The sequence below is a fragment of the Lagenorhynchus albirostris genome, chromosome 13 (genome assembly GCF_949774975.1).
Source record: "Lagenorhynchus albirostris chromosome 13, mLagAlb1.1, whole genome shotgun sequence".
NCBI classification, from domain to species: Eukaryota; Metazoa; Chordata; class Mammalia; order Artiodactyla; family Delphinidae; genus Lagenorhynchus; species Lagenorhynchus albirostris.
In genome coordinates this window covers 31,490,890-31,562,978 of record NC_083107.1, presented here as the reverse complement: position 1 = coordinate 31,562,978, position 72,089 = coordinate 31,490,890, and the positions used below count along the sequence as shown (strand labels likewise).

Sequence of the window (72,089 nt, the reverse complement as noted above, 5' to 3'; positions counted from 1 at the left end):
ACCATCCATGTTACAAATAAGTTTTTCACCAACCATCGTTTGCCTTTTAATTTAAATTGCCTTTTAAGGAAAATTTAACTTTGTTTACAATGTTTAACAGGAATTTTACATTTATGTAATCAAAGCTTTCCATTTTCACCTTTGGATTTCTTCCATTTCTTTAAGGTTTTAGATTAATTCTGTTCATTTTGATTTTTTACAAAGTTGACTTTTTACAGATAACCCTGGGATCCATCTGAAATATCTTTTTGAAGTATGGCATCCAGAAAGAACAGCAGTGATGTTTCCCCCAAATAGCCAGTTACCCTAGCATCATTTAGCCAATGATTTATAAAAATCTGACAAACTACTCTGAGGTAACCTTAGACTCATAAGAAGTTGCTTTGGTGCACCTTTAATTCAGCTTCCCTTGCTGGACTCACCTACTTGATTAACTGCATTTACTTGGGGATCTCAAGACTTCCTTATTACCTGTGAAAGTGGTTGTGTCTGTAATTTACAATACTTAAGCTTGACAAAAGTCATAAAATAGTGTTAAAACATATGTAAGGCTTTCATCACTAGAATGAAATTTTCAATTAACATTATAGCCGCTGACTTGATCAGGAAACCTTCTCTAATTTCAATTAATAATAATTCTAGGACTTCCCTGGTGGTGCCGTGGTTAAGAATCCGCCTGCCAATGCAGGGGACACGGGTTCGAGCCCTGGTCCAGGAAGATCACACATGTTGCAGAGCAACTAAGCCCGTGCGCCACAACTACTGAGCCTGCGCTCTAGAGCCTGCGAGCCGCAACTACTGAGCCCGCACACCACAACTATTGAAGCCCGTGCACCTGGAGCCCGTGCTCCACAACAAGAGAAGCCACCGCAATCAGAAGCCCGTGCACCACAACAAAGACCCAAGGCAGCCAAAAAATAAATGAATAAAAAGTTTTAAAAATAATACTAATTTCAATTGGAATAGAATCACGTATTACAGATAAAATACAAATGCATGGCCAATGCTCACACCAAAAGCTGTGCGATCACTGTTGGAACAATCATTCACCTGCTTCTTCTAGAGTGGAAATTATATTTAAGAGCCTAGGCTTTGCTGCTGGGACTCATAAAATGCTAAATACCAGCTTAAATCTTTTGGAAAATGATGTACAGTATAAACATATAAATCAAGTTTGAATAAGAGGAAAGTTAAATCTCATAAAATCCAAAACTATGGGAAAACCAAAATAGACTTTCAACTCTATGGGAAAAATAACCGTCTTCATTTTAAAAGAAGAAATCATAACAGAAAATGAAAATTTTTAATGTAATTATATTTCTACACAATGGAAAATAAAAATAAAGCGATAGTGAGAGAAATATGACAGATACGACAGATTGTTTATCTTTATTAGGAGTCTGAGTTTTTTAAAAAATAATTTCCAACAGAAGTATTGATGAAACATGAAAGAATAATATACACAAGAAGAAACAAAATTAAATTAACAAGTAGAAATGTTCATTCTTGTGATAGTGAAAAGTAAAATAGAAAATCTATTTTTTTAAAGTAATTCTCAATGATGTCATAATTTTAACAAAGCCAGTAGACTTTATTGCTAGTAACATTGTAAAATAGTTGTACATCTTAAAAAAAAAAAAAAACACCAAAAAGGCCATATGTGGGAACAGCCATAAAGATTCAGTTCTTTTGACCAAGTATTTTTACTCAGATTGAGGTAACTATATGCACAAAACTTTACATTATAGCACTTTTTATGATGGGGCAATCAATATATCTAATATCTGGGTAAGAGTGTAATCATTATGATATATTGTGATAGAGTCTTATGTTACCCTTAAAATTATAAAAATGAATACGTAGAAAGTTGTACCAAATATGTATTAAAAGCTATTGCAACTACAGAATGTATATATGTGGAAGGTAATCTGAAAATGAGCCATATCAAAATGTAGGGATTACTGGTGCTTTAAAAGTTTATGCACATTTCTGAACCTTGTCATGATATTTTACAATTTTTTAAGAAAATCATGCAAAGCCCTTGAAATGCTGGGATGCGTCCCCACACTTCTCTGTGAGTCTGTGCCCAACCAGAAAGGAATCCTACATAAATTTGTGGGATTTCAGTCCTATTTGGTGTGATCCTAAATGACAGTATTTGAGAATCTGACTTTCTTCAGCAAACAATTAGTACCACACCCCTAAAGATAAGTTTGTAATTTTCACACCATGTTAGGGCTGACTGTGGTCTTAGTGATCAGATAGCGGAATCCACCTATTTGCATTGAGGAAACAGGCCCATTGAATGAAGGTTTGCCTGGAATCACAGTTAATTACAGAAGTAGATGGCATCCCAATACCTTTATAACTTCCAGTTCTAATTCTGACATTCTAGACGTTTCCTCAGGCACCCATAGCACTGATGTTTCCCTTGGTGAAGAATGCAAATTTAATAATCCAGGAACTTCCTGCTTAATTGATTGCATTTACTTGGATATTTCAATGTTTTGGTGTTGTCTGTGAGAGTGGGGTATGTCCATACTTTTTAAAACTTAAGTTTGAAATATTGGTAACTTAAAAACATTGTAGGATAATGATGAAGGCTAGCTGAAAGCTTCACCACTAGAATGAACATTTGAATTTAACATAAGAGCTGCTGACATGATCAGGAAACCTCTAATTTCAATTGTTTTCCTTAGAATCAGCCTATTACAAATAAGATACAAATGCATGGCCAATGCTCAAACCAAATGATGTGCGATCATTGTTGGAACAATCAACTATCAATCACCTGCTTCTTCTAGAGTGGAAATTATATGGAAGAATCTAGGTTTTACTGTTGGGACTCAGGATTCATTAGTTACAGCATAGAGATCCTTGTCAGTACAACATCCTCCAAAGCATCTAAAGGCTCTGCAACCTTTTAGCCGTGCCTGGACAGGCAATCCAGACTTACGGTGAGTAAGAAAATCTTTCGTTTCATGACTCGGTCTAAATCATTCTCACATTAAAAAAATACCTTTGTTTCATTCTCATTCAAAATTATGTAGAAGTTCTCACTTTACAGATCCAATTCAGAAGTGTTTAATTGAGTTCTTTCTAAAATAAGTTAATCTTCCTCCCTAGGGTTCTGTTTACACCTATAGCAAAAGAAGTATGACTCCACCCTTCTAAAACCAGAGCAAGTTATACCTCTGGTCCCCTCAGCCCATACTGGTTCCAGGGAGAAGGTGGGGAGGTCTGCTCTCCTGCTCTGTGACCACAGATGGGGTACAGTCTCATCTATGGTGACCACTCCTGCACTTGACCCAGTGCTCAGTACCAGCTCAGTGAAAGAATGAACAACTTAAAGTTAGCTCACTGGCCCTTGGGCTCTCATTAAAATTCTGACAGATGGCCAACAGGCACATGAAAAGATGCTCAACATCACTAACTATTAGAGAAACGCAAATCAAAACTATAATGAGGACCACTTCATACCAGTCAGAATAGCCATCATTAAAAAGTCTACAAATAACAAATGCTGGAGAGGGTGTGGAGAAAAGGGAACCTCTGTACGGTTGGTGAGAATGTAAATTGGTGCAGCCACTATGGAAAATGGTATGGAGGTTCCTCAAAAAACTGAAAATAAAACTACCACATGATCCAGCAATCCCACTCCTGGGCATATACCCAGACAAAACTATAATTTGAAAATTATAAATGCATCCCTATGTTCATAGCAGCACTATTTACAATAGCCAAGACATGGAAATAACCTAAATGTCCATTGACAGTGAATGGATAAAGAAGATGTGAGATATATATATATATATATATATATACACACATACATACACACACACACACAATGGAATATTAGCCATCAAAAAGAATGAAATAATGCCATTTGCAGCAACATGGATGGACCTAGAGGTTATCATACTAAGTGAAATAAGTCAGAAAGAGAAAGACAAATACCATACGATGTCACTTATACGTGGAGTCTAAAATACTATACAAATCAACACATCTATGAAACTGCAGACTCACAGGTATAGAGAACAGACTTGTTGTTGCCAAGCGGGAGGGAGAGTAGGGGAGGAAAGGAATAGGGGTTTGGGATTAGCAGAGGCAAACTATTATATATAGGATGGAAAAACAACAAGGTCATACTGTATAGCATGGGGAACTATATTCAATATTTTGTGACAAACCATAATGGAAAAGAATATGAAAAAGAATATATATATCTATATATATGTATAACTGAGTCACTTAGCTGTACAGAAGAAATCAACACAACATTGTAAATCAACTATACTTCAACAAAATTTTAAAAAATAAACAAAAATAAAATTCTAATAACTTTATTTTTTTATTAATTAATTTATCTTTGCTGTGTTGGGTCTTCATTTCTGTGCGAGGGCTTTCTCTAGTTGTGGCAAGCGGGGGCCACTCTTCATCGCGGTGCGCGGGCCTCTCACTATTGCAGCCTTTCTTGTTGCGGAGCACAGGCTCCAGACGCGCAGGCTCAGTAGTTGTGGCTCACAGGCCTAGTTGCTCCGCGGCATGTGGGATCCTCCCAGACCGGGGCTCGAACCCGTGTCCCCTGCATTAGCAGGCAGATTCTCAACCACTGCGCCACCAGGGAAGCCCTCTAATAACTTTAGTATTTGCAGTTCTGCTTCGAGTTAATGTTTCCTTTCAACTCTAATTACATATGCTATTCTCGATACACTATGGTAGAAGGACACTTATTTGATTTAAAAGAGATTTATTTTGATCCACCAGCCCTTTGTTGGATGTGTGATCTTCAAATATTTTCCTAGAAGTCTAAAAATACCTTTTAAAATGTGTTTCTGTAGAAATTGATGATTTCCTCAGAAAAACAACTAAAATTGACTCAGTAAAATCTTCAAAGCCCCCCAAAGGCAAACATTATGGACTAAGTTGAAAGTTAGGGATATTCCTTCCAAATACCATTATTTTGGATCCTGACTTTTATGGGGAAATTCTGTCAGACTTTCAAGTAACAGCTAAATTCTATGCTATGTAAATTGTTTCAGAGCACAAACTATGAAAATGTGCCCAATTCATTTTATTAAGTTATTAACCCTAACACCACATCTTAAATGGTGAAGAACCTTCTAATTGTCCTTTGCCTATCTCCTACATATTGCTACTAGACCGATTTTAACAACATGCAAATCTTGTCACATTATCAGGAACTGGAAGCCCTACATTGAAATGTTTTTAAAAATGGCGAGTTGGTGGGTGAAACTTACGTAGAGAATTAGAAAATCTGACAAAATATAAACAAAAACTATTTGAAGGCTTTAAAAAGCAACTAAAAGCAGGACAGAAACCAGAGTTACCCGTGAAAGATCTCAACTATAACAGTTAAGAATTGTCCGTGCGGCTTTTTTGCTTGAGGGTACTCCCCAATCCCCCGGCAGTTCTGGCCCAAGTAAATGGCAGCTTTATCTGCGAGAAGTGGCAGAAGACAGTGTTCAGGGATGGCAGAGCAGCTGGAAATTTAGGGAGAAAATCCTGGAAACAAGAGAGCTACGGAAGAGGTGAGACCCAAAATCTGACTATAACTCTGCCATATTTCTTCCCTAACTGCTTGTATGGGCTGGTGGGAGGGGGCTTTTTCTGCTTGAAAAAGCGGACAAACCAGTAGAGTCTTTTTTCTTTCTTTTCCAAACAACAGAAGTTTATTGTCTCACAGTTTGAGAGGTTAGATGTCCCAGATCAAGGTGTCAGCAGGGTTGGTTTCGTCTAAGAGAAGACTTTATTCTTGAAAGAGAAAATTATGCTGAATAAGATTTGTAAGTTCACTTTTTTGTTTGTTTGTTTTGTGTTTTTAATTGAATGCATTCCCAAACCTGAGAAGTTGGAGTCTTACTGGTTTGAAAGTATCAAAGCAAAGGGCTCAGGACTGGCAGAGCAGCTGGAAATTTAGAGAAACCTCAGGGTGGATGGATCCCAAAATCTTAGTATAAACTGTCCAATTCCTTGGCTGACTGCTAAACTCCACTGGAACAAGGGAACCAGGCTAGAAAAGCAGCAACTGGAAGTTGAAAAAAATTAAGCAGAGATATCAGCTGCTACCCTGCTGAGAAGACAGAATTTGTAGTTTGAGTCCAGCAATGTTACTGCATGCTAGAATTTAAAAAGAGACTAATCCTCAGAAGAATAAAAGAAACTAGAATCAATAATATATTATCTACAATGTTTAGTTTCTAATCAAATATTATCAAACATGTAACAAAACAGGAAAGCATGACCCACATTCAGGAAAAAAAGTCATTCCTACTCTAAATGGGGCCAGATACTGGATCTACCAAACAAGTATTTCAAACCAGCAATTATAAATATGCTCAAAGAAGTAAAGGGGCACATGGTCTCAATGAGCAAACATAGGGAATCTTGAGCGATGCAAACTATAGAAAATACAAATAAAAAACTCTAGAGCTGAAAAGTACAATGACAGAAAAAATTTCAGAAAATAAACACAAGAGTAGCCTGGGAATGGCAGAAGAAAAAAAATCACTGAGCTTGAGTATACATCAATAGAAATGATCTAATTTGAACAACCAATTTTCTTTTCTTTTAGAAAACTGGACAGGACTGTAAAGATCTGTGGGATAATACAGATGTGTCCAATGTGTAATTGAGGAACTACAAGAAAAGAATAAAGTTGAAAAGAAATTTGAAACAAAATAACAGTTAAAAATACCCAAATTTGGAAGAACACTAACTTACAGATTCAAGAAATTCAGTGAGCCCCAAGAAGAAAAGATTCAAAGAAATGCACACTTTGGTGCATATAGTCCAACTATGGAAAACCGAACTGTACAATATACAAAGAGATCATTTTACTCTGTGTGTATATGTGTGTGTGTGTGTATAGCCTCAATTAAAATACCTTAATGCAAACAAAAGAAGGAAATAAATAATTAAGATAGGATCAGGGGACTTCCCTGATGGTCCAGTGGTTAAGACTCCAGGCTCCCAATGCAGGGGAGCTGGGTTCGATCCCTGGTCGGGGAACTAAGATCCCACATACCACAACTAAGCCCATGGGCTGCAACAAAGACACAGCACAGCCATAAATAAACAAACAAACATACAAATAAAAACTAACTTTAAAAAAAAGATAGGATCAGAAATCAATGAAACAGAAAAATGGGCCAGTGGAGCATATGAAAACAAAGCTGGGTTTTTTAAAAAGCCAATAAAATTGATAAATCTCTAGCTAGACTGGTTGGTGGGGGGGGGGCATGGCAAATTATTAATATCAAGAATGAAAGAGTGGACATCATTAGAGATCCTAAGACATCAAAGAATGGTGGAGGATTATTACCAACAACTTTGTGCCAACAATTTGACAATTTAATTGAAATAAATCAATGATATCAAACACCAATTACAAAAATTAACTCAAGGGACTTCCCTGGTGGTGCAGTGGTTAAGAATCTGCCTGCCGATGCAGGGGACACGGGTTCGAGCCCTGGTCCAGGAAGATCCCATATGGCACAGAGCAACTAAGCCCGTGTGCCACAACTACTGAGCCTGCACTCTAGAGCCCACGAGCCACAACTACTGAGCCTGCGTGCCACAACTACTGAAGCCCTCACGCCTAGAGTCCGTGCTCCGCAACAAGAGAAGCCACCGCTATGAGAAGCCGGTGCACCGCAACGAAGAGTAGCCCCCGCTCGCTGCAACTGAGAAAGCCTGCGTGCAGCAACGAAGACCCAATGCAGCCAAAAATAAATAAATTTATAAAAAAAAATTAACTCAGGGCTTCCCTGGTGGCGCAGTGGTTGAGAGTCCGCCTGCCGATGCAGGGAACACGGGTTCGTGCCCCGGTCCGGGAAGATCCCGCATGCCGCGGAACGGCTGGGTCCGTGAGCCATGGCCGCTGAGCCTGCGCGTACGGAGCCTGTGCTCCGCAACGGGAGAGGCCACAACAGTGAGAGGCCCCAACAGTGAGAGGCCCGCGTACCGTAAAGAAAAAAAAAAACAATTAACTCAAGAAATAAAACCTGAACAGCCCAATATCAATTAAGGAAATTGAATCTGTAACTAAAAACCTTTAGACAAAGTGAAATGCATGCTTTTATTGGTGAATTCTATCCAACATTAAATAAGAATAATATTAATTCTATACAAACTCTTCCAGAAAACAGTAGAGTGAACAACTTTCCAAATAATTTTATGCAGCTAGTATTATTACTCTGATACCAAAAACCAGACAATGACAAGAAAAGAAAACCATAGACCAATATTCCTCAGGAACACAGATATAAAATCCTCAATAAAATGTTAATGAGGGACTTCCCTGGTGGTCCAGTGGTTAAGAATCTGCCTTCCATTGCAGGGGACGCGGGTTTGATCTCTGGTCGGGGAACTAAGATCCCACATGCCATGGGGCAACTAAGTCCGTGTGCCACAACTACAGAGCCCGGCCACAACGAAGAGCCCACGTGCCACAACTAAGACCCGATAAAGCCAAAAAAAATAAATAAATATTTTTTAAAAAATGAAAAAAAAAATGTATCATACATAGAAAAGCTTAGGGATTCTACAAAAAAAAATCCCGAACAACTATTAGGACTAATAAGTGAAATCAGCAAGGCCTCAGGATTCTAGATGAGTATAGAAAAAAATCAATTTTATTTCTACATACTAGTAATAACCACCATTTATAGTAGCATTTAAATATGAAATACTTAATGGTAAATTTAACAAAGTACGTATAAAATCTGTACAGGGAACACTGTAATACATTATAGAGATGAATGAAAGAAAACCTAAATAGGCAGATATATTCATGTATCAGAAGGTTCAACAGTAAAGTGTCAAATCTTTCCAAACTGGCATTTAGATTTAATGCAAACCCAATTAATACCCCATTTTTTGGAGAAATTGACAAGCTCATTCTAAAATCTATATAACAATGCAAAGGGCCTAGAATAGTCAAAATAACTGAGTAAACAAAGAGGGAAGATTTAGGCTATCTGATTTAAAGACTACATTATAGACCATGAAACAAAACTGTTTGGGCTCTTCTAGGTCTTTTGCATTTCCAAATTTAAAAGATTGATATATAATTAAGTATGTAAAGTAACTGGAATTCTCATACATTGCTGGTTGAAATATGAAATGGTACAGCAGTCTGGATATTTCTTATATGGTTAAACATGTACTTACCATGTGACTCATCGAATCTCCTCTTAGGTATTTACTCAACAGAAATGAAAACATCCTCACTCTAAAACTCATACTCAAATATTCATAGCAACTTTATTCATAACCTCAAAAGCTGAAAACACCCCAGCTGTTCATTTATTGGTGAAGGGACAAATCAACTGTAGTATATCCTTCCCATGGAATACTACTCAGTGATAAAAGGAACCAACTATTTATGTGACAACATTATGCTACAATGACGTTATACAAGAACATTATGCTAAGTGAAAGAAGTCAGACACAATGCTACGATTCTATTTACATGAAATTCTAGAACTGTTAAAACTAAGTTATTGAGACAAAAAGGTCAGAGAGGGCTAAGCCTGGGGCCATCGATTACAGATGGGCCTGGAGGAATTTTTTGGGATGACAGAAATGTTCTATATTTTTGTTGGGGTGGTGATTATACAGTAGTTAAAATCTATGTAACTGAATACTTTAAATTGGTGTATTAATGTATTTACATACAATTTGTATGTAAATTGCTTATCGAAGTTGACTTACAAACCTTCAATGAATTCCCACAGGCATTAAGATAAATTCAATAAGGAAAGAAGGTCCTGTAACATCTAAACCCTACTTTCCTCTCCAGCTTAATCTTTATTTTTTTTAATTTTTAAAATTTTTATTGGAGTATAGTTGATTTACACTGTTGTGTTAACTCCTTCTTAATCTTGAGTCAGTCTCTGCCTCACTGTCTGCTCCAGCTCTACAGGGCTTCTACTCATTCACTGAAACACATTCTGCTCTCCCCCAACTGTTGATCCTTGTACCTCCTTTTTCCTCAAATGCTCCCTCTTCCCTCAACTCTTACATATCTTTAGTTCTTTCTCAAGAAACCCATCCCCTAAATCTTGAGCTAGACTAAGACCCCTGGTATATATCCCAAGGGTACCACTACTGTTTCAGTACATTTTGTCTAATAACAATTAACTACTTTATTATCGATAATCATGTATAAAGTATGTTTTCCTCCTCTAGATAAGAAGCCCCATGAAGCCAGGGATATCTATTTTGTTCACCACTCTTCTCCCAGTGCCTGACATATATAGGAAATCCTTATATATTTGCTGATAAATCAACCAAACAAACAAAAATTTTAAAACCCTAAATGAAATATTAGCATATTGAATGTGGTAATATATTACAAATAATAAATGACATTAAGTAGGGTTTATTTTAAGAAATAAATGGAAGTTTAGTATTTCAAAGTATATTTTATATTTATTCCATTAATATGTCAAGGAAGAAAAACTATCTCCATAGATGGGAAAAGGAATTAGAAGAAATTCCACACACCTCCCAATTAAAAAAAAATACCTCTTAGTGAACTAGAAACAGGATGCTTTAACATAATAAATATTTGAAACTAACATTGTATCTAACAGTGAAACCCTGGAGACAAGGATTACCACTATTAGTAGGCAACATTATTCTAGAAACATTAGCCAATGCAGGAAGGCCAGAAAAAAAAATCAAAAAATGACACAATTATATGTAGATTATGATTGTCTACCTGAAAAACCCAAGATCGTCGAATGAAGAATGTTAGTAAGCAAGTTCAGTAAGATGACCAATTACAAAATACACAAACACATACTGTAAAAGCAATGTATTTAAAACAATGCAGCTTTGGCATAAGTGTAGACAGATCAATGGAACAGATTACAAAAATGTAGGGAGAGACTTAAATTTTTGCCACATAAGAAATTACTATGAAACTGATCCCTGGAGAAGCATGGATCATTTAATTAATTGTACTTGGACATTATGAACAAATATATTCGAACATGAAACCATGAATTGAAATAATGTTTCATATTTTCTTTTCCATGGTTTCCACTTGCCTTGGCACCACACTCCACAATCCCAGGCAGGCCTTACCGGCATGGTGATCTGGATGGGCTGCCGTTCTCCACTCTTGGTTGGGGCCACACCTTCTGTTTCATATGTTCCTGTATATACGATTCTGTCCCCATCAGGCTCTTTAGACTTCAGTTCCAGCGGGACAAGCACACCACCAATGGAAATGTTCCTGCAATGGACTTGAGTTGACCACATATGGTAGGAATTAGCTTAGGTGCCCTGTCCTGGTCTGGACCACAACTCCAGGCAAAAACCCCATAGGGTGTGGCTAACAGAGACACTGTGGTGTGGCTGAAAGTTCTGAGAGTTTAGGGGGCTTGACCTCCCCAGCTAACCAGTCATGTGACCCTAGGTCAACTACTTAATATCTCTGGACTGACATCAGTATTCTCATCCAAAGTACTTGCACAAGGCTGAGTTATACTCTGTCAATGGTCTTCCTCTTTAGTTTCTCACCTGTGGAGCTATTAAAAACCTACCTATACCCACCCCATCTCAAACCCCAGAGAATAGGATTCAGTTGGTCTGGGGTGTGGTTTGGGCACTAGAAAATTTATTTTAAGGTTGCATAGGTGATTCTAATGCACAGGTAGGCTTGAGAATCACTGAACTAGTTCTCTAATGGTTTTTTCTTCTGTTCCAACAATCAGGGGTCCCATAATTTGGGGTACTCTTCCTCAAGCCAGCCACACACCAAAAATTCTCACTGGCATCATTTCTTCATGTTAGGGTAATGGTTCTCAAAGTGTCATCCCTGGACCAGCAGTATCAGTATCACCTGCCAACCATCAGAAAGCAAATTCTTAAGCTCCACTCTAGATATAATAAACTAGAGTTTACTACATCTAGGATGGGGCTCAGCCATATGTGTTTTAACGAGCCCTCCAGGTGATTCCGACGTAGACTCAAGTTTGAGAACCACTGGGTTAGGGCACTGAAAAACTTTGATAAAATTAAAGTGTAACCAAAAAAAATAGTTTTATCATTAACACAAATTTGTTTTTACATTAACTTGAAAAATAGAGAACTATCTTGAAGGAAATAGAACAGATAACTTGGTAGAAGGGGTTTTGCCAGGAAAGAAGGGAAAGAAAAAGTCTGCATTATAACCAGATGCACAGAACACTGGGGAATGTGAGGATAATGGGTGCTTGGAGCTATCAGTGATGGGGACAAGGAAATGGACCAAGAGCATTAGACACAACTCAGGTTTGGCTCTAAGTCATTCAGTTGGAGCCTGGCATCTAGAAGGCCAATACAAGTTTGTTGAATTAACAACTACTGGAGGACACTTAAGCTATAAAAGGTGCCAGGTGGAGTCAAAGCCCTCTCCACCCCACCTCCCAAGCTCAGCCAAAGGTAGATACAGTATAGGATGGTTTATTTCCTCTTTCCACACTGGACTTTACACCATGCTTACGTGGAAGCTGAGAGGTAAAGGGTTCCAGTCCTGGATACCTCCCCATAAGCTACTGCACCCTCCTACACTGACTTGCCAGCCAGAGCCTACTGGATGCATCAACCTCTGGGAGCAGAGAAGAGATAAACCTGCCACGAATAAATAAGTATAAAAAAACCATCCTTTTGTTGTCAGGATGTTGCTAATCACCAGGCTGAACAGACAATTCGGGAGAAAAAGAAAAACCCCAGGCAAGGAAAACCGGGAAACTAGGCCTAAGCAGAGGAGGCTGCCTTCCGTCTTGCTCTTCCAGTTCCGGGGTCCCAGGCTCATAAGGGTTGATGGAGGAGTGGGGAGCATCCCTCAGGGAGCCCCAATAATCACCCGCCCCCGACTTTACACCTCATTCCTCAGCCTTTCTCCTTCCTTCAGCCTCACAGAACGGGGCAGAGGACCGAGATTGCGGTAAGTGAACCCCGCGGCGAGCTTCTCCCCTCTGCCCCACCCCGGCCGCCTGCGGGTCCGCGCCGATGGCTGCACAGAAGGGATGAAAATTCTACAAGGAAAGAAAAAGCCCCCAACCCCTGGCTTCCTGTCGCTGTTTTAAACATCCCACCCCGCGAGGGGTGGAGGGAAGCGAGAACAGCGGAGACAGTAGTGTAAGGCAGAGGACGGGACCTAGGGTGCAGGGAGCTGACCTTATACCCGCCCCCCACTTCCTCCCCGCCAACCTCCTGGGCCCGCTGGGCGCGGTGCGAGGCAAGAGGTGCCCAGGAGAGGCTCAGGCTGTCCCGGGGGCCTCGGTCCACCCCGCGTACCCCAAGTGGGGCCGGCCAGCCGCTGCGCGCGCCCGCACTCACTCGACCTGCAGCGTGGTGGGCTTAATCTTCACCTCCACCTTGTAGGAGGAGCCCGTGAGCAGTTTGATGGTGCGGTTCTGGCCGAAGCGCTGCCCGTCCACCTTGTAGAAGACCGGGCCGTCGTTAGGCTGGATGCGCAGCGCGATGGAGAGGCGCACAAGGCCCGGCAGGTCCCCCATGGCTGGGCGCGGGACGGCGGGCGCAGCGGCTAGGGGGGGCGGAGGACTGCGCTGGCTGCGACCCGGCGGCTAGAGCGCGGTGGGCGGAGAGGAAGCGAGCGGAGGGAGAGGGAGGTGGTGGAGAGAGGCTGCGGCTAGGAGCCCGAGCCGTCGCGGCCGTCAGCCCCGGCTTCCGAGGAGCAGCTCCCGAGGCTGTGACCCCCCGCCCCCCTTGGCGAGGAAGCGTGCCCCAGGGACAGCTCCGAGGTCCCGAGCTCCACCATCCCCCGCTTCCCGTGCCTCGCCCTCCGCGCACCAAGGGGCTCGCTCCGGCCCGCAGGCCGCGGGCTGCTCAGCGCAGCTGGGTGGGAGAGAGTTAATCCTGTTTACGCACTACAATCCCCTCCAGCTGGGGAAGAGGACATTTTGACTCCTCCTAGAGCGGCGCGGGGCGGGGGGAGGAGAGGATTGGGAGGGAGTGGGTAGGTCCTGGGTTTAAGTGGCACTACACCAAAGGGCGACACCTCGGAATCTGGACACCCCCTCTGTCAGCGAAGGACTGCGGATACCATTGCTTGCAGATCGAGCCCCAACCAGGCAGGAGGAGGCTGAGAGGCGAAAGGGAGACGGGAAGCTGGGCTGGAAACCGTTAGCCAGTGATTTTAATCTCAGGAAACATGTCTTTCCAAAGCTTAGGGGACATGGCTGAGGGAAGGCGCAATTCCATCTAATGTGGACTGCACGCCATGCTGAACTAGGAATGTGTGCAAGAAAAAGAAAATAACCAATATATATTCAAGGGGCTACATCTTCTCATGGGTGTTTATTTCCATTATGCATGTCCTTGTCTCAAGAATGACCGTGTAATGAATCACATATATTTACACAGATCTTGTAGGATGAGCTATTAATCCTGTCACAGGTAACTGGCATGTCTCTAAGGCATACATAGGTGGTGACAGTGGCCAAGGGGAGGGATCGGTCAAAAGATTAATGGCAGGGTACCCGGTGCGACACCCGCAGAGTTTAGGTTTGCATATTAAGCATGAAGTCAGTTGACAGCTCGCGATTTTGGAGACAAGGGGAAACCAAGGGTGTTATGGCTCCACTGGGAATGACTTCGGATAGTGGAGCGTGATCACCTGCTTCAGCACCGCCTGGTGGATAGTACCAGGGCCGGTGAGCACACCTGGGGAATGGAGAAACGGGTTAGTGAGGACGAATGGGTAGGGATGCGTCTATTTGGTGGTTTTTGTTTACTCAAGGTAGTACTACTTTTCTTTAGAAATAGCATCATCTCGAAGGTGTGATTTGTCTCTTGGAAGTGGTTTTCTCATCTGTAAAATAGAGGGAGGGAAGCAGATGCTATCTTTTTTGGTAGGATTGTTGTGAGAATCAAATGAGAGAATGCACATTCCAGTGCCTGACTCTAATATTTGCAATTATTATTAGGTGGAAATGCAAATGGTCGATAAGCATATGTAAGGATGCTCACCATCGCTAGCAGAAGAGCCAGAGGAAAGCAGATTGAATCAGTAATATCAAACTATTTGGCCTATCAGCTTGGCAATATTTTAAGACTTAAAATTCAATGTTGGTAAAGATGTAGGGAAATCCGCCCTCTTAGAAGTAATCCGATGAATTTATTAAATTAAACCATATATATGTGTATATACCTATATCTGTCTATCTATATATCTTGAGTCAGAAATCCTACTTTAAAAAAACCTGCCCTTCAAAAGAAATAAAGGCATCATTACATTGTATATAATTGGATATATGTAATTGTAATATGGGTGTTTATTGCAGCATTGATTGTGAAAATCAAAACCAAGCATAAACTGAATGCTAACCAATGAATAAATGGCTGGAACAGTTCTCATACACCCATACTATAGGATTTATGCCACTGTTAAAAACAAGTTGTATGTTCTATTGGCAAACATGTATATTTAAAACTATTAATGATAAAATTGGGGCAGCTACACAGTGGCAAACTGTGGAAGGCTGAGGGCAGGCATTTGTGCCTGTGTCATTCATTGCTGGATCCCTAGAATACACAGAGTAGTGCCTGGCACATAGTAGGTGCTCTGTAAATATTTGTTGAATTGAATTTCTGTCCTTGGTTTTTTTTTTTCTGCGGTACGCGGGCCTCTCACTGTTGTGGCCTCTCCCGTTGCGGAGCACAGGCTCCGGATGCGCAGGCTCAGCGGCCATGGCTCACGGGCCCAGCCACTCCGCGGCATGTGGGATCTTCCCGGACCGGGGCACGAGCCCGTGTCCCCTGCATCGGCAGGCGGACTCTCAACCACTGCGCCACCAGGGAAGCCCCATTTAACCATTTTAAAGTGTACAGTTCTGTGGCATTAAGCACATTCACTGTTGTGCAACCATCACCAACATCCATCTCCAGAATGTTTTCATCTTCCCCAGTTCAAACTTTCTTTCTTACTCAGTGAATGCTCAGAACAGTGGCAGAATGTCTGGCTGTAACACTATTATAGGTTGTATCTGACTGGTGAGGTGTTTAATACTAGGTACATGATAATAACTAACAGATGTCTTTTAACATGCAGGTGTTATGGCAATTTTAATAAGTTTTTTCACAAATGCAGTAATGTATTTTTAAATGCACTTTAGCTGAAAACCACATAGTGCACCACCAGATAATTGATTACTATAATAATTATATTTGCAGACTCTTACATAATTCTGTACTTTTTTCTTTTTAGTATGACTTATGTTTCCTATTCTTTTACTTACACCACAATACTACACCTGAATTAGATGGGATTCATTTGCAAGTGGTTGCAAGTAAGGTAACTCAATTCTAACCAGTTTAGGGAAAGACTGTCTGGGTATATTATGTAACAAAAGGCAGAGTGGATGAAGCAATATATAGCAGAGGCAAAGGGTCAACTGGACCTCAGGAATAACTGGAACTAGAATTTTTAGAACCAAATGTTTGGAGAGAGAGAATCATTTCCCAAAATAAGGGGTGCTGTTTCCCAAAGAAGGCCCAGTGAAGGTGCTGGGCAGGAAAAAGAAAAAAAATACATGAACAAAAATAAATGATGGAGGGGTATTTGAGCTGAGAGGGTCTAAGTCTGGTGCCCAAACTCTGAGCCTAGTGCCTGGTAACCCTGTCATCATGGATAGCCCTTGTCAAGTTAGTCAGATTCAGCTCCCTTGACCCTGCCTAACTTTGTAGAAAATATGACGATGGAGTTCAAAGACCAAATGGGAATTTTTGATGATCTCTTGAAGTTTATTCTGCATTTAGAGTTCTCTGATTAATTAAGAAACAAATTGAATAAGGGAAGTTAGAACAACTGGCTGTTTCCCACTTCCCACCCCTCGTCTCTCTTCTCCTCCTGCACACATGTGCCCACACGCTCAGGTGACTGAAACCCCTTCACACTGGAACCGAATGCACAGTCCCAGTCACTTTCTAAATGTATAGGACGTGTTTGTGGACATAAAGAAGTTCCAGTGCCCTGAAACCACAGAATACAATGCGATGATTTCCTGCTAATTGCTGGCCTGGCTCCAAGCTTCTGTTAGGATCATGTGATTGACTTGGCAGAGTGATCATTATTTTCTTGCTTTTCCTGCCTTATGTTTTTCAAAATGTCATCTTGAACAATCACAGGACCTTTAATACTGACAAGTAAGAAGCAATAAACAGTGGGATAGATTGTGCATTGTCACTTAAAGCACCATATACTGTCTGCAAAGATACTGAAAAGAGTGATTGAGGAGAACTGGAGAGTTACACAGCAGGTTAAGAAGCAGTGAATAAACTTTTTTTTCTTGAGAGGGAAAGATGCTTTAAACCACAAAATTCAGAAAATCTGACCAGTGTTTTATGGAAAATAATGTGCAGGAAAAAATTCCCCCTCTTCTTTTACTAGTTCCATATGTGACACACAGACATTCCAAAGGCTGGAGTTAAGTCTTGGTTTCAGGGAGTGTCTTAGTACAGCAGGGTTCGTAGGCTGGGCACCCAGACAAGGGGTTGGGTTTTGAGTCAGAGCAGAGGAGTCTTGAGAGCAGCAATACGTGAAGGGTTAGTGTTAGGAGCCCAACAGATCTTGGTCTAACATAGGTGCTGTATTAATTAATATGCATGCATAAAAAATTACCCCCAAACTGAGCAGCTAAAAACAATACATACTGATTATTTTACAATTTCTGTGGGGTTAGGATTCTAGGGTGATTTTATTGCAGAGTCTCCTCTCCCATAAGGTTGCATGCAAGCTGTTAGCTGAGGCTGCAGTCATCTGAAGGCTCGACTGGAAGAGGAAAATCTGCTTCCAAGCTCACTCACACGGGTGTTGTCAGGAGGCCCCAGTTCCTCTCTGATGTTGGCTGGAGGCTTCAGTTCCTTGCCATATGGGCCTCACCACACAACATGGCAGAGATCTGAGAGAGAGAGCATGCATCCGAGACAGAAATTTATAGTCTTTATAACTTCATCTTAGAAATGACATTTAACATCACTTCTCCCACATGCTATTGTGATATGGGAAGGGACTACACATGGCCCATGAACTAAGAATGATTTTACATTTTCAAATGGTTGGAAAAAAAATAAAAAGAATAATTATATTTAATGACATGTGAGAAGGACATGATTCAAATTTTAGTGTCCATAAATACACTTTCCTGGAACACAGCTATACTCACTCGTTTAGGTATTGTCTACGGCTGCTCTCACTCTGAAATAGCAGAGTTGAGTAATTGCAACCAAGACTGTATGGCCTGCAAATTCTAAAAGATTTACCATCTGGCTCTTTGCATAAAAAGTTTGCCAATCCCTGATTTAAAAAAACATTTAAAATAATGTCCTTGTTACTCATATTGGCAAAAGAATATGAAGAACTTTAAAAATTGATAGTAGAGTATATCTTAGGGATTAATATTTGTGTAATGACATAGGAATAATATATTAACTCTTATAGGCACTCTGATATTTCTACGTTCATTCGGCATATATCCAATTCAGATATTTAATGGACAATGTGCTATACTTCAATAGATAATGGGAGGCATTATTAAACACTTCTGGTGTTTGATGAGAACAAATTCTCCTTATTTGTTGTATTTAACATCGATTTAATCTTTATTTTTTAAAAAATAATCTTTAAATTGTCATCTATTTTGTATAAGTTGTTAACTTTTTAAATATATGTATTACAGAAAAATCAGAGTATAATATCAAAATCAGAATATAATAAAAGCAAAACAAAGAAAAAATGTCTACAGTTTCACTTACCCTGTGGAATATAATCACTGTATATTTTAGTGTATATATTTATATATTAGAGAGACAGGACAGAAATTGTAACATTTCCTAGATCCTTTAGTTTGATACAGTACATTTTGCATATCCAAAAATATGATATAGTATACAGTGTTTCCCAAATGTAGTTTGACTGCCAAAACTCTTTCCTCAAAATTAATATTAATATCACCGAGTGCACTAGTGTTCTATAAATGAGTGTTCCCATAAGTATTTAGAAATACTGTGTTGGATACACATCTGGGGATGTTCTCTTTTAAGTGTCATTTGTTGAGGGTCTAGAATAGACTCACATCATCTACTAGTAAGTTTTAAAATAAATAGAATCAACCTCTATTTTGCTTTAATTATGTGTAATGTACTTAGGGGGACTGTGGCCTCCCGTCCAGTGTGGACTCCCCCTTCTCTCCTCTGGGTCACCCAGCTCTCTTTGGTGGGATGAGAGGCAGGAAGGGCATGGAGGCAGCAGAAAACCACAGTCCTAAGCAACTGATACCCAATCAGGAAATCCACCAGAATGAGAGTCAGCCCAGGGTTTCTTTCTCACAGCAGTGGCGATAGGTGTGGGGCAACATAAATTCATGAACATTTGACTGTGACCACACAAAGGAGGAAAAACAGGTGGCCCAGTGGTTTGAAACACTCCTTTTTATCCACTCTGCTTTGACTGTAACAGAACCACCGCACATCCATTTGCACGGGCTCTCAGGCCCTGCCTGATTCCCTGCAGTCTTAGTGGGGTTGCCAAATACAGTGCTCCGTGCTGGCCAACATGCAGGGAAAAAAAGCAGTTTGGAGATGAGTCCTAGGGAGATGGTGATTTTCACTGCTGTGGGCTGAGGGCCACCAAGGTTCCCGTGCTTTCTGAGGCCTGAGCATTCTACTTGAACTATGGGAACTTACTAGTGTCCTCCTAATAAATACTTTTTATTATTTAAATAACTGAAGGGTAGCAGGATTTGCCACCCCCAGATATGGCACTTTGGCATAATGATTAACTTGAGCCGAAGGCATCTGAGAAGAACTGATACGAGAAAAGCTCTCTGCTCTCCCCTATTTGCCTAAAAGTAGGACATAAGTTTATAAAGATGTACCCCACTCCTCTCTCTATCAGGAAGGTCAGAAGTTAACCACCGAGACTATTCTAGACCCTTATCAACCCAGAGAAGGCACCAGAAGAATCTACATAACGAACCTAGCTGAAATTAGCTCTTATCCACTATTGACTTTCCCATATGTTTGCCTTCCCATAATCTGCTGCCTGCCCCTAGAAACTCAAAGTCTTTTTCTTTAATCTTGTCACTTTACTAGAAAATTATTGTTCTTTGCTAAGATGCTATATAAGCTCTCTGTGTATTCCCAGGTACAAATGCGATATGCCTGTCAATAAGCCTCTGTTTGTTTTTCCCCTGCTAACCTATCTTTGTCTAATTTGCAGGATCCCAGTCAATGAACCTAAGATGAGTAGAAGAAAATGAAAATTTCCTCCCCTGCATAGGTCAGAGTCAGTTTTTCTTACTGGCAACCAAATAATAATAAAGTGTGGATGGGTGTGGGGATGGTCTAACCAGGGAATGTACACTAATGTTTCAAAAGTAACAGTTGCTATTTTTCTTCATTTTTTGTGTCTATATTTCCCACAATGAATAATGAATATTGTATTAATGTATTGCTTTTATGATACAATATGAAAATATAATCATAAAAGCAATAATGTATTGCTTTTATGATACAATATGAAAAGATAATCAAACTACTTTTACAATTGGGATCAGAGACAGAGATGGGGCCGGGCAGCTGGGATGCATTGGTGACCACAAATGATTTTAATTTAGATCTGACCTTTTCGGGAGTTAAGGGAAAAAGTTGAGACAGGAAACACATGGGTTACTTAGTCTGATTAAAAGAAGGACACATATTTTTCTAAGAAGACAAGGTTTTTCCTGGCACTGAACTTGAGGATGAATTTTGTTTGTGTGGGTTCTTGTTTAAGGTACACTGAGTAATCTAATAGATATCTTAAGATGTGTTTTTGCAAAAGACAGAATGTTCTTAAGATGATTTTTTTAGATTAGCACGCTGTAAAAACTATGAGACATCTTAATATGGGGGAAACATTTCTGCCAGAGACCAAAATAATAAGATCGAAGTAAGTTTCACTCTCCAGATATTACCCGATACAAGTAATAGGCCCTGGCTCCCACTCTCACCTACCTCAGAGCCAAATTCAGAATTTCATTGCTTCTTCCAAAGTAGATCCAAATTCACATTATTATAAAAAATGGACATATTTGTGGTTGGTTTGTGATTCACATCCCTCACCAAACAGCAAGAACTTAATCAAACTCATCCAGTAGAGTTTGTTCCTCTTTCCAGTTACTCCATTTTGTCCTTTCTCTTCCCCAGATTACTACAAATACTCTCTGTGTTCCAGGTTTAGCTTTGTCCTCAGTTGAAGACAATCCAGCTCTTGTCTGTCTTGTTCAATAAGACAAAAGCCTAGTTTGGTTAGTGGAATCATTTCCATTTATTGTTCTCAAGCAAGACCCTTAATGCCTTACCAACCTACCAAGAAATGAGATCTGAAAGTCTTCTGCTTTTGACATGATGGTGGACCAGATATCTCCTCTTACAAAAAAACCAGAACTTACAACAAGCACAATTTTTATTATATTGCTTGTATCACAGCAAACAGAGAACTTTCCAAAGGAAAAAACAAAACCTCAGTGACTCTCGTGCCTCTGAGAAGACAGAGTTGAACAGGAGGGAAATGAAATTACAATATCAGCCCTGCAATCCAGAAACTAAGCTGTTAGGTCAGTGGCAAGATGGAGGAGGGAGAGGAAGGGAGGGATGAGCCCAGGACTCCTGATGGTCCAAATATGGGTTAAAAGGGGTTGCAGGTTCGCAGCAATCCCAAGCTCCTGGAAGACGTGAATAAAAATCATATCTGGAGGAAGCATCCTCAACTTGGGCCACAGATTTTAAACAGATGAATATCAACCCAATGTCAGCTTACAATCAAAGATCACCAAAGCCATCTAGATAAAAGAAAAGAATGAGATTCCATACAAACAATAAACAACAAATTTAGACTACCAAGAACTCCAGATATTAGAATATCAGACAACAACTATAAAATAGCTATGGATGAAATGTCTAAAGAAACAAAAGATGAAATCACGATGATGTGGTAGGTCAAAATAGACTCAGGTGGCTATGAAAAAGAAGTTTAAAGTCAATGAGACCAAGTAGCAGCAATCCCTTTCCAAAAAATATTTGGGGATAGAATCAAATATTCACCAGCAGTAGAATGGATAGGTTTTGGACAATAAAATACCATACTTCAATAAAAACTAGAGCTATATGCAATAATATAAATGCATCTCTCAATGCCAAACAAAAGAAACAAGATCCTCAAGAAATACAAATAATAGGATTCCATAAAGTTCTAAAACAAGCAAAATTAAGCTACAGTAATCAAAACCGTATGGTACTGGCATAAAGACAGACATATAGACGATAGAATAGAATAGAGAGCCCGGAAATAAACTCTTGCATATATGCTCAAATGATTTTCAGTGGGGCAAAGTATAGTCTTTTCAACCAACGGTGTTGGGAAAACTGAATATCCACATGCAATAGAATGAAGTTGAACGCTTAACTAACGCCATAAAAAATTAACTAAAAATGAATCAAAGCCTTAAATGTAAGACCTAAAACTGTAGAACTCTTAGAACAAAACATAGGGCAAAATCTCTGTGACATTAGATTTGGCAATGATTTCTTGAATATAACACCAACAGCTCAGGAAATAAAAGTAAAAATAGATTAATTTGACTACATCAAAATTAAAAACTTCTCTGTGTCAAAGGACACAATCAACAAAGTGAAAAGGCAACCCATAGAATTGGAGTAAATATTTGTAAATCATATACCTGATAAAGGTTAATATTTCAGAATATATAAAGAATTTCTACAACTCAACAACAAAAACTCAAATAACTATTTAAAAATGGGCAAATGACGTGAATAGACATTTCTTTAAAGAAGATATAAAAATGGCCAATAAAGTGCAGCCACTGTGGAAAACAGTAGGCAAGTTCCACAGAAAACTGAAAATAGAACTACCATATGATCCAGCGATCCCACTCTTGGGCATAAACACGGACAACACTATAGTGGTTAGAGATACACTTCTGTGTGTGCATTAACACGTGCATATAAATTACAAAGGAAAACACAGTTATTATCAAACAGTCAAGATAATGGTCATCTCCAGGAAGAGGGAGACGTTTATGCTATGGAAGGGCGTATGTGGTTTCTAGGCTGCTGAGAATATCCTATTTCTTGACTTGGGTGATGGTTACACACACATTCACTTTGTAATTTTTCTTTAAACTGTTCCTATGTTTTATTCATATATATAAAAGTTTTAATGTTTTTCTTTAAAACGTGTGTATACATTTACACATATATATGTGTATATATACACAGTAGTGAATAAAACATAGAAACAGTTTAAAGAAAAATTACAAAGTGAATGTGTGTGTATATATGTATATGCATGTATATATGTATATGCATGTACATATGTATATGCATATGTATATATACATATCTATGTATACGTATGAGTTTATTTCTTTTTCCTTCTGTAACAAATTACAACGAAGTTAGTGGCTTAAAACAACATAAATTTATCTTACAGTTTGGAGCTCAAAATGTTTCTTCTGATGGCTCTGGGCGATCCCTTTCCCTGCCTTTTCTAGCTTCTAGAGGCCACTTGTACTCTTGGCTCGTGGCTCCATCATCTATCTTCGAAACCAGCAACGTAGCATCTTCCAATGTCTCTCTCTGCTTCTGTCATCACATTGCCTTTTCCGGATTCTGACCCCCATGCCTCCCTCTTACAAGGACCCTTGTGGTTACACTGGGCCCAACTGAATAATCAGGATAATCTCCCATTTCAAGATCCTTAATTTAATCACACTTGCAGGGGTTCTCTTGCCATGTAAGGTAATAGGATCATATTCACAAATTCCAGGGATTAGGCTGTGGACATCTTTGGGAAGCCATTGTTCAGCTTACTGCAAAGTGTTTAATTTTGGGGGGTCAATTTTTGTATTTTTTATTAAGTTTTGAGATTTCTTCATCTGTTTTAGTCTTAATACAGAAGTGATCTGCAAATGTTTTCTCCGGATATATGCCTTGTCTTTTCATTTTCTTAGTGGTGCCTTTTGAGGACCTCAGTTGTTAATTTTGAAGAATTCCAATTTGTTTTTCTTCTGGATCATGATTTGCTGTCATAGCTAAGAAATCTTTGCCTAATCTAAGATCTCAACAAAATTTTTTCCTATTTTTCTTCTGCAAGTTTCTTTTTTTAAATTAATTTATTTATTTCTTTTTGGCTGCCTTGGGTCTTTGTTGCTGTGCGCGGCTTTCTCTAGTTGCGGCGAGCAGGGGCTACTCTTCGTTGCGGTGCGCAGGCTTCTCATTGTGGTGGCTTCTCTTGTAGAGCACGGGCTCTAGGCACACAGGCTTCAGTAGTTGTGGCTCGCGGGCTCTAGAGCGCAGGCTCAGTAGTTGTGGCACACAGGCTTAGTTGCTCTGTGGCATGTGGGATCTTCCTGGACCAGGGCTCAAACCTGTGTCCCCTGCATTGGCAGACAGATTCTTAACCACTGTGCCACCCGGGAAGCCCAGCAAGTTTTTTAGTTTTAAGCTTTACATTTAGAGTTATTATCTATTTTGAGTTAATTTTTATATAAGGTGTGAGTCATAGGTCTTAAAAAATTTAAGGTTTAACCTTATGGTATCATTTATATGTGGAATCTAAAATATGACACAAATCACCTTATCTACGAAACAGAAACAGACTCACAGACATAGAGAACAGACTTGTGGTTGCCAAGGGGAAAGGTAGAGGTGAGGGAGGGATGGATTGGGAGCTTGGGGTTAGCAGATGCAAACTATTATATATAGAATGGATAAACAACAAGGTCCTACTGTGTAGCACAGGGAACTATATTCAATATCCTGTGCTAAATCATAATGGAAAAGAATGTGAAAAAGAATATATATGTATAACTGAATCACTTTGCTGTACAGCAGTAATTAATGCAACATTGTAAATCAACAATACTTCAATAAAATACATTTTAAAAATAAAAATTTAAATCTTGAATGAATGATGCAAAGACCAAAATATAGTGAGAATTTATCAGCTGCAGGGGTGGTTAGTATTGGATGCTCTATACTAGCAGCCTCTTGGCCATAGTATTCCTTCCAGAACACCTAGGTTTCTGTCTTCAAGTATGACAACTATACTGAAGATGAAAATTATATTTGTGTTCAACAAAACATAAAAAATCCCTAAACAATGTCCCAAAATAACAACAAACAAAAACACCTTCCTTAGAAACCAGTTTGTGATGATAAATATTCTTTTCTCTACCACATTTTAAAATGTTTAAATAAAGGATTTATTACAGACACTAAACAAGAATAAGACCAACTTACATTGTACTCTTTGTTTGAGGAGTTATCTAAGGAGACCTGAAGTGAACAGTATAATTTTTTCTATCCCGGTGATATTTAAATCGATGTCTTAGAATATAGCTTGTTTGGCTGGTCCCTTAATGCATCTCTTTGTTTATGTGTCTCTTCTCAGGTTTCCATGATGGAAAGAGATTTCCCCCTTATTATTATATTCTAATATTTTGATCTTATTTGGTTGAAATTTGGGAGAGGAGGGAAGTGAAATAGGAGTTCTCAAAACACTCTGGACCTTTAAATGCTTGAAAAATTTTTTTATGTCTACGTCTGCCTTTTTGATGTTGTCCACTGTGTTTGCTTTATACAAATAGTATAAAGCAAATACAGATAATTTCTAAATGAGCACTCTCAAATGCTAAATGCTACAGGATCAGAGATGGGAGAACATGGGTCCTGGCACTAGGTAGGTCTGGGCTTCAATCCCAGCTTTGGTGCTTATCAGACTTTAGAGAGTTTCTTAGTCTTGCTGAGCCTCAGATTTCCCTTCTGCTAAATGGAGAAAATTATACCTTCCTTGGATGCACAGACTAGGTGCTTTATAAACCTAGTTATTTGGAGGAGGCCATGGGGCTTGAGAGGAGGCAGAATTCGGGGCTGGATCCTGAGGGATGGATGGGATGCTTTCTCTGACTTTTGCTTTTCACCAGCTTCTTCGTCTCTGTGACAAAGTAGCATCCCTCCTCCACTGCCTGCCTTTGCTGTTACCATGGTGATCCAGGTTCCATTTAGCCAGAGTTTGTGACAGGACAGATTGGTTTTGCGATTTGTGAAATCTCACTCTCTAAAATAAGGACCAGGCAGTCACGGCAGCAGTAACAACATGGTGTTGGGTAGAGCTTCTGCAACCCCTCAGTCACACAGTAAGTGGAGAAGCTATTGTCAGCCTGGGTTGGTGCTGTCTTCTTTTTAATATATATATTTTTAATTTTTTTGGTTGTGTTGGGTCTTTGTTGCTGCGCGTGGGCTTTTCTCTAGCTGCGACGAGTGGGGGCTACTCTTCGTTGTGGTGCATGGGCTTCTCACTGCGGTGGCTTCTCTTGTTGCAGAGCACGGGCTCTAGGCGCACAGGCTTCAGTAGTTGTGGTGCGTGGGCTCAGTAGTTGTGGTGCTCGGGCTTAGTTGCTCCGCGGCATGTGGGACCTTCCCGTACCAGGGATTGAACCCGTGTCCCCTGCATTGGCAGGCAGATTCTTATCCACTGCGCCACCAGGGAAGTCCCGGTGCTGTCTTCTTATTTTTTTTTTTAATTTTTATTGGAGTATAGTTGATGTACAATGTTGTGTTAGTTTCAGGTATACAGCAAAGTGAATCAGTTATACATTTACATATATCCACTCTTTTTTAGATTCTTTTCCCATATAGGCCATTACAGAGTATTGAGTAGAGTTCCCTGTGCTATACAGTAGGTCTTTATTAGTTATCTATTTTATATGTAGTAGTGTGTATACGTCAATCCCAATCTCCCAATTTATCTCTGCCCCACCCTTATTCCCTGGTAACCATAAGTTTGTGTTCTACATCTATAACTCTATTTCTGTTTTGTAGATAAGTTCATTTGTACCCTTTTTAGGAGGGGCTGTCTTCTGGACTGATAAGATATAGCAGTTGAAGATTGCCATTAGCTTTTGTTTCACTTTCCTTCAGTTTCTTTTTTACATCACATGCCTTCGTGTTCCGCCCTTTCTACCATTAAAGGCCTGCTCTTAGCTCATTTGTTCTTACTCAGTTGACATAGTAGAAGTCATGTAGTGGGCCTTAAACTTAGAGGTTTCTTAGAATTGGTTTCAGAAAACTTTTTATTATGGAAAATTTCAAACATTAAAAAGTAGACACTACTCATCACCCAACCTCAGTAATTATCACTTCTTGGTCAATGTTTACCTCTTTGCAATTTCACCCTCACCCATATTTTTGAAGCAAATCCCAGAAATTGTATCACTTAGTCCATAAATAATTCAATAGAATCCCTAAAAGATAAGAATCGGTAAAAAAAAAAAAAAAAAAAAAAGATAAGAATCGGTGTGTGTGTGTGTGTGTGTGTGTGTGTGTATGTGTGTAAAACAGGACCACAATACCATTTACAATGACCTTGGAGATACCCTTCATCACTCTTGGAGAAATTATGAAGAATAAAATTATTGACTTGTGTTTCTTCTCATGAAGGTTTAACTGCAACAAGAATTTCTTTCCTGTAGCAAAAAACTAGAAAATTAAACAAAATATATGTGACAACTATTGCTAGACAGTGGATGGCAGGCAGCATAGGACTGTGAAATACACAAGGGGAGCCCTATGGTGGAGTCCCAGCTTGCCGTCTGTGGCCACTTCCAGGCTGTGGTGCAGGAAGGAGGATGGAAACAGAGCCTAGTGGACACACTGGATTGAGGAGCAGAGATCAGAATTATTGGAGACTGGCTAGAATTTGCAGGGCAGAATATCAGTGAGGGGGGGATTGGCAGGGGGACTGGTGGTGGGGAGAGAGAGAGAGAATGAGGATATCTGCAGGGCAGTCACTGAGAATCTTTGGCTAACTGATCGTGTGGAGTGAAATTCCATGAGATGAGGAAAGAACCACCAGAAAGCACTAGGTTGAATAATTCCTGGAACTCACACAAGGCTGGGAATGGTTTGCATTGCTAGCAACCAGAGTGGAAAGACCTTGTAACAGTTGCAGCTCCTTTGTTGTACATTACCTTTGATTTGGTGAAAATAAGCAATTAATGGGCCAAAGTCTATAAAAAAAAAAAACTTGTGTAGATAAGTATTGTCTGAATTAGAGCCCTGATACAGAGCCCACCCTATGATAACCGGTTAGCAGGAACCGTCTTCTATTAAATCTCATCATTCTGAGTGATATAAAGATAGGCAATGCTGTAACCCTATCTTTTAAGTTTATTTCTCAATGAATTTTAACAATTTTTGGATCAGCTGTAAGCTTCTCCTCATCTGTCCATTTGTTATATAGGAAATAGAAAAAAATATGTCTTTCTCTGCTTCAATATATGTACTTTTAGCTGTTATCTAACTATGATCAGAAAGCTTAATACAAACACCTTAAAAGCCGTTATTTTTTATCAGCATCCCTCCGCTCAAAATTATTGATTGGTATTCAACAACTTCATAGGGAAGACCAAGATGATTAATTACTTTTGGTGTATTACTTTTCAATCTTCTGTCTTAGTGGGATCACTATGATTCTGTGTTGTTTAACATCCGCCTATCTACTGCATCCCACTCCCAGCTTTGTTCAGGGCCTTTTTTTTCTTACTGTGGCATGTTCATGTCCCTAAGAGCATCTAGAACACTATACTTCGGGAAGCAGATAATAGAGCTATCCTAATAATGTCTGCTTTTGTACTCTTCTAGTTCAAAATCACTATTGCCTATGATATACAACCTTGATTAATCATTCACATATTTATATATATGGTAGAGTGGACCACCAACTGTTTTCCAAGAAGAATCTCTGTCCTGGCATAAAAAAACCCTGCAACCACCAAATGCAGAAGTGGTATATTCATCTGTAAGGTGTGAATTATTTGTGCATTTGACTGGAGTTAGCCTGTGAAGATGGAAGCAATATTAATCTTTTTACACAAAGGATAATATGCAGTGTCATAGTTGTGTACCCTGCTCTTTTCCACTTAGCAACGTACTCATTCATCCATTCATTTATCATTTAAATATTATTTATAGAGTTCTTAGTATGTGCCAGGTCCTGTTCTAGATGCTGGGCATGCAGCCTGCCTTTTGATGTTTGTCTTGCCACCAAGAGTAGCTCCTGGCAATCCAATTGGCAGGACTCAATGGGACTGAGTCTAGCAGTAAGGTTACTCTGTTGATGGAAACAGGTCATGGAAAGCAGCACACAAACTTCTTTGGGCTCATCAGTGATCCAGTAGGGAGTCCAAACATAGTTTCCATGAACAAGGTCAGGGTATGTGTGATTCATCTTGAAAAAGAGACTTTTCTGCCCTAGTTCCCCTCCTGTCTCTTTATACGATTCCAGTTATGTCAGCCCAAGGCTCGAGTGCCCAATTGCTGGTCTCTCAGTAAACAAGACAGATAACAAAAATGTAGTATGTAATGGTCCACATTTATGCAAGGAAGTAGAGCTGTGAGGAAGCAAACCCGGGATCAGCTCCCCAAGCAAGTCTGCTACTCACCCTTCACTTACACACATGCACTCGAGGGGGAGACAGACAAAACAAATTGTGTATCGGTAGATGCTATGATGACCAAGAAGGAGAAAGAAATAGAGGATGATGCAAGGTGCTACTTTATACTTTGAGGAGGGGAGTCCTTGTATACTTGTTATTCGCACACCGGTAACTATATCCATAGGATTTTTGCTCAGAAGCAGATTTGCCGGGTCAAAGAATATGAGCTTTTTGGAATTTTGATTTAGCCAAATTTCCTTCTGTAGAGTTTGCTCTCCTTTATACTCCTACCAGCCACGTGCCTATTTCCCTACATCTTCAGCAACACAGGATGCCATCTAACTTTTGACTCTGAGCCATCTGATATGTAAAGAATTGCATCTCATCTTTTTTCGGGTTCACACATTTTTCATAAGTTTAAGAATCATTTGAACTTCCTTTCCCATGACCTGTTCATGTTCTCTAACCATTTTCTATTGTCTTTACCTTATTTCTTTGTATGAATGTTTAGTACATCAAGGAAATAATTCTTTTGCCTGGGATATGTAATAAAATATTTTTTTCGATTTGACACATATTTTGCTTTTTTCATACATAGTTTTTTTTTTAACTTTTATGTAATTTAATCTATCAACCTCTTATGGCATCACCACTGTGGGATTATAAAAATAATTTTATCTCATGTTTTCTGAGAGGAATTTCCAGATATCATTTTTACTATTTATATTTTGATCCATCTCTGGAATTTATTTTGACATAAGGTGTGAAATGTAGAATATATATATATCTGTAGAATATATATATCTGCTTTTTCTATATGTCTATCATCACTTTGATGTATTGAATAACAACTTGATATAATTTCAGAGCATATACATCTGCTCTTAATTGGCCACCTAGAATATGCACGCTTTAGGCCTTTGCCAAAGATTATAACCTCAAATTTTTACTGCTAAACTTTTATCTTAAGCACTTTGATGAAAGATGATTTACATGGAAGACTGTTTAAAGGATATTCTTCTGAGATTTTATATAGGTGTGTGTGTGTTCAAGTTTTATTTCTGCATTAAGACAGAGAGTTTTATATATAACTCCTATTGGTTTTTGTTTGTTTTTTTTTTTGCGGTATGCGGGCCTCTCACTGTTGTGGCCTCTCCCGTTGTGGAGCACAGGCTCCGGACGCGCAGGCTCTGCGGCCATGGCTCATGGGCCCCTCCGCGGCATGTGGGATCTTCCCGGACTGGGGCACGAACCCGTGTCCCCTGCATCAGCAGGCGGACTCTCAACCACTGCGCCACCAGGGAAGCCCTAAGAAGGTGAGCCCTTTGAAGGTGAGCATTTATTTCCTTACCTCAGATTTGTTGAGAGATTTTAAGAAATTGCTATACAGAATCCAAGATTGCATTTATCGTAGAGATATTTTATTCAGTGACTTCTGTATAGAAAACACAGTAAGCGTTTTTTTTTAAAAAATGAAGAGTCAATGAAGCTTTGTTTCTTCTTTTGAAATGGTGACTCTTTTTGGGGTGGGGTTGATGTGAATTTAATGATGGATTTCTCTTGGCTGCCAAGCGCCTGAGGGATGGTATGCCAGGTATTGTGTGGAGCTTGTAGGCTCTGGAACGAGACAGATCTGGATCAAATCCCATCCAATTGTCCTTATGAGCTGAGCTGCCTTGGGCAAGCCATTTATTTATTTATTTGTTTATTTATTTATTATCTGAGTGTTCTCATTTACTTTTATGAATAATGTTTGTCCTTTAAATAATTTTTTAATTGAACAATAGTTGATTTACAATGTTTCAGGTGTACAGCAAAGTGATTCAGTTATACATACATATAGATTTTTTTCCATTATAGGTTATTACTGGATATTGAATATGGTTCCCTGTGCTATACATTAGGTCCTTGTGATTTATCTATTTTATATATAATACTGTGTATCTGTTAATCCTGAATTCCTAATTTATAACTCTTCCTCCTTTCCCCTTTGGTAACTATAAGTTTGTTTTCTGTGTCTGAGTCTGTTTTGTAAATAAATTCATTTGTATCATTTTTTAGATTCCACATATAAGTGATATCATATTATATTTGTCTTCCTCTGTCTGACTGACTTCACTTAATATGATAATCTCTAGGTCCTTAGGCAAGTCACATAACTTTTCTGTGCTCACTGCCTCACCCGCAAGCCAGGTATAATAACCAGTTGCCTCGTTAGATTGGGAGGATTAGATGAGGTTAAAATAAATGAAGGGTTAGCACAATGCCAAAACATAGTAAGCGTTCAATAAATCTTAGCTTATTATTATTATTGATTCGTGTTGATCAAAGTGTTAAGAAGTATGCCATTTTAAAAATGGTTTATAGCATTTGGAAGATTAACGTAAGTCTTAGATGCATTGACATCTGTCCTTCCCAGGAGGAGCTGAATTATTTCTCTTTTGCTATTGTCCTTAACATCCTAGAAACCAGGGGCTTGAAAAAGGTCAAACTGTCAAAAAACAAACAAACAAAGCAAATGTGAGTGAATCCTGTTCATTTCATAGCATCATAGAATCTAGGTGTCAGAAAGGAATTTAGATGTTATTTGGTCCAGTTTCCCTTCCCAGAGTTATTTGCTAAATATTTAAATAAACCCCAATTTTAACTTTTTTCCCCTATAAATGAGACTAAGGTGTCTTTTTTTTGGCGGTACGCGGGCCTCTCACTGTTGTGGCCTCTCCCGTTGCGGAGCACAGGCTCCGGACGCGCAGGCTCAGTGGCCATGGCTCACGGGCCCAGCCACTCCGCGGCATGTGGGATCTTCCCGGACCGGGGCACGAACCCGCGTCCCCTTCATCGGCAGGTGGACTCTCAACCACTGCGCCACCAGGGAAGCCCTACGGTGTCTTTTGAAAGAAATGGGAAGTCAGTTTGAATCGGAACGAAATGTATATTTATTATTTCTAATTTGTCAAATATTTACAGAACCAAATCAGGATCTGATATTTCACTTGGTTTAATTCTTTTGGGAAACAATTTCCTCCATCTTTCATGGGAGGTTAGCTGCTAGCGGGTGGGAGATCTCACAGCGCTCCTGGCACCCACTCAGATCTGGTACCCACTGTGGTCCTGCACAACCAGGCAGTAATCAGCAACCACTGCCGCTGCTGCAGAGAGGACGTTGTGCTGACCCGGGAATAACAGCTCTGAGTTGATGATGTCAGTAACTTTTAAAATAGCTTATTTAAAAATCTCTTCCGTGACCTCAGCTATACTTAATGCCACTTAGCTCATCTAGACATGGGCAGGAAATGTAAGAAGGATAGGTGACAACTGGAACTCCAAGCAGCTATATCTTCAGAAGCCCATTTTAGGAAAGAACTTGTCTGAGCAAGTTGAAGATTGAAGATACACTTGGTATCAAGTGACTGTGATGTAGATATAGAACTTGTGTATCCCCAGCCCTGCAAGTCTGGGGAAAATCTAGCTATACAACAACAGTTGTACATGGTATTTCTCAAGCTCTGCACATACCTTCTGTGATGGGAGCTCTGGCTCCCTTCTCTGGTCCCCTGTGTGTTTTGGAAATTCTGCAGAAAATGATTCATGGGGACTCATGGACAGCTCTATCAGTTACCGTGTGTTTCCCCCGTTGGCCCTTCTTAGCATTCTCTCCTGCAGCTCAGGCTGCCACCGCAGCAGGCCATGCCTCCCTAGGTCTGCTGCATCCAGGCTGAGGATTCGTAATGCCAAAGGTGCTGATGTCTGCACTGAGAGCACGTCCCCCACTTGCATAGCCACTTGCAGAGGGTGCCACTGCCAGTCCCTGACAAGCTGTGCTTAGTCTTCTGGAGCCTTCAGTGTAGCTGAAGCAACTCCAAACCAGAGGGCATATTTATCTGTTCATTGGACACCAAAGCTATACCCCCAAATCTCCAGCAATCTATACCTGTTACTATTAAAATTTTTATAGACCATTATTAAACATGCTCTTATTAAAAAATCGACAGTTGATTCCACAGCACATAGATCATCACAGAACTCAACAACTTTTCAGCCTAATAAAAATTCCAAGTTTGGGGCTTCCCTGGTGGCGCAGTGGTTAAGAATCCTCTTGCCAATTCAGAGGGCATGGGTTCAAGCCCTGGTCTGGGAAGATCCCACATACCGGGGAGCAACTAAGCCTGTGCGCACAACTACTGAGCCCACATGCCTAGAACCCATGCTCTGCAACAAGGGGAGCCACCACAATGAGAAGTTCATGCACCACAGCGAGCCCTGCTCGCTGCAACTAAAGAAAGCCCGCACAACAACGAAGACCCAACGCAACAAAAATAAATAAAAAAAAAATTAAAATAAAGTTCCCTTTAAAAAAAATTCCAAATTTGTTCTGCAAAAATTAGCACATAAAGTTTTGAACTGGTTCACGTCCTGTTTTTTTTCCCACTTATTTCTATTGAATGCCTTTATTTCAGTCTATACATGCTTTGTAATTCATTTAACCAACATTTTATTCTTGCACATTTAGATTTCCCCCTAACTTCTCATTACAGTGGTCCCTTGGTACCCGTGGGGAATTGGTTCCAGGGACCCCTCTCAGTTACCAAAAATTGGCAGACACTCAAATCCCTTATATACAATGGCATAGTATTTGCACATAACCTATGCACATCTTCCTCTATACTTTATTTTTTTTAATACATTTATTTATTTATTTTTGGCTGCGTTGAGTCTTCGTTGCTGCTCACGGGCTTTCTTTTTAGTTGCAGTGAGCAGGGGCTACTCTTCATTGCGGTGCGCAGGCCTCTCATTAGGGTGGCTTCTCTTGCTGTGGAGCACGGGCTCTAGGCGCGCGGGCTTCAGCAGTTGTGGCACACGGGCTCAGCAGTTGTGCCTCACGGGCTCTAGAGCGAAGGCTCAGTAGTTGTGGCGCACAGGCTTGGTTGCCCCACGGCATGTGGGATCTTCCCGGACCAGGGCTCGAACCGGTGTCCCCTGCATTGGCAGGCGGATTCTTAACCACTACACCACCAGGGAAACCCTTCATGTATACTTTGAATCATCTCTAGATTACTTATAATGCCTAATACAAAGTAAATGTTATGTAAATAGTTGCTGGTGCTTAGAAAATTCAAGTTTTACTTTTTGGAACTTTCTGGAATTTTTTTTTCTGAGTATTTTCTATCTGCGGTTGGTTGAATCCTTGGATTTGGAACCTGTGGATATGGAGGGCCATATTATAAACCACACTGCACAGAACATCCTCATGGCTATATTTCCCCCTCACAACTATAATTATTTCCTTAAGGGGGAAAATTCCTGATTGCTGAGTCAAAGGAGTTGTATTTTTTTAAGGCTTTTGCTATACACGATCTAGTCGCCCTCTGCAATGGTGGGACTGATTTACACTCCTACCACGCTCTTGACAACTCTGAGTAAATCATTAAAATAAATGCTTTCTTCATTTATATGTAATTACTGCAAGAATACATGCACACTGTAACAAGTTCAAATCATAAGTGATTAAAGTGGAAGGTGAAAGCCTTCTGACTTCCCTGACTTCCTAAAACATTTGGGGTTGTGTTAACAGTTTTTTTTTTGTTTGTTTGGTTGGTTTTTTAGTTTTTAGTTTTTTGCAGTGAAAGCACAGGGTCCTAACCACTGGACTGCCTGGGAATTCCCAAGGTTAACAGTTTTGTGTGTTTCCTTCCACTTTCCTGAGCAGTGCACCTAGAAGAAGGCAGTTCTGAGACTTTGGCATTTACCTGCTCTGATGTGATGAAAAAGACCCTGTTGAAATATAAAATCACTGCTTTTAATGGAAAACACTTAAAATATCAATTCACCCTCTTTCATTTCCATATTTATTTCATTCCTTTCTGTACTGTTTAAAATGTTTACTGGTTTGTACTATTTTGATAATCCAAAAAAATCTGTGAGTATATTTACAAATATATTAGAATTGGGATGACCTCTAAGGGATGTCGCCTGTTCCCCAAAACTATAAAAAAGAAATTTGTTGTATTTATTATAGTGTATGCATATGACAGAGTGCTGAGAAAACTGTTCGAAATTTAGTTGAGGGGTTTTCTGTTGCTGTCCAGAGTTAAGGACAAAGGATCATACTGTAGTCTGTTCCCCTAACCTGCAAAAAGCAGGCGTTCCCTCCCTCAGATTAGGAGAGGACAAAATGGCAGGCACATGGGCTAAACTGAGCTTGCCACCTGCTTTTAAATGGCCTGCAAGCTAAGACATTTTAAATAGAAAAATCAAAAGAAGATTAATATTTAGTGATACACGAACATGGTATGAAACTCAATTTCAGAGTTCACACAGAAAATTTTACTGACACATAGCTACACTCATTCATTCATTCACATATTGTCAATGGTGACTTTTGCGCATTTAAATTTTGAGAGGTACCAACCACATTGTTCCCCAAAGAGATTTTTACTAATTTATATTTTCACTAACAGTATATGGAAATACACTCATGCTCTCACCATTATAAAAAGAAATTTAAGTCTGATGGGCAAAAAATGGTACATCCTAATTGCTTGAAGTTGCATTTTATTTTTTAATTGAAGTGTAGTTCATTTACAGTATCGTGTTAGTTTCAGGTGTACAGCAAAGTGATTCAGTTATACATATATATGTATATATCTATATTCTTCTTTTATTTTTCTGATTCTTTTCAATTATAGTTTCAAAAGATATTGCATATAGTTCCCTGTGCTATACAGTAAAACCTTGCTGTCTCTTAGGTTGCATTTTAAAAATTACTACTGAAGTGGGAATTTTTTCATCTTTATTGGTCATTTATACTTATTTTGTGAAATGCTTTTTCATATCTTTTGACCCTTTTTTTCTCTTGGGTTTTTTCCTACTAGATTGGTAGGAGTCCTTCTTGTATTATGAAGAGTAATTTTTTGTATTTCATACTTATTTCAAATATTTTTCCAGGCTACCATTTATGCTTTCACTTAAAAAAAAAACAAAACCCTAGTATTTACTAAGCACTTACTATTCAATACATACCAGATACTCACCTAAGAGCTGTTCATACATTACCTCATTTACTTCCCGTAGCGAGTTTGAGGTGGAGACTATTATTTTATTTATTTATTTATTTTTTAGGAATTTATTTTATTGAAGTATAGTTGATTTCCAATGTTGTGTTAATTTCTGCTGTACAGCAAAGCGGTCCATTTATACATACATATACATTCTTTTTCATATTCTTTTCCATTATGGTTTATCACAGGATATTGACTATAGTTCCCTGTGCTATATAGCAGGACCTTGTTGTTCGTCCACTCTATATATAATAGTTGGCATCTTCTAACTGAGGCAGGGACTATTATTTCCCTAGTGTTAAAAACAAGGAAACAGAGTCTTAGACCACATGGCTAGGGAATAGTCGAGCTGGGATTAGAACCCAGACAGCTGGGTCTTGTGCCATAATCTTCGCCACTCGTCCATATGGCCTTCTTTGCAGGCATCACCCAACATCTCCTGTCATCTTCACAATAGTCCTAGAGGTGGGTGCCGTTGCTATCTGCATTTTACAGATGAGGAAATGGAGCCTCAGAGAGGTCAGGCCATTTGCCCAAGGTGAGAGGTATAGCTGGAATCTGAAAGTGAATCTGTCTCCAAAGTCTGTGTTCTCACAGTTTCCCAGCATCTCCCACTTTGAGGACCTTTCCCAAATGGAGGAGCTCTCAGCAGGGTTGGCTAAGCTCAGAAGGGCTTGGGAAGACCTTGCTAGGAACTGCAGGAGTCACAAGGCTTTGTGTTCAGGCCTCCTGAGCTCCTTTAAGCCCCGCCCAGTTTTCTGACCTTGCTTATTTAGAAAACTCCCTTCCTCCGTCCTAAACTTGCCCATGCATCACAGTGGGATATGGCATTTATGCGCTGGTCAGTCTCTAATGGGACCCTTGAGTCTGTAGGACACTTGTATCTCACAAGGCCCCTTTCTCCTTGTTCTGGACCACATCCTGCCTCCTACCTACTCTTGTTTTTGGAAACAAAAATTAATGTGAGAGCGCGTGGGTGGTGCTTGAATACACCATCTGTGTGAAAGGAGATTTCAGGGTCTGTGTTATGGGCAGCCTTCAAAAACAGTCACCTTATGGTGAGAGCTGGAGCAGGCATGTCAGGCCATGGGATGGAAATCATGTGTCAAGGACGTAGAACAACCAGATCAAAGGGGGTCTGGATCCCAACCCCCCAGAGCTGTATTGAGACACTGGATTGTTTAGGTTCAGCTTGTCGTATGAGAGAGGAACAAATGTATCTTGTTTAAGCCTCTGTTTTATTTGCTTTATTTATTTATTTATTTTTTGGTGGTATGCGAGCCTCTCACTGCTGCGGCCTCTCCCGTTGCGGAGCACAGGCTCCGGACGCGCAGGCTCAGCGGCCATGGCTCACGGGCCCAGCCGCTCCGCGGCATGTGGGATCTTTCCGGACAGGGCACGAACCCGTGCCCCCTGCATCGGCAGGCGGACTCTCAACCACTGCGCCACCAGGGAAGCCCAGCATACATTATCTGTCAGAGGCAATAGAGTAAATATTTTAGGTTTTGTGGGTCACATGCTCTCTGTCACAACTGCCAAACTCTACCTTTTAATGTAAAAGTGGCCGTAAACAAGACAGGGATGAATAAGTGGCTCCGTTCCAGTAAAACCTATTTATGACCCTGAAATGTGAATTTCATAAAATTTTCATGTGTCACAAAATCTTCCTTTTTTTTTTTAACCATTTAAAAATGGAGAAACCGTTCTCAGCTGATAGGCCCTACAAAAAGCAAGCAGTGAGGGGGCTATGGCCTACAGGCTGTAGTCTGCTGACCCCTGCGCTAGACTATTGACAGAGCGCTTGTAAAAGAGGCAGACAAGCTCTACTCCCATCAGTGATCGCCCGGCTCCTGCCTGAGTATTGAGATTGGAAAGGTTGGGGAGATTTCCTCGGAGAGCCGTCCGTGTGCTGTACTCCCATCCCACTTCCCCATCCCCCATTTGGAAAGGGAGGACATGCTCCCTTCCCCTTGGACCAAGTGGAGAGGATTCAGGGGTACTTTCAGAGTGCTCCAAACTGGAAGTGTTTAAAGAAGGGAGCCCTTGGGCGGAGTACTTCTCACTAGGAGGCAGAGATGAAAGAAACGCACTGGAGCAAAGCTGCAGTCTCTCTGCCTGGAGGCCCAAGAGCTTGGATTCTGGGGCCAGATGCAGACCCCTTGAGGGGAAGCCTGCCTGGGGTAGCTTAAGAAGGATCCTTTCCACAGAGACCAACAGGAAGGATGAAGGGACCCTTTAAGGACAGCGTATCTGGTGAAACTCCAGAGGCTGCGGGGTAATGTCAGGGAACATCCAGGAGGGAGACCTTGTCCACATGGAGGGGATTGTTGCCATCATCAGCAATGGCGGAACCAGGATGTACATCTTGGGAGAGAAGGAGCCAGGCACAGTGCATCTGCCGAGCGCCAGCGCCAGCTGGTAGCTGTGCCCGTCAGGCAGGACCCAGTCCAGGGCTGACACAAATGGGCTCAACGCAACTGAATGAGTGAGCAGGGCTGCTCATGTGAGTGAGTCCACTGGAAAGGAATCTGCACCGTAGGGCATCTTTCATGCCCTTTAGGTTATCATGAAAAGCAGAGTTTTTCAAATAGTTTTAATGATGTACAAAACTGAGGAATTAAGGCACAGTGCCTAACAGTCTCTCCCCTCCCCCTAAGGCCAGGAGCTAAGGCAGATGTCCGAGATGTTTGACCCAGGGTCAGGCCTGATGATGTATCTTTCGCCATATCTACGTCCCCCTTAGATCCCGGAGAGTCCAGAAAAACCTGACCTAGCAAATAAGATTGGAGAAGGATAGGGCGAAGAAGCTGAGCAGAAACTTCCCTCTTCACTCCAGGGTTCAAATTGGGGCTGGGGAAACTCTGTAAGTTAAACAAAAATGTTTGGAGTATTTAATATTAGACTGGACTATAGTTAATACGATTTATTAATCAAGTTAATACAATAGGCTGATTTGGGTTGTTTGTTTTAAAAGCTAAGAGTTCTTGGGAAATACGTGGAAACTGCCCAAGATTTCACCCAAGGGGCCGAGAAGGAACTAACTGATTGTCAGAGTGGAGCTTTGAGAAAAAGAATAGGTACTTTGTGATTGTACCCTACTGGGTCTAGCTCCTTCAGGAACATGTTACAGTTGGCACTATCAAATCTTTTCAAATGTGCTGATTTTTTTGTTTGCTCGTTGTTCTTTAAGAGAGAGCTCTATATCTTTCAGTGTCAGAGTTGAAATGAGCTCTATCCCTGTTCATATCTTTCAAGCCCATTTCAAGGAAGTAGAAAAAATGTTAGATTTACTAGTGTTTTGTTTTAAAAGACCAGAAGCCTACTTGCTTGGGATAGCGGCAAGGAAATGGAAGCGAGGAGCTTCTGCAAGGTTCTGTTTGAGTTGCCGCTTGGTAGTTGTTGGGGAACTCCTTTGGGCTGCAGCTAGCCTGTGAAGGGTCTATTGTTCATGGCAAAAGGCACCCCCTCTGGGCCGAGCAACCTCAGGATCACGGTGCTTAATTGGAGGAGGGTACTATTGCATACAAGAAAAAGGCATCCCTTCCCCAGGGCAGCAACGCTGGAGGTCTTGTCAGACACCTTGAATCTCAGCCTCCGATCGCCGCTGTGGCAAACTGTGCGCGTGTTCTATGAGCCTGCAGCTCCCGCTCGCCCACCCTTTCATCCAACAATTGCCCCTATCTACAGGCAGCAGTAGCATTGCCCCTTCTCCTCCTTCAGATCCACTCTCTGTACAAGGAGTGAGCTGACAGAAAGTGCCCAGCAGCGCTGTTCCACGGTGCTTGTTTTCCTGCACTTCTCCGAATGTGCTGGTAGGACTGGGATTTGGTTGGCATCGACCTTCAGCAGTCCATACTTCCGATAGCTAGTCCTCTCAGCTTGGCTGTATTAGTGGGATTCTTCTGGGGACCTATCCTCTTAGTTTTTGGTTGTCATTGTTGGTGTAAGACCTTTATTTAATAATATCTCTAAAAATCTGAAATTTGAGTGCTTTCCATCTTTAGACAATTAGAGACTTACACACTGCATTAAAATCTTGAGATCACAAAGGTACACTCTTTTAAAAAGCAGTGTTCTCTACCTCCATGATCTTTACAGGGAGAGGAAGAACTGACAAAATGAAGTTTCCACTGCAAAACAGTCCTGAATGAATTTAAAGCCTTTCTGAACAAATAGGATGTAAACCTAACAATACGGAAATTTTTCCGTCAGAATCTCCATCTGAATGGGATAAAAATTAAGAAGGTGAAGATAAATCGGAAATGCTTTCTTTTTATCACAGTATTGAATACATTTTAGAATAGTTATAGATTTACAGAAAAATTTAGATAGTACAGAGAGTTCCTAAATGCCCTCTATCCAGTTTCCTCTATTATTAACATTTACATTAATATGGCATATTTGTCACTATTCATTAACTGATATTGATACATTATTATTAACTAAAGTCGATACTTTGTTTAGATTTACTTGGTTTTCCCTTAATGTCCTTTCTCTGTCCTGGATCCCATCCCATGTTACATTTAGTCCTCATGTCTCCATAAGCTCCTCTTAGCTGTGGTAATTTCTCAGAACTTCCTTGTTTTTTGATGACCTTGACAGTTTTGAGGAATGCTGGTCAAGTATTTTGCAGAATGTTCCTCAATTGAGGCTTGCCACATGATCAGATATCAAGAGTGCATACTTTCAACCTGACTTATCACCATTGATGTTGACCTTGATCACCAGGCTGAGGCTGTGTCTGTCAGTTTTCTCCACCATAAACTTACTCTTTTTTTCCTCTTTCCATGCTGTACTCTTTGGAAGGAAGTTATTATAAGCGGCCCATGATTAAGGAGTGGGAATTTAGGCTCCATCTTCTTGAGGGTGGAGTATTTACACAAATTAGTTGGAATTCTTGGGATAGATCTGCCTTTTCTCCCTCATTTATTTACCTGTTCAATCATTTATTTATCTATTTTATTCTTTGGGCTATAGTCCAATAGTGCTTTATCTATTTTGTTGTTTGAATTGTTCCAGCTTTGGCCATTGGGATCTCTTTCCGTTGGCTCCTGTGTCCCTTTGACGTAACCCATCATTGTGGTTTTATTTATTTATTTAAAAAACTTTTAGCACTTCCTTGCTTTCTGACACTACAAGATGCTCCAGGCTCATCTTGTATATTTCCTGTCCCGGTCCTAGAATCATCTGTTTCTCCAAGGACCCCTAGTTCCTTTCATTGGAGATAGTGTATCAAGATCTGGGCACTAGTGTCTTGATCAGTTTAGGTTGCTGTGACAAACTACTGCAGACTGAGTGTCTGATAAACAACAGAGATTTATTTCTCACAGTTCTGGAGGCTAGACATCCAAGATCAGGTTGTCACTGTAGTTGGGTTATGATGAGGGCCTTCTCCCATGTTGCAGACTGCTGTCTCCTCATTTTACCCCCACATGGCAGAAGATCAGAGAGAGAGAAAGCAAGCTCTCTTGTATCTTTTTATTAGGTCACTAATCCCATTTATGAGTGCTCTACCTTCATGGAGTAATTACCTCCCAAAGGCCCCATCTCCTAATACCATCACATTGGGGATTAGAATTTTGGAGACATATAAACACTTAGTCCATAGCACTGTGAACGCTGCTACCAGGGTGTTGTTGCTTCTAGGCTCTCAGTTGACAGAGCAAGGAAATATATGTGAAGCAAATGGGTATATGCATATATATACTTTTATATTTCTTTTATCATTTCCACATGAATTCTGTGTCTGTTGGGAAGAATTGCTTAATATGTGCTCTCAGTTATGCATTTTGAGCTGGAGGCCCATTGGGCAGCAACTAGATATTCTCTAATGGGTTTAAAGAAATCAACAACTTAAGGCTTTTCTTTCATTGGGAGATAATTCTCCATGGACCTCTTGTGCTTCTTCACAATTGACAAGGAGAGACACTATCTTTTCAAGGATATTTGTACAGTGAACAATAACCTTGGGAGATGGAGATAGGATCTCTCTGCAGTGCAAGGGCAGATTTGTTTACTGTCCAGTGTAATGAGGATAATGTCTCCTTCTGAGGCAAAGTTTGGGCAGGTTTGCTTGCAGCCCATGGTCAAAGATTTGGGCTCAGTAAGCTCCTGTATGTGCAGCATCCCTTAGGCTGCTCCGTCTTTTCTCACAGCAACTGGGGACAAGAGGAACGACACAAACATGAAGCCTATCCTGCCTACTGTGTTGTGAGTAACAAAGTCCTTTGTCACATTGTAAGGTCCGGAAGTCTGGTGTCTTCCAGCAGCTTCCACAGAACTGTGCAGACTAATTGTAAGCTTGCACATAGGTACACCTCAGACTTTTCTCTGGTTCTGACACCTTCATTTAGGTTGAGTACTAACAGTATTCCGATATTTCTCAGCTAGATGTAAGCCTTTTTTGGAGTCACCAATGCTGAAGAATAAGTTTTTAAAATTTTAAATTAAAAACATTTAAAACGTTTCAAAATAAAATCATCACTCACATACGATAAAAGGAAAATTTTATTTAGCTCATGAATTAAAGTGGGAGCCAGCCAGCTGTCACGACTGGTTCAAAGGAGAAGTCAAACACAAATTGATATGGAGTAAAGGAACGGTAAAATCAATTTACAAATGGACAAAAAACTGGCTTTTTCCACAGGGAGTAGGGTGGGGTTGAACCTCCACCAGACAGAATTTATTTGCATGTCCATAGACAAGAATTATTTGCATTGTTATCAGGTATCCACAATTTATAGAGTTGTACAACAATTCAAATACATGGAAAGCACAAACTCCATAGAATCAGATAACCTGGAAAGGTGTGCTGTAAATGTTGCCTAGTTTTCCACTGGAGACATGCAGTAATCTTTTTTGCTTATTCCAAAGTCTTAAATATTCTTTACACCAATAAAATGTACTGTAAGAATTGTTTCCAAGGTATTGATCCAATGTGAGAGAATTAAAAGGAGGACAGAAAGAGAGTTTTAAAAGTAATCCTAGAAATATACACATAAAAAAGATATTGGAAGAGGTTCTAATTATCTGATCTGGGAATAGAATCCATCAGAGCAGAAGAGCATTTGCCCAGACTGTCCAGTAAGAGAAGGAAGTCCTAATATGTCATTGATTCAGACAATTCCCTCTAGTGACCACTAGGGGTCGCTAAGCAGGCATTTGGACCCCTGACCGGGGAGGCAGGGGTGGCAGCATCTAATCCAGCCATGGTAATGCTCACCTGATTAACACATTTGGGAAGCTCATTGGTGGCAAGAGATTTTTACCTAGTCCAGGGCCTGGCACATAGTAAGTATTCAATACATATTTCTTGAAAAGAATTATTCAGGATGCAGGGGGTGCTTTTACACTGTAGGCATCTAAGAGATATGATATTTCAGAGTAAGGATTCGTTAAGACTTCTGGTCATATTAGGAGAAAAGGAGAGAACATTATAAATTAGAAGTCACTAGGTTAATTAAACAAAAAGAGATACATTTAGCCATGAAATTAGACTTGGTAAATCTGTGAACAGTTTCCATTGCCTGTACAAACACCAATGCAGCAAAATACTTGTGTCAATGCGGACCTGACCGTCCTCCTTTTCTTTGTTTCTATGTTGCTCAGATGCCATCAAATGTTGATTCTTCCACTCCTATCCCCCAAAACTTTCTAATTTCTTACTGATTTTGGTGCAATGAGAAACTGATGGCAAGTCATCTATAATTCTAAGGAATCGATTAGGATAAGATGAAAAGTGAAAAATAGAGGGGCAATGACTAGGGGTTAGATCCACAGCTGGAAGGAAGGAAGAGAGCGAATCAGGAGGCTCTTAGAAAACCCCAGGAACAGATCTTCTCCCTGCCCTTGACTTTCTGGCTCCTGACACGCCTTCTGTAGACATCTGTTGTTTTTGCCTGCCTAGGGGCCCTTCCCTCTTCTACTGTTAAGAGTGCCTTGATTTTACCCTGGGGGGATGAGCCCCTCCCCGACTGGACGGGGCTGTTCGTTCATGCGCTCCCCCCATCAGATGACTGAGGGGTGAGCCCTAAGCCAAACTAGGCCAACCAAAGGCCCGGTCACTGGAAACTCTTGTAGAGCCTGAAAACCACCGGACTTCTTTCAACTTGGTGTCTCAAAGAGACCGTCCATTACTTCTTGCTTTGTAGAATCCCACAGCTGTGCTGTTTTCCATCCTTTCAAAGACCTGAGTCTTTATTTTTTCCTTCAAGTCCATGAGCCACCCCACATTCATCTAGTAAATTCCTATTTGCCTATATAAGCCAGAGTTCGTTTCTTCGTGACTGCAGCCGAAGAATGCTGACTGATGTAATGGGAGAAGGAAACTAGTCAAAAACCTAGTCCTATGTTACTTCTATAATCTCAGTTGAACTTATCATTGAAAAGGACTAGCCGTAAGGAAATGGAGCCTCCTTGAAAATGAGGCATTACTAATGTTTATAGACACATTATGTTCTAGACACTTTTCTAAACATTTACAAGTATTCTTATTTAAGAATACTTACCTAAGAATGACCCCATTGAATAAATGTTATTTTTTCCCATTTTACAGATGAGAAAACTGAGGCACAGATGATGAAATAACCTGCCCATTTTCACATGGCCAGGTTAACATTCTCAAAGTTTATTCTGTAGAATACAAGTTTTTCAGACGTGTATTAGTTTCCTAGGGCTGCTATAACAAAACACCACAAACAGGGTGACTTAAAACAATAGAAATGTATTGTCTCACAGTTCTGAAGGCTAGAAGTCTGAAATCAACTGGCAGGGCCATGTTCGCTATGGCTGCTTTAGAGGAGAATCCCGGCCTGCCTCTTCTAGCTTCTGGTATTTGCCGGCAATCCTTGGCATTCCTTGGCATGTAGAGGTATTCCTCCCATCTATGCCTCTGTTTCTCTCTGTGTGTCTCACTCCTCTTCTCCTAAGGACACTAGTCATATTGGATTAAGGGCCCACCTACTCCAGTATGACCTCATCCTAACTGATTACATCTACAATACATTATTACCAAATAGGGTCACATTCTAAGGTACTGGGGGTTAGGACTTATTTTGAAGGTCAGTCATTTTTAGATATTCATGTTAAATATGTTTTTGAGGGTTTTTTTTCCACTTTAACTCGTCACAAGAATGTTGATAGCGATTGCTCAAAAAAAGAATTATGTGGTCAAATAAATTTGAAAAACACAGGATTAACCACCATTACAGTAGGATTCTCAGCTGTAGTGCTTTGGGAGGTTCTTTAATTTGTTAAGCTGAAAGGGAGCCAGCAAACTGGGACTGTAACACACAATTTCTCAAACATGTTTGGGTATGAACTTCTTTCTACTGTGGGGTTAGTGGTGTGTGTGACACAGATCACAGGCCCGATGCGAGGTAGCAGCCCCCTGTTAAGGACCCTTCCTACTCTTCTGGTCCTTAAGACAACTGCTTTCTTCTCTGAGCATGAGTTTCCTTATGTCTAAGATAGAGGCAAAAATATCCTTTCCCCTGTGGGTTTCTTATAAGAACTATGCTAAACGAGGTAGGCTGAAACACACCTAGGAGAACACCTGGGACAGAAGTAGACATTCACTTAATAGTAGTTGCCTTTGTTATGCTAACCAGACAGTTTTGAATTTCTGGGCATTTTGATTCAGCCTTTCTAGATATAATTCCTAAGCCAGGAAAATTTCCACCAGTAGGGTTTTCTTGTTCATTTTCCTTTTCCTTTCACCATTTTTTTCTCTTTAGGAGAATTATTTCCTTTATGATAATAAAAATTGACCTTAGGTAAATATTCGACCCAACTGTACTTTTGACAAATCTCCAATGTTCGCAAAGAATGGGTTGTTTCACTCTGCAGTTCCTTATTCTAATCTTCCACCCCGGTGAGGGGAAGAGGATGTGATCACGCGATTGCCAGCAGAGGGGAAACTGTGAAAGGGCCCTCGCTCTAGAAAAGCAGCCCACAACGGCCCCAGCTCTCAGAGGAGGGCGAGCTTCTGAGGCGACTTCTGAGGCGGAACTCGGCCATCTCTTTGTCCGTCCGACATGGAACCAAAGCGGATCAGGGAGGGCTACCTTGTGAAGAGGGTAAGCAAAGTGCCACCTGAAAGGGTGTCCCTGGAGATAGGGTGGGGGAGGATTGGAGTCCAGCTTTGCACTCTCTACCTGCTGAACCTATTGGGCTGAAACGGGAGAGCATCGCAGCCTGTAGAAGGTTGGAGTGGTGCGGAGAAGCCAGTACGTGTTCCGTTGCCTTCTGGTTCTTCAAAGTGAATGAATCCAGCTCAGGCGTCAGCACAGCTTGATTTTATGGGGCTGAGAATTCCAGACGACAGGGTCTGGAAATCCTTCAGGATCTAAAGCATCCTTTTCAAGAGTCACACATGTGTGTTATGCTAGAAGACTGAAACTCTTCTTCTATAGAGGTTACTAGGAGAAACTATTCATTTGTTATTTAAATTCTTCTTCCCCTCTTTTTTTGTTTTGGAAAAGAGGAAGAAGAAAATATTAAAGATGAGCGGATATAATGATACAGTAATGGTAGCTTATTCATCCTTTTTTTATTGGACTGAAATCTCTTCACTCACAGTTCTTAGTGAATTTGTATAACGTGCTGTTAAGGTGGTAGGTAGATTAACCATTTTAAAGATTAGAAAACAGAGACACAAGTTTACTCAAAAACGCTTGGTTTCACTGGTGTGGCATCAGGAAATTGAATTTCATTAGCACTGCTGGTTTTTCTCCTGATGGTGGGTGTATGCTGTGTCACTGTGATACTCCCCAAGAGGGTGAGTTCACACATAGGGCTCGTTGGCATCCTGTGGACAACACCTATAGGAACATGTAACTCACACCCACCCAAGTGAATTCAGGGCGTTAGAAGTGAACTGAACTCAGTACGTTCCAGTTTTTAATTGAATGAGAGCATAATGGGACTCTGTTTTAGGCCATCCATGGTTTAACATTTTAACCTGAAAATTCTACTAAGAGGAGGTTAAACTGCTCACAGTGCTGCCTGATTCTGTTTTGATTTAAATCTGGAAGGGGCCTTAGACCGTCTGACCTCATTCCCTCATTTCCACAAGAGTAAGCTGAGACCCAGAAGCTGGGTGACTGCTCCAAGTCACATGGCTGTGACAGATTTGGGACCAGAAACTCACTCCCTGACTCCTGGCACTGAGCTCTGTCCAGTACACTGGGATTTTCATTGAGTAAATTCAATCAAAGTTAGGGTTTGTAATGTGTCCATGGTCGTGAGAGTTACGAGTAGATGCCAGAGAATAAATGAGCCCTCAGCTGGTATTCTTTCTAGCTAGCCATATTTTGAAACATCCTTTGGAAAAGACACATGTATATACACAGAGGTGTATGCAGACTCTTTGCAATGGGCACTAATACTCTCTTGAGAGCCAACAGTAATTAATGTTGACATTTCTTTCCTGGTCACTTAGGCTAGTATCCTGAGAAGAACAGGTGAATGGAAACATTTTCTGCAAAGGTTTTTTGTTTGTTTGTTTTTTTAAAAAAACAATTTAAGCATTTTGTAATTAAAATTGCTGTTATATTGTATACTTACATTTTAAACTCTATAAATTACAAATGATTAAAAGACTCAATCTCTAATAAGTGAATCTGTCCCACTAGAATATGACGATGAAAGAGTTAGGGTTGGCAAGCATATGGGCTTAAATTAATAAATTTTTAAATCAGTGAGAGTAATTCTCTCAGATCATAGCCTGTAAAAGTCAGTCTAGAAAAAGTACCTAGAAAAAAACATGGTGAAATTTCATGTTTATTTTTCCAGTTTATATCTCCCATAATTTTCATGTCTACAATTTACATCTTCATACTTTTTGCATTTTTCTCTGGGGCCTTTTGAACACTCTCTGTTATAATGTGTTAGGATTCTCTAATTTGTTATTTTAAAGAAATACTTGATTCAGAGATTCCCTTTGTCAGCTGCAGAACTGAAGTCAGAATTTCCCAGTAAGGTGCTAAACTTCCTAACTTCTTTAGACATCATTTTGTTTTTTCTTTCAGGTACTTCATATACATGGGTTAAAAAGTATTTGTCAGGAACCTAGCACACAGTACATGGTACCTAAGTCACAATGATTATTAATATCAGTATTGCTATATACTTCAGTAGATAGGCAGTCCTCTCCTAGACGCTATTGGTCATATGCCCTGCTTCCTGGATTGGTTGCCAAGTTAACAGTGAAGAAAAGAGCATGAAGATCTTTCTCTGACAAGTCTGGGAGATGCCTTGACTATAGTCATTGATGTTAAAGCACGACAGGCGATAATATATGTCTTCCTCGGTTCACCTTTTTTTCTTACGCAGTTTAAGATATCTGGGTGGTAATAGAGAATATATTTCTCCTTATTCTTGTTTTATGAAATAATTTTATTGGATATAAAGATGTTTTGGGTGGAAAAAATGTAACATTAGAATATGCTAGTACAAGGATTTTGTCAAGTCAGTAATCTTGGGGTCGGTAGTCAATGGTATCAACTGTATAATGTTTCTGCTTTTCTTCTGTGCAAGATAACTGTCCACATTTCACAATTCAGGTTTCCTCCTTTGCCTCCCTCCTGAGATCTTTAAATAGAGTTGATGGTTAAGAGCAGGAGGGAAAATACATGATTCTGTCATTTTGCAGCTTTTTCATTCTAAAGAAGACCCGGATTTTCTTGCCTCAAAGTCTTGCCACTTTGACTTCAAAAAAAAAGAGCACTTAGAGCCTGCCATGTAGCAGCTAGCCACTGTATGAACTCCATCTCATTCAATCCTATCCACCCTATACCCTTATCCCCATCTTACAGATGAGAAACTGAGGCTCAGAGAGAATAAGTGGCTTGCCAGTAAGAGGACAGCCTGGGATTCAAACCCAGGCTTGCCCAACCACAAAGCCCACCATCTCGTTGATCCCAGGAAGCCTTCTGAAAAGCAGGCTTCCCAAGCCAGCAAAAGGGAGGTGAGATGAACTTTGCAGAGCCAGAGTGGGGCCTGGACAAACTGTACTGTGGGCAAGAGTGTGTGTAGTGACCTCAACCTCCCTTTTCCTCTGATTAGGGGGTTACTTCCAGCTAATAAACATATTTTGGAGGTCCTTGAAAATATACTACTGATTTGGATATGTTTATAATCATAGCTTAAAAAAAGAGAGAGGAGCAGATTACACGCAACCAACAACCTAGACTCCACCAAGTCACGTCACCAACCAGTCTCATTCCTAGAGGTTTATGCAGCCAACTGTCGTTTCTATGACAACAGCCAGCATGTTGAGTGGCAGGGTTGACCCAAGGAGTGTTTTAGGAATTTAGGTGGCCTGTGAGGCTGGGGGAAAGCACAGGAATCGGGGTGGTGAGAAAGAGAAGGACAAGAGGCTTGGTCAGGAAAGAAAGGGCTGCAAAAAAGATGATGTTCTGATAGAAGGAGGAAAGCCTGGGGCAAAACAGAGGGCAGGACTCAGGGGTCTCTGCCCAGCAATTCTTTTGAACGGCTAGCTTGTCTTCCAGACACCATGAAATAATCCCTCTTGATTCGCACACATTGATTCATTGTCATCAGAGTAGCCAACATATGTAGAGCTTACCCTGCAGCAGGGACAGATCTAAGCATTTAATGCATTAATGCTATATATATATATATATATATATATATATATATATATAGTGGGTACAACTATTACCCTTACTTTACAGTGGAGGAAAGTTAGGTACAGAGAGGCAAAGGGCCTTGCCTAAGGTCACACAGCTATTCAGTGGCCGAGATTGACTGGAACCCAGCAGTGTGGTCCCAGTGTCACAGAGAGCTGTGCCTAACCGTGTTATACGTGGCCCTCATGGGCTCAGATTGCAGTGATTTTCTCTTCCAAAGCACTGTTGCTGTGATGTGTGGTGCCCAGGAGAACCTTAGGTCAGAATGACTTCATAGTATTGCCTACAAGACTGTGTCATCTTATCTGCCTATATGGTTACCATTTTTTGAGCACCTACTACAAGCTAGGCATAGTGATCAGCCCTTTAAGTGTATTATCTTATTTAATCTTTAGAACAATGGGAAATTGGTAGTATTATTATTTTCATTTTATAAGTGAGGAGACTAAGTTTTGGAAAAATGAAGTCGCTTGCCTAAGGTCACACAGCTTAGAAGAGGCAAAGTTGAAATTTGAACCGAAATCCCAAAGTTGAAATTTGAACCGAAATCCAGAAAACATGCTGTTAGACACTTTGTGTCATTTTTCTATTGCTAACCTAATATGTTTTTATTGAGAAATTGTCCAACCTGGAAGAGTTTTTTGTTTTTTTTTTTTTTGCGGTACGCGGGCCTCTCACTGTTGTGGCCTCTCCCGCTGCGGAGCACAGGCTCCGGACGCGCAGGCTCAGCGGCCATGGCTCACGGGCCCAGCCGCTCCGCGGCATGTGGGATCTTCCCGGACCGGGGCACGAACCCGCGTCCCCTGCATCGGCAGGCGGACTCTCAACCACTGCGCCACCAGGGAAGCCCTGGAAGAGTTTTTTTATGTAAAAACTATTCTACTGAACAGATTCGTTTCCTTGCCTTCAAAGTATTTAAACTGGCACAAAACGACCATTGATCTGGGATGTTATACAAGTGATGTCATAGATCAGGTTGGACAACTGGATGAAGCAATTTATGAGGTAGCAGAAATAAGGACTTCATAGAAGCAACACCAACTTAAAATAACATGTCCCATGAGTGTGGGAGAATAGATGATACTCACTCACAGTTCTGCTTTTGTTCAATATGTCGTTTTGACCATCATATAGTTTTCCTTTAAAGTCTAGCTATATGTCAACATAGGAAAAGAGAAGTTTGAAGAAAAGGAGAAGTGAAAGGAGGTGTCTTCACTTGGTGGGAGATGTCTGGGAGGGGCTCGGCACCACAATCAAGCTGTCCCCTCCCTCGGCAATGAGTCATGGCTTCTTTCTGTGAAGCCACACATGAGCAGGAAGGCCTGTCTCAGTTTGTGCATTCATCACACCGCCCTGGAGTTGCAGGTCAAGGTCACTCTCTCCCCTGTTAGATTGTGAACATCTTGAGAGCAAAGATGGCGTCTTGTTCATGTTTATTCCCCAACACCCAGGCCAGTGTCTGAAGCATGGGAGCTGCTTTATCTATCATTATTTGTAGAGAAACCAAAAAAATCTCGGGGGTTCATATTATAGTAACTTAAAAAGAAAATTTCTAATGGGGTCATTTTTAGGTATTCATGTTAAATATGTTTTTGAGGGGATTTTTTTGCAGTTTTGTTTTGTTTTTGCTTGCAGGTGAAGCCCAAGTGTTCAGATGAAGGCAAGGGCACCTGGAATTAGAAGACTAAAGGCATAATAGTAATAACACGTTTTTAGAACAGACGTGTAGAATCTGAGGATTGAAAGGAATGTAACATATTTTAATAAGCATTTAATTGAACTTCTCATCTGTGGCCTGAATTTCTTTTACTACTCTGTTCACAAGCATGCTAGCAGACCTCTTGTGCCAGGGAACTCACTAATTTAACTTTCTCCCTTAAGTTATGCAGCAAACTGTTTTTTTTCTGAAACTTTCACCTACTGAGACTTCAAAACAATCGAAATGTTTCACACCCGTGAAGACAGTCCTTATCTACCCTGCCTGTCCCTTTCTGGGCTAAAACCTACCAGTTCCAACAATTTCCCCAAGACGGATGCCATCCTGTCACTCTCTTTTGAACAGGCTTCACTTTATCTGTAGCTTTGAGGTTTCCTGAGGTCAAGTTCATTCTCCAGGTGCAACCATAAGTACAGAATTACAGGGACTAGATAGTATTTATTGGGTGCTCCCTATGTTCTGGATATTGCTCTAAGCAATGTTCGTGGATTATTTTATTTAATCTCCCAATCATCCTAAGAAATAGGTGATAGCATTATCCTCATTTGCCAGATGTAGAAAATGAGGTTTAGGGGCTTCCCTGGTGGCGCAGTGGTTGAGAGTCCGCCTGCCGATGCAGGGGACACGGGTTCGTGCCCTGGTCCGGGAAGATCCCACATGCCGCGGAGCGGCTGCGCCCGTGAACCATGGCCGCTGAGCCTGCGCGTCCGGAGCCTGTGCTCCGCAACGGGAGAGGCCACAACAGTGAGAGTCCCACGTACCACAAAAAAAAAAAAAAAAAAAAAAAAAGCCTGGGCCACCCAGCTCCATGGTCACCTACCGGTGATGCTCCATTTAAAGTTAGAACGTTACTTTCCTATGCTTCTATTTATATAGCCTACAAATGACTTTAGTTTTTTTGATAGCCCACATCAAACTGCTGACCAATAGAGCTCCATTTTTTTTCCCCACGTGCCCATTTTCCCAAATCTTCACCAATACATTTTATAAATCTTTTAAAAAAATGTATTGAAGAATAAGTTTATATTTTGTTTAATTTGCATTTGTTTAAATGCTGTTGAAGCAGTACATTTTTATGTTTATTGGACCCAAGCATTTCTTCTTTTGAGAATTGGCTGTTTCTATTGTTTGTCCATTTAAAAAAACATTGAGAGGGTTTGTATATTTATTATTAATTCTAAAGGGTTAAAAAATATATTAAGGGGCTTCCCTGGTGGCACAGTGGTTGAGAGTCTGCCTGCCGATGCAGGGGACACGGGTTCGTGCCCCGGTCCGGGAGGATCCCACATGCCGCGGGGCGGCTGGGCCCGTGAGCCATGGCCGCTGAGCCTGCGCGTCCGGAGCCTGTGCTCCGCAGCGGGAGAGGCCACAACAGTGAGAGGCCCGCGGATCACCCCCCCCCCAAAAATATATATATATATATTAAGGATATTAACCTTTAATTATATGATACTATATTATAAATATTCATACCTTTTAATTTGCTTTTCAGTTGTTCAGGGTTTTTTTTGTTGTTGTTTGTTCATTTTTTTTTTACTGTACAGAAATTCAATTTTTTTAAGTGGTCAAATATCTTGAGCTTTAAGATTTCTTCTTTTGGTATCATGCAATGTCAGACTCTTATGCACTAAACTAACCACTTCCATGATGATGTACAGTGACTCACTTGGAAACTTTAAATTTGACTCAACATTTAAAACCTGCCCATTCTGACATGTAATTGTATAGGTTTTGGCCTATAATGGAGGAAAGCAGGCATATGCCACATATATATTTACTTACATATATAAACCTTATATATTTATAGTATCATAAAACATATTATATAGGATCATATTATGATGTGATTTACAATTTAGATGTTTTATGATTTTATGTACACACATATACACATATATGAGGTTATATATATATAGCTGGCTAAGTGGCCTAAAAATTGATTTAGATTCAAGAATGACTCAGTGAGAACCAAAATGAAGATGGTGTCTAAGGGGAAATGGAAAGAACATAAAATTAGGAATCAGGAGGCCTGGATTCTAATCTCAGTCCCACATTAACTGGTCAGGTGTACTAGGCCCAGTCACTTAAAGTGGCCTCAGCTTTCTTACGTGTATGATGAGGCTGTTGGTAGATGATCCTAAATGCCTTTCTAGCATGGGCAGTCCGTGATCACACTTCTGGGTTTGCTCTTGGGTGAGCACCAAGAAGGTTAAGGACAGAGAAGGGTAAATATAGCGATCATGGAGAGGAGGTGCTGTCAGGTTATCCAGGGAGAAGCCAGCAGGTGCAGAGGAGAAAGATGACCCAGAATTCCATCATCCTAACCTAACTAACCACTACCAAGACTGGAACAAAGTCCCACTTTATAAGCTGTCTGATTTCCCTTGTTTTACCAATATCAGCCTCCTCAATGCCCCTGAATCCCAAATGACACATCCTCCACCCAGTGAGCTGTCAGACCCTGAGGCTGCATTTGAATTAGTAAAGCACAAACTCATTTTGAATAGTTGGCTCCGGAGTAGTTTTATTTTATTTTTATTTTATTTATTTATTTATTTTTGCGGTATGCGGGCCTCTCACTGTTGTGGCCTCTCCCGCTGCAGAGCACAGGCTCCGGACGCGCAGGCTCAGCGGCCATGGCTCACGGGCCCAGCCGCTCCGCGGCGTGTGGGATCTTCCAGGACCGGGGCACGAACCTGTGTCCCCAGCATCGGCAGGCAGACTCTCAACCACTGCACCACCAGGGAAGCCCGGGAGTAGTTTTATTTTAATGGTCTACGGAAGGAATGTAGTGCTGGCTGACGTCTCCTAATTTTATCCCGGTTCCAAGGTCAAAAGCCCTGAGTGACTCTGGCAGTTATAAATCTTTGATAGGTCAGAAGTGGAATATAAAATTTGAGACTTGAAAGGCATTTCAGCAGTCATCTAGTCCAACTTCTTACTCCTAGCTCTGTGAATAGATCTTTTATTAATTTCATTTATTTAAAAGTTTTTAGACTTGTCTATAGATTTCCCTAAAAGCACATCCCAAATTTTAGTATGTAGTAGTATCATGTGTTGTTCATTTATTTATTAATTTTTCCCAATTATTTTGAACATTTTCAAACCCACAGAGAAGTGGAGAAAATAGTATGACTACCTATATACTCTTTCCCTAGGTTTATGAATTGTTAACACATGGCTACATTTGTCTTATCTCTGTATTTCTATATAAATATACACACATATTTTTATGCTGAGATATTTGAGAATAAGTCAGCTTATCATGCTCCCTCATGCCTAAATATGTCAAAATATATCTTCTAAGAATTAGAACATTCTCCACAGTTTTCCAAATTGGATGTACCATTTTGCACTCCTGCCAGCCACGTATGGGAGTTCCAGTTACGTCCTTGCCAAGTCTTGCTCTTCTCAAGCTTTCAAAATTTTAGATGCTCTAGTGGGTGTGCAGAGGTATTTCATTGTGGTTTTAATCTGCATTTCCCTGATGGATAATGATGTTAAACACTTTTTCAGAGATTTTTTTTTAATGTAGTGCCTCTTCCAGTCTTTTGCCCATTAAAAAAAATAGATTATTTGTATTTTTTCTTATTGATTTGCAGGAACTCTTTATATTCTGAGTTTCTCTCTGATAGATGTAAAACAGAAGGACATTTGATTGAAATTATTTCATGTGTTGGCATAGTGTCTGACCTTGCCCATTTTTTCAAAAAGGGAAATAATTCAGTGCTAGCATGAATAATTATTCTGCATGTTCAGAAAAGAGATAGTGTGTATTAATTTAACACTTTTTTTTTCAGTCACTAAAACAAAGGAAACACTTGGACAAGCAAAATGATAGTCCCACAAGTATTTATCTTCTTTGCATAAATAGTCTTCCTTTTGGGAAACTGGACCTTTATATAGAGGCTGTTTGTATTTTAAGATAACCAACAGGATCTTCTGGGAACTGGATGATAACCCCATTTTGTGGTAGTCATGACAGGGTGACATCGTGGGTTCAAAGATAAGAGGCATAGAACCCTGTTCTCTTCCTTTTCCAAAACCCTCCCAAAATATAGATAAAAAAGAGAGACTTCCTTGATGTAGTCAGAACGGTTATCTGTTGATAAAGGGACAGTTGGCATTAATCCAAACTGAAAACTTTTTAAGTAAGGATATTCCTAAAGGCTACACTGACATGACAGCATCATGCTGGCATTAGAGACGGTTCTGCAGGTGATTTTCATACCTCTTAGCCATGCTGTACACAAGGCTGTGCTCTGAGTTACAAATGCGGGTCGCCTGTGTCCACACTGGCCAAAGCTAGGCTATTTATCAAGCCCTTTGCCACCTATAGAAGAGTTTTAGAAAACATCATTACCCAGCTCTTTCTGTTGTCATTACAGGGGAGCATGTTCAACACCTGGAAACCCATGTGGGTTGTGTTGTTAGAAGATGGAGTTGAATTCTATAAGAAGAAAAGTGATAACAGCCCCAAAGGAATGATTCCCCTGAAAGGAAGCACTCTGACTAGCCCTTGCCAGGACTTTGGCAAAAGGATGGTGAGTTGATGTCGTTAACCACCATGAATACCTTGTCAGGGGCTGACCCTTGAGACCATGCATAGCCTGCAATGTGAATGGAGCTTCCTGGGCCAGTCCCTCTCCACACCACCCACCCTCTACCCTGGGCATTTGGGTCTTTCTTGGCCAAGCACTTCCAGAACAGGGTTGGCTCAACTGCTGTGCTTCATAAGAGACCTCAGCCCCTTGAAAGGAGTCATTCCTAATGGGATGTGTTTTGATTTCAGTTTGTGTTTAAGATCACTACGACCAAACAGCAGGACCACTTCTTCCAGGCAGCCTTCCTGGAGGAGAGAGATGGCTGGGTTCGGGACATCAAGAAGGCCATTAAATGCATTGAAGGAGGTCAGAAGTTTGCCAGGAAATCTACCAGGAGGTCCATCCGACTGCCAGAAACCATTGACTTAGGGTGATTTTCTTTTTTTAAAAATTATTTTTTAACATCTTTATTGGAGTATAATTGCTTTACAATGTTGTGTCAGTTTCTGCTGTATAACAAAGTGAATCAGCTATACATATACATATATCCCCATATCTCCTCCCTCTTGCATCTCCCTCCCTCCCACCCTCCCTACCCCACCCCTCTAGGTGGTCACAAAGCACCGAGCTGATCTCCCTGTGCTCTGCGGCTGCTTCCCGCTAGCTATCTATTTTACGTTTGGTAGTGTATATATGTCCATGCCACTCTCTCACTTCATTCCATGGGGTGATTTTCTATGTTTGCTTCCCTTCACTCTTCCCTCCTCCCACCCTGCTTCTTGAGGAAATCTCACAACAGATCCTGCTCCAAGGCCTGCTTTGGTCACCTCTGAAGGCTGTATCCACCCTTCCAGGTCCATAGTACTGGCCCTTGGTTTACTAAGATGTTTACCTGGGTCTGAAGGAGTGATTGTGGCTTCTCTAAGGTCTAGCAGCTGAGGAGAGGGGGCAGTGGAATTTAAGTTCCCTCATTTTGGGTAATCTTGGCAGAGAGAGAGATGGGGGATGGAGAGAGAGAGAAAGAGAGAGAGAGAGAGAGAGAGATGCATCATTGTATATATGAAGTAGCCATAATAAGTTACTCTTAAAAGAAAGCTTCAGGGTCTATAGGTAGGTAGGAAAAGGCACGGGCTGTGTGTCCTAGCAGGTAAGGTTTCAAGTTCAAGTTCATACATTCAGCAAGGGTGAACACCTCTCCTAGCCGGAAGCCATTTGTGCCTTGGCCTAGATTAATGACCTCTGATGTTGACTGGCCTGGAATTGCAGGTGATGGTTGTTGCCTAAAGGTGGATATCACATGAGCCTCTTTCTCTAGGAGTCTTTTTACTTTTTGCTGGTTTTTGCTTTTATGTGGAAGATATCCTGTAACAGGAGCCCTGCCAGGAAGAATTCCATATTGGCTACTTAAATTCCATATTGGTTTACAAAATGGGTGAGGGGAGTCCTTAGGAGGGGACTGAAAAAAGTCCTGTGCATGCTTCCTGTAGGACGTGGCAGGTCACAGGAGTCTGATGAAATTTGTGCATTGAGCTTAGAGAGAATGAGCACTTTCTCTCACCAAGAAAGCTTTTTGGTAAAGACCCAAGAGGAGTTGCCTAGTCTAGCTGTAGCTGCTGGGTGGGGTGGTCAAGTGACCACATTTCTAACCACAGCTGTCAGAGTGCGAATGATGCTTGTGCTTTGTGGAGCCACGAGATCCATGAACGTGGCCTTGGGTTTTGTTGCTTGCAATTTCTCTGATAAGGCTATCTTTAGTTTATTACTTCAAGGACAAAAATGAGAATGTCTCGCTGTTTTGCTTTATCTCCTAATTTTTAGGATAAAGGGATAAGCTTAGTCAAGACATTCACTTTCTGGGAGGCAAATGTCTATACCAGATGGTCTCTTGAAGGACACAAAGAAATGGGACATGAGGATTGAGCCCCAAGAACATTTCATCTTGGGCACCTAACTGGGGGCAACTCTTCATCTCAGACACTAAAAATTAAACCAGCAGAGTTTAGTAAATTTAAGAGACGTTAAGTACCTTCCCAGTACGTTTTGCTGAATGTTGCTCAGGCCACAAAGTTATGCGATTATGAACTCTGCCGTCTAACGATGTACTTACGATCTACTGGAGAGATTAGGCTCAGGGTTCACCTGGGGAGGGGGAGGCTTGTACTCAGGAGCCGCCCCTTCGAGGCGGCAAATCCCAGAGAGGACCGGCCATTCTGAAAAGCTCTTACTCACCCATGTGTTTTCCTCTGTGCAGTGCCTTGTATTTGTCCATGAAAGACACTGAAAAAGGAGTAAAAGAGCTGAACCTAGAGAAGGACAAGAAGATTTTCAATCACTGCTTCACAGGTAAAAGGCCTTGTGAGTCTGAAGTGGGGCTTCTGGGGCAGGCGGTATGGAGGCCTCGCTCAGCCTCACGTGTGGGTGATGGAGGTAGAGCATGGGGGCGGGGAGTGGGGTCATGGAATGCAGGCTGGTGGACATGATCATTGAACTTCCCCAACGTGGAAGGAGAAAGAAGGGTGAAACAAAACTTTGTCGTTCAAGATAAAAATCTCAGAAGTTCCAGCTATATCAATCAAAGGGTCATATTTTGTTTTCCAATAAATGGCAGGATGTGGAAATAGACACAGAGGTGAATAAGGTGATAAACAGGAATCAAGATACCCAATGTAAAATTTAGGTGGAAACATTCGGGATGTCTGAGGCTGCACAGGGTGAGGCATTATGCATTATTGGTTTAGGGAGGTGGTGTAGTGGTTTAAAACAGGTTCTTTGGAGGCAGACTTCCTTGGTTCAAATTCTAGCTCTTCAGCGTACTAGCTGTAAAAGCTTAGGCCAACAATTTAGCCTCTCTTCACTTTCCTTGTCTATCAAATGGGGATAATCGTAGTGCACCTACATTAAGCCTTGCTGTAACTGTAATGTGTTTAGAACACACTCTAAGTACTATATGGTACAAGCTCTCAATGCAGTTATTATGATTAAGGAGTCAGACATCTGCACAGACAATCAATTCTGTGTGTTCAGAAAAGAGAAAGAACTCAGGGGTAGTTGGGATGAATAGAAGATGGTGCCTAAATTCTACTCTGAAAGATGGGTAGAGTTTCTTTAAGTGTTTGTGGGAAGGAATTCCGATGAGGATAGTTAGGCTGAGCAGATGGTGAGGACAAAGTTATGGGGCTGAGATTTCCAGAATATTCATCAGGGAAAGAAAATGACCAGCCTGGTAGGACTGATGATTCCTTAGGGGAAAAAAAAATGAGAAGTACAGTTCGGGACTAGGTTGTCAGATGTCAGACATGGCTGACTTACGGTGGCAATAGAGGTCAAGAGAGGAAAACACTGAGAAGATACAACAGATGGAATCCGAAGGGCTGTCCAATCAATAGATAATGCACAAAAAACGGTAGAGGTCAATGTTCTGAAGGTGGAGGATAAAGGGTGTGATCTGGGGTAATGGGGGGAGGGGGTGGGTAGTATCCCAGGGGAATTCAGCCTCAGAGAGTCAAGGCAGTAGCCATTAGCATGAGAAAAGCCAGGGTTGAGATTTGGAATCCAGATACCAAGAATAAGGCAGGGCCCTAACTCAAGTAGGACCGAGGTCACTAAGACAAAGCCTCTGGAAAAAGAAACCAAGGGGAAGTTCTGATATGGATCTGGGCACAAGGTCCAGGTCAGACTTATTTCCTGTGAAATGTCTTACTGAGTCCCAGAGTACTGGGCTTGAACTACTTAAGTTCTATCCATTGAAGATCATACCGGATTCTAGAAATTCAGGTGGCTTGAGCCTTCCTGTGGGACTTCGGGTGGTCTCAGCGGAGAGACAAGTCTGTGGCTGAGACTGGGACCCAGGCACTGATGACATGTGATGGAGGACCTTGAATGTCAGGCGATGGGGAGATTAGACCGAAATTGTCTTTTGAGCTTCGGCATGCCTAGCTGAACACATATGGAATCTAGGATTAGAACACGTAAGGGAAGGCCCATTGCAGGTGTTAACTCGGGCCTAAGGTCACTTAAACCCTCTGAGTCTTAATTTTCTCATTCTTAAAAGAGGTCTGTAATTACCGCCCTACCTCTTTTACAGGGTCACTACAAGGATTAAAGTCAGAAATGCAGTATTAATTAGTTTATCCTTCTAGAGAAAGAAAAGTGGGCAAAGCATTTTGTATATGAAATTCATGGAAGGTACACTAATCAACCGCTTTCACTCTTGTTTCAAGGATGGCATATCCTACTGCTCTTGCTTTGATGACCTGGGACCTGTTATGTTGGCTCCCTGGTTGGCTACATTTGTACAGACTACATATGTGTGTGTGTGTGTGTGTGTGTGTGTATATAATGTTTGAAAGAAATTTGTTTTATTTATTTACTTATTTTTATTGAAATATAGTTGATTTACAATATTGTGTTAGTTTCAGGTGTACAGCACAGTGATTCAGTTATACCTACATATATATATATATATATTCTTCTTCAGATTCTTTTCCCTTATAGGTCATTACAAAATATTGGGTATAGTGCCCTGTGCTATGTGGTAGGACCTTGTTGGTTGTACAGAATATTTTTCATAAAATGTTTCATTATAACCTGCTAATAATCCAGTTGATGACTCCTTGCAATCCTCTCTTGAGGCAGAAGGCTGTTTGAATGGCTTCTCAAGGTCTCTGCTAGACCCTTGTCTAAGGTGTGACATTCGGTGCAAGGGACATCGCCAAATTCGAATTTAGGACATACACGTACTGTCATGGTGTTTTCTGCTTAAAAACTTGCAATAGCTCTTCACTGCCAAATATCCTAATGTACCATCAAAGCTCTCCCCACTCACACTGGGCCTTCCTCTCTCTCTCTTGTCATTGTTTGCCTTCTTTCCACCAACTCCTCCCCCCACCCTCCAGCGGGGCTGCCTCATGCCTGTGTGAGTCTGTTCACACTGCAGCTCCCTCAGCCCCTGCTGGTTCCTCTCAGCCCCTGCTGGTTCCTCTCGGCCCCTGCCTGAGTAGATGGTTGGCAAGCATCCAGTCAGTGTCACTTCCTCTGTGAAACTTTTCCTGATGGCGCGCACGCACGCGGTAGCCCTTCCCCCACCCACCCCTCCACGCCTTCCTGCAGATTTGACCCAGCAGCTCCCTGTATCCATCCACAGCAAAGCACTTGTCACAACACTTATCACGCAGATCCCCTTTTTAGATTCCCTGAGGAAGCCTCCCCAGTACCCATCACAGAACTTAGCTCCTAGCAGAAGTTCTAGGTCATTAATGGAATAAATGAGTGGGTTAGTAAAAACCAATTTTTTATGCACGCCTTGTTCCTTGAGGAGCATGTAAGTGTTTTTCAAAACATTTTACATGGTTCCTTTTGTTTCCAGGTATCTGTCCCGCGGATTTCATTTTTCCTTCTTGGAGTAACAGGGAAGATGAGACAAGTCTGACACTTGGGTCATCCGGAGCTCTCCAGGGGCAACTGTCAGTGGCTTGTTCTTTGGTAAAGAGAGCTAACATTCCCTCTGATGGTCCCATCCAGGTAACTGTGTCATCGACTGGCTGGTTTCCAATAAATCTGTTCGGAATCGCCAGGAGGGCCTGGTGGTAGCCTCCTCCTTGCTCAACGAAGGGTACCTGCAGCCTGCTGGAGACCTCTCCAAATACGCGGTGGACGGAACTGCTGAGAACCCTTTCCTCGACAACCCCGACGCCTTCTACTACTTTGTGAGTGAGAGAGCTCCCCACCTACTCCTCCTGGCTTGGGGGCTGCTCTGGGCGGGTTCTAGGTTGGTCTCAGTTCATATCCGCCGTGAAAGAAAGAGCCCAGCACTACAGCGTTGATCCATGTCCCTGACTTGACAGCTGTCCCCCTCCACCATGCCTGTCACATCCAATGAGATTGTTTAAAGGAAAATATTGTTCACTTGAATAGTTTTCTTTATTTACTTTTAAAAATTTGCTATATCTATTCTTATTCTAAGCAAGAATTCTTTTATAAAAACTTATTAGGCCCAGGGGCTTCCCTGGTGGCGCAGTGGTTGAGAGTCCACCTGCCAATGCAGGGGACACGGGTTCGTGCCCCGGTCCGGGAGGATCCCACATGCTGCGGAGCAGCTGGGCCCGTGAGCCATGGCCGCTGAGCCTGCGCGTCCGGAGCCTGTGCTTTGCAGCGGGAGAGGCCACAACAGTGAAAGGCCCGCGTACCACAAAAAAACAACAACAAAAAAAATCTTATTAGGCCCAAGTACATGACAGGCACCCACCTAGACAAAGGAGATACAGTAGTGGAAAGAAAAATAACAGGCAAAAATTATGGCCCTCTGGGAGCTTCCTTTCTAGAGGGAGATGTGTAAAATCCCAATGGGCCAGTTTTATATTTCCAAATAAACATTAAAATATGTGACTCAATGCAAAATGTGTTCATCCAGGTTCCTTCCCCCTGCACCATGAGTATCCCCGGTGGCATGCTTACCACAGATTGGGAAACACTGTATTGCACAATACGGACTTAATCTTCGGTTACATGAGAAATCTGGCAAAGTGGATTTCTAGGGGGATTCTGGCAGTTTTGTTTCTATTTGGGGTCAGAGCACAGAAGTAAGGAAGCTGCTTATAAAAATGAAGTGACTGTCACAGAGAGAGTTTCATTTCACTTTGGGGACGTTCCCCTGTCAGAATTTTTTTTTTTTCAGAATTTTGATCTGGTTGTTTATAGCCATTTAAATGTGGAACTCTAAAAATACCCAGCGCAGTGGCTCCTCTTCCTCTGTGTGATTCATTGCTCTCTTATAGCTGAGCAAGGCCCAGTTCCCTCCTGACCTCAGAGGATGTGGCTGGACACGTGCTCTTGGTCTTCTCAAAGTGGAGGAGCTGAGTGGCAGAGGGCGTTGTGGAGATTGTGTCGTGTGCACAGTGTCTTATAAACTAGCCAACTCTGCTTTCAGGGATTTGGCCATAAGATCCCAAGAGAAGAAAGGCTTTGAAAAAAGATGTGCTGAGCTAGACTTCCAATATAGCTTGGGGAACTCAAGAAAATGAAAGGATATTGATAAAAACCACACTTGAGCGGAGACAAGAGAGCATCTAGCAACAAGAAATAAGCATCTAGATGGGACTTTCCTGGCAGTCCAGTGGTTAAGACGCTGACCTTCCACGGCAGGGGGCGCCGGTTCAGTCCCTGATCAGGAAACTAAGATCCCACATGCCACGCTGCAAGGCCAAAAAAAAAAAAAAAACCCAGAAACTTTAAAGTTCAGGTTGGAATAAACCAATAAACCACAGGGGGAAGGAGTGGCTGGAGGGGAGAGGGAGATGGAGATGGTATACGTAGCAATATGCCTAAGACTGGAAAATAAATTTGCTCTTTGGTTCCCCAATAGCCAGACAGTGGGTTCTTCTGTGAAGAGAATTCTAGTGATGATGATGTGATTCTGAAAGAAGAGTTCAGAGGGGTCATTATCAAGCAGGGATGTTTACTGAAGCAGGTGAGTGGTCACTACTCTTCCATTCTAACCTTTCTCCCTTACCAAGTCCTTTGTATTCTAAATCACCAAATGGGATTTTGTTTGTTTGGTCAATAGTCAATTAGAAAATGACACCCACCTAGTGAAAGACAGATAGATAGTTAAGTAGATGATCAAAGTGGCATTAGGTCAGGAGGACTGAGGAAGACAGGGCAGAAGCACCTGAAAATAGGGGAATTCGGGACGTCCCTGACAGTCCAGTGGTTAAGACGCCGCGCTTCCACTGCAGGGGGCGTGGGTTTGATCCCTGGTTGGGGAGCTAAGATCCCACATGCTGTGCGGCGCAGCCCAAAAACTTAAAAATAAATAAATAAAATAGGGAAATTCTTCTTCTATCAATGTTTCAAGAAAATGCTGACCCTTTCATTAGCTGGAGGATATCAGCTGGCTAAGAGATGCCTTCAAAAGACAGGGATGTTTCATGGTGAAAGTACTTCCATTGGCCTATCCCTCCTCCCTGCAAAGTAACCAGGAAATAGGAACAGGCCATACCTGGAAGAGGAACATCATAATCCACTGAGAGCACGGAAGTACCATTTCAGACTGTGGGTGGGTCACGGTGAGACCAAATCCAGACAAGCTCTGCAAGAGCAGCAGCAGACAAAGGTCAAATCTGCTCAGAGGGCACAGACTCAGTCATGACCAGGTGTCCACCAGTACTGGCCACTGTCAGTCTGGAAGGCAGGGGCTGGGGTGAGCTGAAGAGCTCTGGTTAGTTACCGGGCTCCAAGGCACGGGATGCCAAAAGGTAAGAGAACACAAGGAGTGGAGCTGAGTGAAGAACTCAGGGCCAGCACCTCTACAGGAAAATATGCGAATATTCAGGGTGAAACAACTGAGGCTAGTATATGTTGTCGAGAAGCCAAAGCCGCTTTTTAAGGCCAAGGTCTTGCCCTCGTGGCTGTGCCGTGAGCTGTCTTAAAGGCACTTCTCAGTACGTAGCAGAGAGAATCTGGTTGCTGTAAGGAGATTTCCAGGCATTGTCTACAGGTCCCATGGGACTGAGAGATTTGACTTATAATAGGACCCTGAACTTCCAGGGTGAAGAGAGAAGAACCAAAGTTGAACGTATATTTATACTTAGAAAAAAGAACGTTGATATGGATTTTGAGTTTCACTAGGGGAAGTAGGGCATTGGTGTGGAAAACTTACCTTCACATCAGGTTTTGAGAGAACGAGGTCCTAGGGAATAATACAGCCACGGTTTAGAAAGGATTCTAGACGATTCTAATAACTTTTATGACAGGGTGCTCACTGACTAGGTTAAAGGACGAGCATAGGAGCAGGGCCAGCCTTATACAGGGAAGGATCGGGCAGCTGCCCATAGGCAGAGCTTGTCCATCACCTGATTTCTCATTTGTTCTGACAAACGTTCCTACGTTATCTGGCTCTTTCATCACAGGTGCTGAAAGGTGACTGTTAAAGCAGGAATCACTTGGGGGGAATTTCATTGTTTCCTTTTTGTTGATGTCTTCTATAGTTCTAGATCGTTATCAGCCATGAAGGACTTTTCTTGAGTTAGTTGATCTGACGAGCCTTAATTTAGAGCGGAGCCCGGAGGAAACTGAACATGAAGGTTGAAAAGGGGTAGACAGAGTCCCAGCTGGACTGGACTTGTGTATCCGTGGATCTGGAGGAAACGGCGTGGGGCAGAAGCCTTAGTGTCCTCAGCCCGTGGGCAGCGTCAGCTAAGGCAAAGAGCAGGCACTCATAACAAGAATTCTAGAAACTGACGCTTTACAAAAGCCATTCTGTATGTGATACTGCAGATAGAAATGTTCTCTGTTCTCCCATATGACTCTACAGCGTTCCTCGCTCCATGCTTCAGGCAAGTAAAAGGTTCTTTGGAGCTGAGCTCCTTGACCAGACGACCTGCCAAATAACTTAGACCCATTCCTGAAAGCTCTCTTTAGACTCTTCTGACCTGGCATTGTGAAGGAGACACAGTTTGCTAAAATCACAAACGTTTCATCACTTTCTACACAAGCGCAGTGAAAAATTTTGGAAAATTTGTATATGTGCCTCTTAACATGTGGTGCTTCAGAAATAGCAGACAATATTCTTCATATTGGCAACATAGAAACTATGTATTTTCTAATCTAACTTTTTTAGCTTCTGGAGTTGTCATTTGAATTTACTGTGGGAAATCATAGGATCAGGTTTAACATAACATTTTAAACAACTGCTATCAGCGAATTGAAATAACTGGGTAATTCAAGGCAATTACAAACAGATACGAAGGGGCTCCCGTGTGCCAGGCACGGTGCTGGGTGTGGGAGAAACAAAGATAAACAGACACAAATCCCGCCTCAGAACCCACAGTCTAGATGATGTCAATGGTTAATTCTATGGGGACGGGCCAAGTCCTATTCTTCATCATGTCTGTCACAACCACTATTGCTTCCAATTTCCATTGCTGCGACCCATTGTTAGTCCCTAATGATTTTATGCCAGGATTGTTGCAATCATTTCTTGATGATCTTCTTATTACCATATTATCTTACCCCTGGCTTATCTTTCATCTAGCCAGCTGGTCCATCCTGTATGTTGTCACCATATTAATCTTCCTAAAATGTCACTGTAATCTTTTCGCTTCCAACTCAAAAGCCACCAATGAAAATACCCCCATGTTTCATTTTTTACTGTTTGCTTCCACTTTTCCAAACTTGCCTCTGCTGTTCCTCATGAGCCCTGCCTTCTAGCCTGACTGAATATGCCTTGGACATTCCCACCGCTGCTTTTTTTGTTGTCAGTGGTCTTCCCACCCACCTCTTTCTCACCTATGTAACTCCTGTGTGTCCCACGTGGATAAATGTAGGTTTTTATGAGGCTCTCTTTGACATCCCAAACCCACAATTACATACCCTTCATTTAAATCCTTTGAAACCAGGACATACTGTATAGCACAGGGAACTATACTCAATATCTTGTGATAACCTATAATGGAAAAGAATCTAAAAAAGAATATATATACGTGTGTGTACATAACCGAACCAATTTGCTGTATACCTGAAACTGACACAACATTGTAAATCAACTGTATTTCAGTAAAAATTTTAAAAACCCAAAAAACCAAAAAAAAAACACCCAAATTAACTTTCCAAATAATAAACAATAAATATTTAAAGAATTCTTTGAAACTCATTACCTATACATGTTATTTGATTTGGACATTTGCGATTTTATATTTCCACATAGGTTATAAACTCTTGGAAGCACAGGGCCATGTCTTAAATCTCTTGATAGCGCCCCATTACCTAACACAGTACACTGTACATAGTACTGTCTTATATAATTCTAAAGCTGTAAGACAATCTTAGAAATAACTTAATCCATGATTTAATAACATCTATCTACTGCTATCTCTCTGACAAAGGTCTGGGTTGTAGCCTGGTTTCTCCTGGAGTTAGGATTTCATCTTTATTTTTTTCTTATTTCAACTCAACAAGACTTATCACGTAGGTACTAGGTGTACTGACTGATGCGAAGAACTCATCCTTTCTTTTTCTGTGTTGATCTTGGATACAGGGGCATAGGCGGAAGAACTGGAAAGTGAGGAAATTCATTCTGAGAGAAGACCCTGCGTATCTGCACTACTATGACCCTGCTGGGGTGAGAGGCTGTGCTCGATAAACCCATCCCACTAGAAGCCTCTGCTGCTTCTATCCACTGGGCTTCCCAGGCCCCTTTCTGCTCTGCTGAAGCCCCTTTCCTCTTCACGATCCCCTCTTCTTTTTCCTCACCCTCCTCTACCTTGTCCTACACCTTCTTATTGCAAAGATCTGAGATCGTAGGCTTTGAGGCCAGCAGAATCACAGGGATGGAAGAAAATATCACTCTATGGTCATTTATTTGGTCAACTCAACAGAATTTTCTTTGTTTGCCCCAATCTGATATTTTCAGAGGAACTCAACCAATCCAACACTGTGCTCTTGGCTTGATATGCAAAAAAGTGATAATTCCTCTTCTAGGCCTACTTCAGTGAGAACATTGTTTGAGTCCAGCCATTTGGGCTGTTGATTATTCAGAAGAGGGCTTTTTCCTCAATACAATGAGCATGTCTATCTGGACCGGGTCCTCAGCCTCTGCTTGCAGTGCAGGGCTCTTCGATTCCCTCCTGTGGAGGTTATACTACTATGCCTGTTGCCTGGGGCCAAAGGGCTCCGGAAACGTGTGGTCCTTCTCTCATGGGACGTGATGGTTCAGCCTCACTGCCTCCTCTGCCTGCCACTTTCCTCCGGATGTGAAGCTCAGATCGACTTGTGTCTCGTCTTCCAGCTTCCACACCCCCCCCCCGCTGTGGGAACTGAGGGATGGAGGCTCCAGAGGGGTTCTCTTTCATCTCTTTCTGCTCTTATCTACTCCACAGTGAGTCTGTGTGGCTTTTGCACCAACAGCATAAAGTATACCCATACATTTTACTTTGGAAACATAATGAAGGACTCCTCTCTCCTTTAGGGGGAAGATCCCTTGGGAGCGATTCGCCTGAGAGGCTGTGTGGTGACCTCAGTGGAGAGCAACCCAGATGGTAAGAATGAATTTTTGTGGGAGAGAGGTGTGTCTACCCAGGCTCCCTTCCCACACCTGGGCACCCTGAGTCAACAGCACTCACTCCATCACTCCCTCACTCAGGCATGAATGAATTTACTGTCTGAAAACTTTAGAGAGACCCAAAGCTATTCTCTCCCAACTGCTGCACTGGCTCTCCGGGCTTCAGGGACTTGGAGTGGTTTTGTGGATGCCTTGAATAAATCCTAGTGCAATGCTGAGAAAAATCCATCACCTCAGAACCGGCTTAGATGGAGACACTTGTTACCTCCTGATGCCTGAGACTGAGCCATGACGTTCCTTAAAGGGGACCTTTTACAGACCAGGAAATATCCCACAACAAAAGGAACATTTGCGCCGTGAGGCGGTGTGGGGAGCAGGAACTGCTCCTGGGTTAGAGTTAGGTCTAGGCTAGTTAGTGAGTGGCACAACTTTGCGTTGAGTTGCGTAACTAATCTGGGCTCTCCCGTCTCCTCCGAGAATGATGGAGTCGCACCAGATGACCCTTAGGTCCTGATCACAAGTCTATGATTTGGTGATGAAATGACCGTGTCTCCTCAGGTGTAGGGAGGAGTGGTGTCAGTGGGAAGATGTGGTTCAGACATCCAGACCCTGGTTTCTCCTTGTCATTTTGGGTTTATGAGGTTATAGAGGCTGACAGGAAAACACTGCAGCTGCAAAAGCCGAGATTTTTACTATTCCTGGATCTGCTCACTCGCCTCTCCCCGTAGGGTCTTCCTTAGGGTTGGGGTGGAGAGCGTGCTGCTTTGCGATCTGAGATGGATGTGTTTTAAGTCTTGTCACAGTACTGGAAAGTGTGCTGCCTTCCGATCTTTCAGCAAAGAGTCTCACTTAGCCCTTGATAAAAACCAGTTCAGGCTATACTGATGGCACTGGTGGTGAATCTGGGTTTTTTTTGATGTTTTAAAAAAATATATTGAGGTCAGCTCTTGGTTTATGTTGTGAGTGGAGGAAAGATACTCACTGGACACTATTACAGGGTTAAACACTATTTGTGTGCAAAAGTGAGAAATTTAGTTTGCTTATAAACTATAAAATGTTTCTCCTTGAATGTTTTACTTCTTAAACACACATACACACACAAGCACAAAATCATACTACATACCTGTATATATAAGCACTATATAGATAATCATATAATGAATATGTATGATCATACAGTGATAGTAAGTTTGAAAATCACATATTTAATTTTTTTGGAACGCTTGAAAAATGGGGACTTCATTGCTTGCAGAAGGAGGGTGAACTAGGGACCTTTCTGGTGCCCATGCCCACCGTCACTTTTTCTCTCACCAGGCAAGAAGAGTGAAGACGAGAACCTCTTTGAGATCATCACGGCTGATGAAGTTCACTATTTCTTGCAAGCGGCCACCCCCAAGGAGCGTACCGAGTGGATCAAAGCCATCCAGGTGGCCTTCCGGACGGGGAAGTGAGGACACACCGGCGACCTGCACCACCCCGCTTCCCGAGGGAACCTCATGGATAAGCTCGGTCCAGGACCTGGCCACTTCTGCGACAGATCAGCGAGAAAGGGCCCAGGGGTGGGACATTGTCATCTTCGGGGGTCCTGAATGTAACTAACCACGTGCTGCGTGATGTTCGCCTACACCGACCGCATTGCTCACTGAAGCCTCTCTGCCGCTCTCTGTGTCCCCCAGGCAGATATAACAAGCTGTGTGGCCTGGGGACGTTGCTTACCCTCTCCAGGCCTCAGGTTCCTCCTCTGGAAAATGAAGGAGTTGAACTAGGAGAGCCCTGAGGTCCTCCCTAGCTTCAAAAGCCCCACGATTCTAGCCCCACGATTCTAGGACCCATAGGACCCCGGAGTCCCTCTGTGGCCTTCAGAACCTGAAACAACTCTTCCCTTTAAAACTGTTGCCCACCTGTACTAAGAGCACTAGGTACAAACCTCTTTTTTTCCCTTTTGCTGCCTTCCCTTGCTCTTGGCCACAAGATCATATATCACGGTCAAGGAGAACCCTCTTCCTTCCTTGCCCTACCCAGAAACTTCCTGAGAGCCAGCGCCGCAGTGGTGGCTTTAGCTTGAAGCCTTGTGACGACAGCCTGGAAAATTATGTCTTCTGAGAAAAAGACCCGAGGAAACCAGGGTCCTCTCCATGTCCTGAAGCTGCCCAAAGCAGACGTGTTCCACTCGCACTGGAGACTGATCTGACTCGGGGCTATCTTTGTCCCTTTCCAGAGCATTTCTCTACCTTTTTTTTCTAATTAGGAGCAGGAACTCCAAATCTGCAAGATTCTGTTTCATTTGAGTGTTTGCAGAAAAAAGTGGCCAGAGGGGTTTTCTCTATGGGGTCTCTCCATGGGTGAAGGGGCTGGACAGCTGCCCGCCTGAAGTGTCCCCCCAGCTCCAGAGGGTGGAGGGGCTGGATCACAGGCCGGCTGATTGGCTGATGAGTTTATACAAAGACAGCTCTGAAAGGACTTACATCTAGACAGCACGTGGAGGTGGCCGTCACATTGTGCCATGCCTTCAATTCTTGAGTTAAAGATACTGTGGTTGTGCCTTAAAGCAGATGCTTTAAGGACAAGCTGTCCGGTGTCTCCTGCTTGGCCTCTGAGGGGCCTCATGGACCCATCATCAGCCAGCGGGATCTGACCTAGATTCAAATTGGGTACCTGCTTCCAATTTTTGACCCCGTCCACCAACTAGTGATTCTAAACCAAAATTGAGAAGGAAATCTGGTACGTTGTACAGGTGTATTTTCCAACTTCAGATTTTTAATTTTAAGGCCCTAGTAAGGAAAGGAGAGTAGAAAATTCTTCCTGGTTTTATCAGCTCCTCTCTTTCCCTCCCCCAATTCTACACAATATCCTTGAAGCTATTCCTACCTCCAGACTGTTTTCTCAGTGGCCGAGAGATGAAAGACTACCTTTTCTCTGATTCTTTAGTAAACTGTATTAGAACATGCATAGTAGTTTTTCTATATTCAGTGTTAAAAGTATTTATTAATATGAAATAAGTCAGAGAAAGACAAATACTGTCTGATCTCACTCATATGTGGAACCAAAAAAAAATGAACAAGCAAAATAAAACAAAAACTCTTACATACAGAGATCTGATTAGCCGTTACCAGAGGGGAAGGGGGTTATGAGATGGGCAAAATGGGTGAAGAGGGTCAACTGTGTGGTGATGGATGTTAACTAGACTCATGGTGATCACTCTGTAGGGTATAGAGAAAAGAGAATCCACTTGTTGTGGGCTGAAAAAATCCAGAGAATATAAATTACTACTTGTGAAGAGACTGATACTTTGTTTTTATTTTAATATATCGTAGGAAAATATTAAAGAGCAAATGCATGGCCATTTTCCTTTGATGTTCTCCAGAGTTCTACTTTACACTGTAATGCTGTACACCTGAAACTTATAAAAGAAAACAAAACTGCACAGGGTGAATTAGGAGGTACCACAAAGGAAAGGGTGGAGGAAAAAGAAAGTTAGAAGAAGCTCGGTTACAAGAATAAACTCCGCTTGAAATGA

At 41.5% G+C, this 72,089-nt stretch overlaps 2 protein-coding genes and 1 long non-coding RNA gene across 5 annotated transcripts in view; 2 read left to right on the top strand and 1 right to left on the bottom strand.

The window, feature by feature from the left end:
• The window catches only part of LOC132531099 (uncharacterized), a 4,860-nt gene extending 3,915 nt beyond the window's left edge, over positions 1–945 (top strand). The window contains exon 2 of one of the 2 annotated variants that reach the window (XR_009544011.1): positions 1–945. This exon is cut by the window's left edge and continues 1,323 nt beyond it. This is a non-coding gene — a long non-coding RNA (uncharacterized LOC132531099). The other variant, XR_009544012.1, reaches the window with a different exon arrangement.
• The window catches only part of CNRIP1 (cannabinoid receptor interacting protein 1), a 20,296-nt gene extending 6,327 nt beyond the window's left edge, over positions 1–13,969 (bottom strand). Inside the window, exons 1-2 of one of the 2 annotated variants that reach the window (XM_060168661.1) lie at positions 13,366–13,969; positions 11,125–11,275 (exon numbers count right to left, since the gene is read on the bottom strand). In XM_060168661.1, the coding sequence (XP_060024644.1) occupies positions 11,125–11,275; positions 13,366–13,544 (330 nt within the window). In that variant the 5' untranslated portion in view covers positions 13,545–13,969. The remainder of the gene's footprint in view (positions 1–11,124; positions 11,276–13,365) is intronic. The other variant, XM_060168663.1, reaches the window with a different exon arrangement.
• A 16,806-nt stretch (positions 13,970–30,775) lies between these two features.
• Positions 30,776–71,567, top strand: PLEK (pleckstrin). The gene is made up of 10 exons (XM_060168660.1): positions 30,776–30,877; positions 46,451–46,680; positions 56,362–56,517; positions 56,766–56,947; positions 58,769–58,860; positions 62,038–62,222; positions 63,878–63,982; positions 67,550–67,633; positions 68,480–68,549; positions 69,887–71,567. The coding sequence occupies exons 2-10, from the start codon at positions 46,639–46,641 to the stop codon at positions 70,021–70,023; spliced, it is 1,053 nt and encodes a 350-aa protein (XP_060024643.1). The 5' UTR covers positions 30,776–30,877; positions 46,451–46,638; the 3' UTR covers positions 70,024–71,567.
• The last annotated feature ends 522 nt before the right edge of the window (positions 71,568–72,089 follow it).

Excerpts from the sequence above, each read along its gene's own strand:
- PLEK (XM_060168660.1), top strand. The coding sequence starts at position 46,639 with ATGGAACCAAAGCGGATCAGGGAGGGCTACCTTGTGAAGAGG. Across the intron at positions 58,861-62,037 it reads TTTCAATCACTGCTTCACAG|GTAACTGTGTCATCGACTGG; the intron begins GTAAAAGGCCTT and ends GGTCCCATCCAG. Across the intron at positions 68,550-69,886 it reads AGTGGAGAGCAACCCAGATG|GCAAGAAGAGTGAAGACGAG; the intron begins GTAAGAATGAAT and ends TTCTCTCACCAG.